Here is a 66,624-nt window from a genome sequence, read left to right on the forward strand (position 1 = left end):
TACCTTGTCCTTATTTAGTTTTCCAAAACTTAATTTTTTTTTTACTACCACATGCATTGACTATGCTTTATTGTTTGAAAGTGGCACTTTAACTCTGCATAGCTTCCTAATTCTCTTTTACTGGTTTTAGAAAAGATGAACTCAAAAGGAAAGTTATTCATCTTGAGCTAAAATTTCTAAGTAAATTACTAATGCTTGAAGCAGAAGAAAAACCAAGCGGTCTACTGCCATTACCTAATTAAAACATGGAATTAAGATTAATTTGTTTGCTACTTTGATTATTTTGATCAGTTATATTTGTAGAAGTCACTTACGGCTCACCCTATATTATACGCACACATAATACATATGTGTACATGTAGAATTTTTAAAAGAATAGTTTCTCTAATCCTTCAGATCCCACAATAGTCAAACATTTCTGGGCAGACCTGTGAGACCAAGATCAAGTTTCCCCTTCAGTGTGTCCTGGAGGGTGGCACATCTAACACTGCAATGCATGAGGTGACTTTGGGAAGTACATGAATAATTTTTTGTGTTGAGAGTTAAATGTTCATTTTGTGATATACTAGAAAAAGCATAACTAACATAGCAAGCTCCTGATTTCATGGGCGTTGTTCTTAGGGCAAGATTTTAAGCATAGCTAATAGATGCAAAAGCAGGTATTAAGTAAAAATCATGATACACAATATAACATGCTACACAATATAACAAAGCTATTAATGTGGTATAAAAATGACGGGTTGACCTGCTGCCTAAAACACTGCGGCACTTCGTCAGAGTTGCAAATGTGATACCTTGATTCTCGTGCATCCCTTTTCCTGCTCTATGTCAAATCATCAGCCAGGGCACAGCAAGTTAACTCAGTGGCTGGCTTCTCTGCTCCTTTTCTGTTGAGCTGGTGGTTAGGAAAACCTCTCTTGCTGGACTGATTGTGCTGCGTTTAGATATCAAAAAAGATTGGGCGTTTATCTGTCAAGTGGCAAATACCTTGACTTGGATTTCTTTTGTTTTTGAGAAAGGGGAAAGGATAGTAATAATGTCTCCTCTGGAGTCCTGGGCAGCTGACTGGATGTCACAGGACCTTCAGCCTTGGAGGCCTTTCAGCTCCAGGCTGGGGCCCTTGCACAGCAAATCTCATGACTGCATGAGACTACTAGTCGCTCTTGCGCCAGAATTCTAGTGTCAGTAATACTGCTTAAGTGAGTAGGGATTGAACCGTCTTTTTTATTTTATAGGGACTTAATTGTAAAGTCATGCTTAATCTTATAGGATTTGGTTTAATCAAATTAAGTGAGGTACTGATTGATTGATTGATATTTTTTCCTACAAAGGGTAGAGGATGACTTACAAAAATACATATAGGATTTTAGATTAGTGGGTGAGAAGACAGGAGCAAAAGGAAAATGGGAACAGAAGAGATCAAATGGTACTAAAAACAGTGACTGTGCCCAAAGGGTATAATGTAAGAGCTCTGCATTTGCCTCTCAGATGTTTTTTCTGAATTTTTATTTTTTATTAGTGCATGTGTGTAGTACATATTTGTTGCATTCCTTGTGGGGCATTGATACATGTACCTAACACATATTATTTTTCTCATCCCTTTCCTTTCCCTTCCCTCCCCACTCATATGAGAGAAACCATGTGATATTTATACTTGTGTATCTGATTTATTTCACAACATTATAGTCTCAAAGTGCAATCCTTATGTAGTACAGGCAACTCATTTATTCTTCTTTATGAGAGAGTAGTACTCCACTGTGTTTAGATACCACATTTTCTTTGTTCATTCAACTGTTGATGGACATAAGGGCTCTTCCAATATTTAGCTGTTACGAATTGTGCTACTACAAATGTGGGTATGCAAGTATCACTGTTACATGATGTCTTCAACTCTTTGGGAGTTTACTTTAAAGGGAAATAGCTGGTTAACAGAATTGCTGGTTTTGCTTTTTTGAGGAATCTCCATACTGATTTCCACAGTGGCTGTTCTAGTTTACATTCCCACCAACAATGTAAAATGGTTCCTTTATTCCCAAAATTTCTTATTATTTGATTTTTTGATGATAAACATTATCTCCAGAGTAAGATGGAATCCCAGTGTTGTTTTAATTTGCATTTCTCTAACAGTTAGAGATGTTGAACATTTATTTACGTATGGCCATTTGTATTTTTTTGAGACATGTGTCCTCCATTTGAGAAATTGCCGACAGTTTTTTTTTCTCGTTCTGTAGGTTTACTCTGTCTCTTTAAGAGACGGTTGTTTCCTTCGCTGTGCAGAAACTTTAATTTTATATGATCACATTTGTTGATTTGTATTATTATTTCTTGTGACATTGAGCTTCTGTTCAGAAAATCCTTGCCTATACCTGTCTTCAAGAGTTTTATCTATTTTATTTTCTAGCAGATTGTCTCTGTTTAACATTTAGATCTTTGATCACTTCTATTTTAGTTTAGTGCATGTAAGAGATTGAGGTCTAGCGTAGTCTTCTGTGTATGGATAGCGTGTTTCTAAGCACCAGTTGTGAAAGAGGCTGTCTTTCCTCCAGTGCAAATGCTTGGCCCCGTTGTCGAGGTCGAATGTGCCATTGGTTGTTTCTATACCCGCTATTCTGTTCCACTGATCCACATATCTGTTTTTGGCCAAAATCATGCTGTTTTTACAATTGTAGCTTTTTAGTACAGGATTGTGAATACTTCCAGTGCCTGTGGACCAGGATTGTTTTTGCCTTTCTGAGTCTCTTCTGACTCTATACAAATTTTAGGGTGGTTTTCTCTGGCTCTGTGAGGAGCGCTAATAGAATGTTGCTTAGTTGTTTTTGTTTGTTTGTTTGTCTTTTTCATTTTTATCGGTACCAGGGATCGAACTCACGACTGCCTGCTTGCAAGGCAGGCGCTTATGCCGCTGAGCTAAATCCCCAGCCCCTAAATGTTGCTTAGTTTGTTTGTTTGGGTACCAGAACTCAGGACCTAGCACTTGCCAGGCAGGTGCTTATGCTGCTTAACTGTATGCTCAGCCCCGCTAATGGAATTTTTATTGGGACTGAATGAAATCTGTATCGGGTTTTGGAAATGTGGCCATTGTGACAATATTGGTTCTATCTATCTAGGAACAGGAGTATCTTTCTGTTTTCTGATGGCCTCTTTGATTTCCTTTTTCAGAGTACTTTAATTTTCATTGCAGAAGTCTTCCTCTTTATTAGTAAGGTTAATTCCTAAGTATTTAGTATTTCTTGATGCTATGATGAACAGCAATGCTTTCCTAGTTTCTTTCTCTTAGAAAGAATTCATTATTAGTGTACAAAAATAGTATTGATCTTTGAGTGTTGACTTTGTATCTTGCTATATTACTGAATTTGGTTATTAATCTAAGAGTCTTAGAATTAATGGTAGAAATTTTTAAGTCTTCTAGGTAGTAGATCATGTCCTTTGCAAATGATGATAATTTTTTCCTTTCCTCTGTGTCCCCCTTTTTTTTCTTTCCTGACTGCTCTGGCTAATATTTTGAGAATTATATTAAACAATAGTGTTGCTAGTGGAGATCCTTGTCTTGTTCCTAATATTAGAGGGAATATTTTCAGCTTTTACCCATTTATAGGATGTTGACTGCATGGTTTTCGTAGATGGACTTTACCAGATTGAGATAAGGTCTTATTATACTTACTTTTTTCAGAATTTTTAAAATTATGAGTGGAGGTTGGATTTTACCAAAGACTTTTTCTATATCAGATGAGATGATCATGTGATTTGTGACCTCACTTCTGATTATGAGATGTATTACACTTACTGATTTGCATATGTTGAACCATCCTTGCATCCTGAGATAGATCCTGCTTGGCCATGATGTATGATCTTTTTGATGATTCGCTCCATTTTGTTTGCCAGTCTCTCATTGAGAGTTTTTGTATCTATGTTCACTAAAGAGATTGGCCTGTTCTGCTTTTTTTTTTTTTTTTTTTTTTTTGTCTTTTTCCTTTTTTTTTTATCGGTACCGGGGATCGAACTCATGACTGCCTGCTTGCAAGGCAGGCGCTTATGCCACTGAAATAAAACCCCGGCCCCTTGTTCTGCCTTCATGTGGGTCCTTTTCTGATTTTGGAATCAGGGTAATGCTAGCTTCCAAGAATGACTTTGTGAGTGCTCCTTTCTTTTCAGTTTCATTAAAGAGTTTGAGGAGTATTGGCATTGTCTTCATTAATATTCTTAAAGAATTCAGTGGTGAATTCAGCAGGATCTGGTCTTAGTATTTTGTTTTGTTTTGTTTCAGTTTTTAATTACTGCTTCAATTATTTTGTCTATCATTGGATAACTCAGGGTTTTTATATCTTTCAATTTCAGTTTTAGTAACTCATATGTATCTAGAAATCGATATCTGTTACTTCTAGATTCTCTAATTGTTAGAGTACAGTATCTCAAAGTTGTTACTAATAACCTTCTGAATTTTGGCAGTATCCAACGTGATTGTGCTTTCTTCATTTCTAATTCCATTGATTTGGGTCTTTTCTTTTCTTTTTTAAAATAAGATTAGTGAGAGGTTTGTCTATTTTGTTTATTCTTCTATAGAACCAGGTTTTCAATCATTGATTCTTTGCATTGGTTTTAATTGTCTCAATTTCATTAATTTCTGCTCTCATCTTTATAGTTTTCTTCCTTGTACTAGATTTGAATTTGGGTTGTTCTTGTTTTTGTAGGACCCTGAGGTATATCACTAGCTAGACTCCTGACTTCAAGAAGTCCAGGAAATACAGTTTTTAGCTCTCTGGCTTCTGCAATTCAGGAAGGAACTTTAGAAGAAAGTTGGGGAAAATGTTCAGTGAGCCAACCCAACCCCATTACTCGGGTTTGAGGACAAAATTTAAGAGTGCAGTTTTGAACATGAAAAATTTAAAATGTTACCTAGTAGATGAGTAAATATCTGATTGGCAGGAAAACAAAATGTAACACAATATAATGGTAAGAGCACAGATTCTAGAACTGGTCTGCTTTATATTGCAAGTATATCATTTATTTGCTGTGTGACATTGACCAAGTTGTTTAACCTGCCTGCGCCTCACTTTGATTACCTATAAAATGGGAGTAATAATGTTATCTACCCAATATGCAGAATTAAAGAAATTAATGTTTGTAAAGTGATTTTTAAAGCAGTGCTTGGCACAAAATATCCATCATATACATACTTACTAGGACGCTAATAATAATAATTGTTAGTAGTAATTTTAATTAATATAATAAATTTTGGGAATAAAGATACACAGGCTAGTGATACACATTTAGGAATCACCGATTTTGCCACAGACTTTTAACACAATGGACTGAATGGGTTCCCCGCACGCAGCCAAAGCAGAGAAAAGAGGCGTAGTCAGTGTCAGCCAGAGGTCAGAGGCAGGAGGAAAACCAGCAAAGAGACTCAGGAGGGTCCGGGACGCGGAGTCCTGGAATCCCAGAGAAGACGGTTTCAGAGAGGCAAGCGCGCAGCTTGAAAGGAAACAAGGCGTGAAACAAGGAAAAACCTGAGAATGGACTGGGCTGTGGATGTAGCTCAGCAGAACACGCGCCTGGCAAGCGCGAGGCTGTAAGTTCAGTCCTTGGTACCAAAAAAAAAAAAAAAAAAAACCCAGAATGAATGAACTGTGAAATTGGGACACCGTGAAGGTCATGCTGCCCGGGACAAGCGCTGCCTAGTGGAATGCTGAGCTAGAAACCCTGATTGAAATGGTTTCAGATGAGAGTGGGGAAGAGGATATGGAGGCAGCTAGTGTGGACATTCTTTTGAGAATTAGGCTGCAGACAACAGCAAGAACTGCGATGGGAAGGAGCTGGCCTGCAGAAAAAAAGGAACCTCAGTCACTGTAAGGAACTGAATTCTGCTAACAACCGCGGGAAGTCAGACGCTGGGGTCTGGAAAGGAACGTGGCCCAGCTGACCCCTTACCACAGCCTCTGTGACCCTAAACAGAGGATCACCTGGGGTGTGCTCAGATTCCTGACGTTTTGTGGTCTAAGTCTAAAGTGATAGTAAAGAATTACTAACTTTAGTTTTCGTGTTTGTGGTATTACAGACTGAGCTTAGGGTCTTTGCACTGGGGTACCTCCCTAGCACCTTTTTTGTTTTTATTTTTTGAAATAAGTACTTGATAAGTTTCCCACCTGGGCTAAAACTTGTGATCCTCCTGCCTCAGCCTCCCAGTGTGCTGGGATTATTTTTAGGTGTGTGCTACCACACCTTGCTGTGTTCTTTGATGTGTGTGTGTGTGTGTGTGTATACTGTAGCATTTAGGAAGTATCTAGGATTTGTTTTAAAATAATAACACATAAAAAATATTAATAAAACAGGACCAAATGTTAGTAATTATTAACTTATTTTATATATGAATAAATTTTTCCATAATAAAATGTAAATACACACATGGAGATGTATGTGTGGAGAGAGCAGTGTTTATGCTTCTTCCTCTCCCCCTTCTCTGTCTTCTGCTCTGTGTTGTTTCCTAACCACCTTTTTACTCCACCTTGCTTATAAGGGTGTCCCCTTTGGGCCTGTTGTCTTCCTAAGATTATACCTGCTAACGTGTATTTTTACACTCTCCTTATTAAAGCCTCTAAACAGCCCTATGTGTCCTTGCATTGGTGTGAACTGACCCAGAGGAACAGCCACCTCCTCCCAGGAGTGCTGGTGGCGCCTGGGGCTGGCATGTCATGGCACAATGGCCCTCATTGGAGCAGGGCTGCCTTTCAGGGCCTCCTGTGCCCTCCTGGTGCCAGCTCCAGCTGTCCTGCTCACCCTTCTGAGCTCTCCTCCAGAACCTCGGCCCAGCAGTAATTCCTCTTCAGAAACCCATTCCCTCCGCAGAAGCCAGCACTGGGCTCAGGCCCCATCTGACAGCTGTGGCCCCTGGCCCAGCCCCACAGACGGGCAGTGTTCCCTTTCACAGCATCTGGTGTGTTCCTGCCAGAAAAGTCTACTTCCTTTACGCTCCGTTTTCTCATGGTATCACTTTTTTTGGCCTTGCACGTCATGCCAATTCCTCGCACACTTGATGAAAGGATTCAGGGCAAAGAACTTGAATCAATGGGGTCTTTTTAGTTTTGAACATCAGTAAACAGCACAAATCAATTCAGTGAGTTCAGTCCCCTCCGTTATTCTCATGCTTACTGTGGCCTTTAAACTCCACTGAAAATGCCTCTTGTTATTGCTGGCTAATGAAGAATGTCGCTCTTTTTTAATAGTTTGAACACACTCCACAGTGTTGGCCTGAAAGGCCAATTTAACATTGGAGAGCCTCCAATGCAAGAATCTTTAACTTTACCTTTTAAACAGTTCATTGACATTGTTCTAATTGCTTTCTTTCCCCCTCATTGGCAGTATTTTGATCTGGTTGACAGTGCAAAATGCAGTCCTTTATTGTCAAGACTTGGAAAGTTATACCAATGTCTTTCCCATTGATTAAAAGGTTTATGTCATAAGAATGGCTCCCTTTACCTCTTCCTGCCATTCTCAATGCCCAGGTTACAGACAGACAGCGCACAATATGTTTAGTGGCACTAAAAAAAATATTCTTTAAAAAAGATACAAGAGCTGAGTATGTAGCTTAATGGTAGAACTCTTGCCTCACATGCATGAGGCCCTGGGTTCCAACCATAGCACGGGGGGGGGGGGGGCAGAAGATTTAAGACCAAAAAACCCCCCATTATCCTTTTGTATTTAACAGAGAAAATTAAACTTTCTTCCCATTCAAAATACCAAGAACAAAAATTAGTGTGTAGGTACTGTGGCTTTAGATACTGTTATCACCTGCTAAAACTCTCAGCACAGAAAGAGGGTTCAGAGGCAGATTCTAGAAACAGACAGCAGGTGTTCAAACTCCAGTGCCAGTGCTAAGTAGCTGTGTGATCTTAGGCAAATTATTCTCTGTGCCCTGGTGTCCTTATCTATACAATGAGAGTTCCTACCCCAGCGCATTGTTGTGAGCATGTGAAATGCTTAGATTACTGTATCCAGCATGGGAAAAGTAGTCACCACTATCACCCTATAACAGAACAGGGCTAAAGATGCAGCTCAGTTCTGGAGTAGCAAGGATGAGGCCTGGGATTCATCTGAATATTTGTATGTAGTGGAGTACTGAAAATTTTTTTTTTTTTTTTAAAGATATTTTATTTATTTAGACTGGTAGGAAAAATACAAAATGCATTGGTCATTTAAAACATGTAGTCTCCCTTCTTAAAAATCTACATTCATTAATCTTGTTTTCTTTTTTTTTTTTTACCATAATTTATCTTGCTATCTTTTTTTTTTTATTTAAGGAGAAAAGAAAAAAAAACAGAGAAAGGGTACAAGTTATACAGATTTGCAGAAAAAAAATGAACAGTAGGAAATCACTAGTTAATGGATTACATATTGTCATCTTAGAAATAATTGTTCAAGTCACAAAATTACAGCTTGTAGAGTGGACATTCCATCAATGATACTGCAAACAGTTCTGTTCAATGATCCAATAAAACTCTGTGATATCATTTTTTATCTTATACACTTAAATATACATGCAGTTATATAGTTTAGAGCACTTTCTTTTCCTCTCATTTGTACAATGACTATTACTCATTTTGGGTTTCATTGCTTCCACGGTTCTTATTACTTTTTTGGAAGAGAGTAAAACCAAATGTGACATAACAGAACAGAATCGGTCAAGTCAAAAGGGTGGACATAATAGATAATGTGGAAACATAATACAAGGTGATCAACAATGGTTACCATAATGCCTCCCGCTATCTCTAATAGAATTGCCTGTATCGTTAGTTATAATACAATTGAACAAAACAGTAAAGAATAAAACCGACAAAACCAAAACATTGGAGACATTGTAGGTCTTCAAAAGTAGATAAAAGTCAACGAGAATGGGCGTTATAATGAATCTCATTATCTTCACAGCTGATGCCTAAATTTTCGAACCTGATACTATCCAGCAAAACAGAATAGGGGAACATCAGTTTAAAACCAGATGGTGAGAGTAATACAGGGCTTTAAATCGAGGTAATGGAAAGTCAAAGTGGGTTACTATAATATATCCTGCTATTTTTTTCCTTTAATTAAAAGGATAAAAATAAAAAAGTAAATAATGGAGTGGAGATTGAGATAAAAGAGGGCATAACAACGAAACAGCACAGATCAAAACATAACCATTTAAGCAGAATAGTGTTTCACCACCAGATAATCCTGACCTAAAAGTAGTTACCATATTGTCTCTTTCCTTGAAATCCTTGAGTACAACTTCGTATACTGTAGCATTAAGTATATCAAAACAATGTAAAACCATTTAAGAGAATGACAGCATTACAGAGTATTTCAAATCGACTAACAGAAAATGAACAATGGTTTCTGTATAATCTCCTTGTCTTTAAAAGGTTTTTGCTTATACTATCGTACATAATAAAATCCAGTAAGATACAACCTATTTAGACCATTGGAGACAGAAGGACAAAAGCTAGATGAGACTTCAAAACAAGATGATACTAAATCAGTATTACCTATTAAGATGTAATTTTCTCCAAAAAAGCTGTTCCTATCATCCAATCTTCTCTGTCTCATTTCTGTTGAGCTCTTATTCTGTCAGTAGCTGTCAGTTTGTCTTCTTCACTTTGTTCTCTGCTCCATTCGTTGTGGCCTCCACTATTTCTGGATTCTTTGTATTTTTCTTTTTTTAGAATATCCTGCAATACTCTCTGTAGAGTTGAATTGGTGGTTGCAAATTCCCCCAGTTCCTCTTTATCCTGGAAGCACCTTGTTTTTCCATCAATTTCCAGGGATAGTTGTGCAGGATATCTCAATCTTGGCTGGAGATTATTATCTTTCAAAGCTTGAATTATTTCCCCCCACGCTCTTCGTGATTTGATGGTTTGTGCAGAGAAATCTGCTGTAATTCTGATGGGTGTTCCCTTGTAAGTGGTCTGTTTCTTGTCTCTGACAGCTTTTAATATTCTGTTCTTGTATTGAATTTCTGGAATTTTTATTATTATATGCCTGGGTGTTGCTCTGTTTGGGTTGTAGGTGGCTGGGGTCCTGTATGCCTCATACATCTGAGTATCTTTACCTTTTGCTAAATTAGGAAAATTCTCCTGGATTATTTCTGTGAGTAGCTTTTGTAGTTCACTTGTTTGTGTCCCTACTTCTTCTTTTATGTTCTTAATCCTTAAGTTATGGATCCTCTTATCATCTTCTTGTCTTTGTATTATTGCTGTTTGTTTCTTTGTTATTTTTAAGAAGTTTTTCATTTCATTCTCCCATATTACAAGTCTGCCCTCCAGTTCAGATAGTCTGTCCTTAGTTTCTTTCAAGCTGTTATGCCAGTCTTCGATAGACTTCTTAGTATCTTGGTAGTCCCTTTGAACCTGCTTCACGTATTCTATGCTTTCTCTGTTTTCTCCATCAAACAATTCTCCCCTTTTTTTCTGTTCTTCCATTCCACCACCTGTTTTTTCTTGGGTGGTACTTAGCATTTCTCTAACTATTCTGCCTACTTCTAGCTTCAGGTCATTGATAACTTCATTCCTGAATTGGTCTATGAGGCTCTCTATATGGTGCCTTATGTGTATTGGTGCGGTGTCTGCTATTGCCTGATTCTCAGAATTGGGGGCCGAGGAGCCTTTCTTGTTGCTGCCTCTTCCCATGCTGCCTCTTCTTCTCTGTTCCTTATATATGCAAGCTTATATAAGAGGCCCAGCTTCTCTCCCAGTCAGCCACAGCCTGATCGAATTGCGCCAGTTAGGTGTTCCCGCTCACCGCTGCGCACCAGGGAGTTACGGACCAGGCAGCCTACGCGTCTCCCCTCCCGGCCACCGTCAGGCTCTTGGATCTGGGTTGGGACAGCCTACGGGGTCCGCTGGCAGCGTCACGCAGGCCAGGCACTTTTCACCAATCCCGCCCGAGAGGGGAATGTGTGGCTGGAGTCGCCACCGCGCCCTGCTCCCGCAGGACTGCTCGGGCCCAGAAAGTCTGCTGGAGTCAAACTGTGGCTCAAACTGTGGCTGAGTGTCAGCCTCTCTCACTCACCTCGCCACAAGTCAGAACATGCCTCCCTGCCCGTCCTGTTTTCGACTCCGTTCGCAGACTCCCGCTCCCAGAGTTTCTGCGCGTCTCTCTCCTTGCCGAGCCGATGTAGAGGCAGCCAGCCACCGCGCGGCGGGAAACCCAAATCGCAGCTTCCAATGGCGCGGGGTCCAGCCTTGGCAGCGAGGCTTTTCTGTTCCTGTTTTAGCACCAGGACTGCATTCCAAGTTGGTTTCTCTCAGCCGAGTTAGTTCCTGAGTCAGCAGAGCATAACTCCACCAGCTTATGTCTCTTTAGTCCGCACCATACCTGGCTTCTGAGCCTAGTTTTTCAGAGAGCCTCCGGCAGTTGCTGTTATCTGTCCGCCATGTTCTCCCGCCACTCTGGAGTACTGAAAATTGCCTATCGCCTGCACTGTCTCGGTTTTTGTAAGTCCACTGTGATGTTCTTACAATGATAAAATCACCTAATAACGTATTTCAAACTATATCCTGTTATTGAACAACACATGAATGTCTACTTTTAGGAAAGTAACCCCCCACAGCAGACTTCCCCCCATGGCACTAGCCAGAAATGGATCACAAGCTCCCTTAGACCAGAGGCTGAGCCCTTCCTTTGAGAACTAGAGATCTGCACCAAAACTCCAGGAGCATCAGGGAAGGAGGAAAGGGAGATCAGCTCTGAGACAGACAGTGAAAAGCATCTGCGCCCAACCCTCATGAAGAGGCTGATTATTGACCTTGGAAAGGCAGCTCAGAAATTTGAACTATTTTTGTAATAGTTGAGTTTTAATTGCAAAGAAAGTAACTTTTCCAAGTAGTTTTACACGTCTTTCAAATTGTAGAAGCACAAAACATAGATCCTGCTTGACCCTGTCCAAGGAAAGGTGAGCATCCACAACCAGGACCCTTCCAGTGCCAGACAGTCACGTGGCGCAGGGTCACAACTTGAGTAGTACCCCAACGGCCCTGTGTGGTCAAAGCCCCTAAATTCTTAATGATTGGCCTGTCAGAGGCACCAGAGTGATCTCTTGCAGTGATTACACAAGCAGTCAAACAAAACTCTGGTGATGGTTTAGAGCCAAAGTACAAAGGGAGGCTGGGACGTGAGCTCACAGGTTCTAAGGAGGCTTGGAGCCAGAGCTCAGCGTGTGACCAGCCCTTGTGACTCAGAGCCCGTGAGCAGGCCCCGACAGACGGCTGCTTTGATTCTCCGCACTCCCATGTTGCATGTCCTGTTTATGAACCTCTGCATCCCTGACTCCGCAAATGGATAAAGGAGGGAAAAATCCAATAAAGACTAAGAAGGAAAGCAAGGTAACTTTTAAAATCAGCAATCTTGAAGTATCCATTTTGTAAAGAGTTTTCCTTTTTTGTTGTTTGGTTGGTTTCAGTATTTTGAGACACAGTCTTCCTATGTAGTCCAAGCTGGCCTTAAACTCACTGTCTCCCGTGCTAGCCTCCAACTGATGAGAATCCTCCTGCCTCAGCCTCACAAGTGCTGGAATTACAGGCGTGTGGCACCATGCCCAGCCAGAAGAGTTTTTGATATAATAGTTTTTATATACTGTTTAAGACTTTGGTTGCTCAGGGGCTGGCAGAGCACTTGCCTAGCATGCATGGGGCCTTGGGGTTGAGTCCTGTCACCACAGGAAAATAAAATTGAGTCGCTCTACTTGTTCCTTGCCAGTGTTTCTCAGCTTTTCCCCCCCATATGCGACTTCAGTGGCTCCTCCGCTCTTCTAACCATCTCGCCTGCCTGTGAGACCCAGCCGTAAACAGAGACGAGTTAATCCAGACTCCTCCTCACATCTGCTCAGCACAGGTAGGAGCAATCATGAGAAATAACAGATTTATAAGGGACAAATGAAACAGTCTTTCACAAACACAATTGCCTTCACCAAGTAGATAACACTGACTTTGTATAAGTTTCCTCTTATAGGAAGATGGTGAAAAGTTGTTGGAAACAAAAATGAAACATACCTCCATTGTTAAACTTTGTAAGCCTACAAACTCTAGTCGATCTGTACTTCTTCTAGAAATTTAAATATAGCTATGGGGTGCTTTCTGCTTCAGTCAAACATTGTACTTTTTCTTTTCAGTACCAGAAATCAAACTCATGACCTCATACTCACCAGGCAGGCGCTGTGCCACTGAGCTACATGCTCAGCCCCAAACATTGTATTTTTTGCCTCTTATTACCTGCCACCCTAACACACACACACGCACACGCACATGCACACGCACAGGCACAGGCACAGACACAGGCGCAGGCACAGGCATGCACACTCTTAATAGAATTCCTATTCTGTGGAGACCGGATAAAAAGGCCGGCCAGCAGGGAGTTTGTGCCAGCTTCCAGCTATCGCCCCCCCTCCCGCCCTGACTGCGGTTCCCCAGGATGCCGGATCTGAAATCCAGCTCTGCTCAGCTATCTCGGCCCTGGAACTCCTCCTGTTCCGTTTGGTGCTCTCCTCACTGAACCGGAGTTCTCTTGCCTCTATTTCCTTATCCTTCACTTAGAGGTGTTAAGCAAATTCCCATTTTATTTTCCATCATTTTATGTAAGCAATTAATGAAAATATACCAGTTAGCTATAAAGATCCATCAGCTCTTTAGGTTCATGTGATTATTAAAACAAAAGTGCATAAATGTGCGAGAAAGTTACTGACCAGAACTAGTGAACTAAGAAAACACTAAAGGTGGAGGACGAGGTGGAACCTTTCTGGAATGCAGCCTCTTACAGAAACTGATCTGCTACAAGAAAGGACATGTCGTTATGTATTTCTCTGAGCTATGCATTCTATAAAATCACACTTTAAACATTTTTCAGTATTTTCACATGTACACTAAAGTCAGAATGTTTCATGCTACTTTTTATATGCATGAAACTTTATCTTATAAACAAGAATTGAAATTGAAATTCTGAACTTCAGTCAACAAGAATGCCATAGACTAGAGTCTATTCTACGCCTTGGCCTATAACAATTTGAAGCTACTTTGTTTAGATCCTAATTTAATGAATAAAAATGTCTAAAAGTTATTGGAGGATCTGATATAATTTAAAGGATATAATAACACTTATGTAGTATGCCTGCCCAAAATGTACCTTAATCTAATTAGCACACACCTCCAAAATGAGGAACAGTCTATAAGAAATTGACTTTTGAAATAGTAATGTCATGAAAGATAAAGCAGGCTGAGGGAATATTTCAGACTAAAGGAAATGGATAAACATAACTAAATACAATTCAATATCCTGAAAAGGGGGGTGAGGTGGCCGCTTTAAAAGAAGTTTTTGGAATAATTGGCAAAATGGGATACTTGTTATGGTAGTTGATGTTACATTTTCTGATTTTGCTCATCACAGTGTACTAATGCACACAAGAAAATGTCCTTGATCTTAGCTAAAAAATATAAAAGTAGTCTGGCATGGTGGAACACATCTGTAATCCTAGCACTCTGGGAGGTCAAAACAGGAGGACAGAGAGTTCAAGCCCATCCTAGGCAGTTTAGCAAAACCCTGTCTCAAAAAATAGGCTAAATGGCCAGGCATAGTGACACATGCCTATAATCCCAGCATTTGTGAAACAGAAGGATTGCTGCGAGTTCAAGGACACCGTGGGCTGCAAAGTGCATTCAAAACCTTCCTGAACTGCAGAGTGAGATCCTGTCTCAGACAAAAGAGGCTGGGAACTACCACAATGCAAATGCCCTAAGTTTACTCCCCAGCGCTAAAAAAAAAAAAAAGAAAAATGAAAGAAAGAAAGAAAAACAAAATAAAAGTAAAGGAGCACAATGTCTACAATTCACAGCTCACTTTTTTTTTTTAGAGACAGGGTCTCACTATATTGCCCAGGCTGGAGTGCAGTGGCTATTCACAGGCCCGATCCCACTACTGATCAGCACGGGAGTTTTGACCTGCTCCGTTTCCGACCTGGCCAGTTCACCCCTCCTTAGGCAACCTGGTGGTCCCCCGCTCCCGGAAGGTCACCATATTGATGCCGAACTTCGTGCGGACACCGATCGGCATAGCGCACTGCAGCCCAGAACTCCTGGACTCAAGCGATCCTCCCACCTCAGCCTCCCGAGTAGCTGGGACTACCAGGCGCACGCCATCACCCCCGGCCACAGTTCACTTTTAAGCAGGGTATAATAACAGCATGTGTACATATATATGTATAATACATATATATGTAAATTTGATAGATATGCAAATGTGGCAAAAATAAATATTAAAATTAGTGAACCCAGGTAAAGAGTCCATGAGAGTTCTTAAGTTATTCTTTAACTTTCCTGTATGTTTAAAATTATTTCAAAACAAAATTGACAAATTTTGAAGTTATAGGTATCCTCCTGAAATCAGTTGCCTGAGAGATTTTACTGTGGGCCAACACTGAAATATCATCTTGAGCAAGGTATGGATGACTAAGATGAGATCAAAAGTTTTACTATCAAGTTTTGCAAGATTTATTTCTACTGTAAAAAGAATGCAGGAGACGAACAGTCGAGTGCGGCAAGTGGTCATTAACTCAATTACATGTAATGGGAATTCTGCCCGTTTCCTCTTTTTATCTCCACTGCGGAAAACCAGTTAGGGAAAGAAAGCCCAGATGGCGTGAACGCCTCCTCTCACCCCACTTGCCTTCCACCCAGATCAGCCTGGACTCTCTAGGGTCCCTCACATCTGCAGGCCTGCGATCCCCTCCATCCTCAGCACCCCTGGGACCAGGCTCCCACAATTTTCTGCTTAGAGCATCCCATGCCACAGCCTCCTGGGAGCCTTTCCTGTCCCTCCAGAACTGTGCTGCCCCCAAGAAGTAGCTTCTGGCGCATGCAGCTGTCGAGCATCTGCAAGGTGCTGGCTTAAGCTGACATGTCCTATAAGACACACACTGGGTTACCAAGGTTTTATGTGGGGGAAAAAGTGTAAAATATGTCCTTAATAATGTTGTAAGTTGATGACCTGTTGAGATGATAATGTTTTCGATATGTTGAGTTAAGGAAAGCATATTATTCAATTCACTTTAACTGGTTCTTTTTCCCTTTTAAATGTGGCTACCAGGAGGTTTAATTTACACACATGCCTCGTGTTATGTCTCTGCTGGACAGTGCGTCCAGACAGGACTGAACAGCCTCTTCCTTCACACACTGGCTGACATCTAACAGCCTCTGCATATGCTTCCTCACCTGACTGGTGTCCCCTACAAGCTATAAGTTCCTTAAATCCAAGAGCCTTTTTCTTTTTTGGTGCCGGGGATTGAACTCACAACCTTGTGTTTGCCAACTAGGCACTTACACCGCTGAGCTAAACCCCTAGCCCCTGGGAGGCTTTTTCTCCTTCGTAACTTCAGTTTCTAGCATCATACCTGCCACTCCTGATGAAAGGTACTATAGGATTAATCATGAATGAGCATTCTTTTTTGTCTGGGTGAAATTCCCATAACAGTATTAACCAAAATGAACAATTCAGTGGCATCTTGTACATTCACGGTGATATGCAACCTCTTCTGATCAAATTCCCAAATATTTTCGTTGCTGCACAATAAAACTACTATTCCCCATTCCCTCCTCTAGGCTGCTCCTTGCAGTCACCCAATCACCAGTCTGCTTCTGCTTCTCTGAATTTTCCTATTCAGACTATTTCTCATGAACAGGATGGTGTAATATATGACTTTTTTTCCCTTGAGATAGGGTGTCACTATGTAGCCCAGACCAGCCTCAAATTTGCAGTGATCGTTTTGTCTTAGCCTAAGTGTTGGGATCACAGTTATGTGCCACAACACCCGGCTCCTGATGTATGGCCTTTTGTGACCGCTTCCTTTTTGAAATTTTCACAAGGTAGTGAGACATGGAAGTTCATTATTCTTCCTGTTGGCATTTATGTTTGGAACTTTCCACACTAAAAATTCAAATAACAGCTTATACTGCTCTGTCTTTTCCTCTCGATGAGATCTCGTGTGCTTATAATTTTTGTTCATGCCTTGGTGGATGATGACCATTGTAGGAAGAGACCTTCACCAGCACTTGCTAATTAAATTCTATCTGACGTAGAAAAAAATTCCCTTGAGATAAAGGTGGATTTAGGTTTCATAATAAGGATCTAAGGTGTATTCTATCTGTATAGTTTCCTGACCTTCCTCCACAGCCAACTTCCTTTTTGATTTCTGGTCTAGCTGTTCCTACTGGCCTTATCATGTATTTCTAGTGAATGGGTACAGTGCTGCTGTTCCAGGGCTCTAGACGTTCCTGGATAATTCCACTTGTCATAACACTGAAAGCCAGCATTACACTGCTGTTCTCATTTTCCCCTCTTCTTTCTCTCACTGTTTCTTGCTTGTATCCAGCTGTTTTCCAATTACTAAAGGTAGAAAAGAGCACATTCACCATGGCCTCCAAAACTGCACAGTGCAACATGTAGCTCAGGATCCATCTCGGCACCACAAAACAAACAAAACCCACACAGCACAGAGAAATCCCACACACACAACTACACAATAAGCATTTATATCTTACTGTCTTTCTACACTAAAAGTTCAGAAAAAGCACTCTAAACAAAGCTAGAATTTAAATGGTATAGTCCACATTATTCTATATCTACTACTCTGATTTCACATAAGGTCAGGAACTCGGTGAGAAAATACATTTTTAAAAAATGTTTGCAGCAGCAATCAAGAAGAAAGGGGCTGGGGATTCAGCTCAGCAATGTAAAGCCTGCCTGGCAAGCATGAGGTCGTGAGTTCAATCTCCAGTACCAAAAAAAAAAGAAGGAAAAAAACAAATGACTGACTGAGAAAGATACACTAAAATTTGTGGCCCGTTTTCTCTTATCTGAAAAGTAAGGGGGAAACATTTTGGTTGGAAAGCCTTTTTAAAGCTTAGTAAACCTTGGGAACAGGAGACGTTGGTTACCCACTCATGCAGAGAGCACCCAGACATGAGAGACTGGAGATCTAGACATGAAACACAAGTCTCTGAGTCATTTGCTAGGCTTAAATCTGAAAACCGTGACTCCGATTACGGCATGTTCAAAGGCCCCCTTAGGTAGTCACGTGGGCTGTCTCTCTCTTTGAGGTGATCCCTTTATCTTCAATTTATTCTTCCCTCTCCACTCTGCCGAATGTCAGAGGGTTACTTTCAGCAGCTCTGTCCCTTTTGGGAGCTGCTTTCCTTCATTATTCCTGTGATCCACTTTTCTTCACAAATAGAATTCTCTGCTGACTCACCACTGCGTAACTGCCAGACAAGAAAATGGTCCCTCAAAGATGTGCACCCCTTAACCCCCAAAGCTGTCAGTATGCTGTAGGGTAGAAGAGGAAGGTCACAGGTGAGCGGAGGCATCTGATCAACTAGCTCAAGATACGAGATGATGCTGGATCATCCAGGTGGGTCCAGTGTAAGCACAAGCATCGTGTAAACAAGGGAAACGGGAGAATCAGCGTCAGAAGGGTGAGGTACAGAAAAGACTCGATCAGCCATGCCTGGCTTTGGAGACCAAAGGAGACCACAAGCCAGGACGTGGAGGAAGCTTCTAGAGAGTGAAAAACACAAAGAAACAGATTCCTCACTCGAGCCACAGTGCAGACATTTTGACTTTAGCCCAGTAAGACTCATTTCAAACTTCTGACTTTCAAAAAAGAGAGATGAGAAATCTGTGGTAAGACTGAATTTCTGGCAATTTGTTATAGCTGCAGTTCAGAACAAATACAGCAGTGTTTACAAGAGGTAGGGAAGAGACCAGAGCTAATTTTTATGACCCCACCTAAAAATACTCAGTGTGAGACATTTCTAACATTAACTGCAGTCTGCTGTGATTCCTGAGTGTGGCAGTGGCCTGCCACTCCACGTGGGCCCTTCAGTGGCTGCTGCTGTCATCCTGTGTCACATCCTGCTGCTCGAGTAAGGATTGCAGCCACTAGGAAGATGACTGAAATCAGGGTTCTTAGAAGCAGCTAGGAACATCTCTCAAAACACAACTATTACTTGCCTTCCTCAGTGTCATTTTTAATAGAGTGACCGTCCGTGTAAACCTAAATAATTGAAATGTTTCCCTTCTTTCAATGAATTATTTCAAACTTTTTTCACAGTTACAATTTTTATTTTTCAAAACTAAAACAAAGTTGAGGGATACTTTTATCCCAAATAGCCTTGTTGCAAGGAATAACACAAAATAAACTGTATATTGCCAACTGCTGATTATGAAGAGATAGACTATCCCATTCATATTTCTTTGAAATCAAGAACTAGTTTTAAAAGGAAATAATTTGCTGTTCCCTGTTCACTTCCATCCAGCAGCCGAGCTGCATCACGGCCCTAGTCATGCTCCTTCTTTATTGACCAGCAAAGTGAGGACATATAAAAGACAAATTTGATCATCACATTTCCTTAAAAAAATAAAATAAAAATAAAGCTTTATAACAGAATAGTTTAACGCTTCCAATTTTTTAGAAACAGATGTGGTTAGTGTAGCCAAAAACACAAACCCGAACCATGCCAACAACAGTTAAAATAATTTGTCCCTAAATTGGAACACCTTATTATAAAAATCACACACACTGTAAAATGTAAAGAGAATCAAATAGATTACTTACATCAAACTAGTATTTTCATTATTCTTTATTCATCTATACAGTATTTAAAAACTTTTATCTCCATGAGCTGAAGTAAAAATGGATTAAAGATCTAAATATTAAAAAGCAATAACACTAGGCCAGGGATACAATTCAGTGGATAATTGCCTGCCTGGCAAGTGCAAGGTCCTGAGTTCAATTCCCAGTATCAAAAATAAATAAATCAAATAAAAATAAAACAGAAACATTAAGTCTACTGGAAGACAAAGTAGGTAGAAATCTGGAAGACATAGATGTAGGCAGAGACTTCAGGAACAAAACCCAAACTGCACGGGAAGAACTTCAAGCAATTAACAACTGAGATCTCATCTTACTAAAAGGTTTTTCAAAAACAAGTAAAAAATAAAAAGCTTTTTCACATCAAAAGAAATCACCAATGGAGTGAAAAAACAACCCACAAATTGGGAAAAGATTTGAGCCAGTTGTCCTTCCAAGGACTTCTATGTGGAACATACAGAGTATTGGGAAAAAATTAAACCCTCCAAATTCAAAGATCCAATCCAAAAATGGGCATCTGAGATGAATGCACACTTCTCAGATGAAGAAGTGCAAACGGCAAATAAATTCATGAAAAAATGTTCAACGTCATTGATCATTTGAGAGATGCAAGTTAAAACAACACTGTGATTCCTTTGCATCCCAGAAAGAATGGCTATCATCAAGAAATCAACCAACAACAAATGCTGGAGGGGCTGTGGAGAAAAAGGGACCCTTCTTCTCTGTTGGTGGGAGTGCAGATGGTGCAATCACTGGGGCAGTCAGTATGGAGATTCCTTGAAAAGTTAGGATGAGAGGCCCCATTTGACCCAGCTATTTCCCTTCTGGGTATCTTCCCAGAAGAATTAAAAACATCATACCACAGTTATGTATGCCCACCAATATTTATAGCAGCACAGTTTCTTCTTTTTCACTTTTTTTTTTAATCGGTACTGGGGATCGAACTCATGACTGCCTGCACTTGCAGGACAGGTGCTTATGCTGCTGAGCTAAATCCCCAACCCCTTGCAGCACAGTTTTTAATAGCTAAATCCTAAAACAACCCAAACGCCCATCAACCAAGGAATGGATTTATAAAAAAAAGACGTATTCTTATACAGTGGAGTACTACTCAGCCATACAAAGGATAAACTTAGATTTATATAGGTAAATGGATGCAATTTGAAACCACACTCATCCGCGAAATAAATCAGACTCACATGTGTAAACATAATATTGTCTCCTTGATGTGAGAAACTGAAAGAGTAAATAAGGTCTAAAATGTACACTAGATATTGTGAAATGGGAGTCAGTTATTCAAAAGGAAAAAGGAATAAATTATTCAAAAGAGAGAAAGAGGGAAGATAAAAAATGCAAGTTAGTTATACTATTCGTGTCTTTTAGTTCATAAAAAATGAAAGTTTTTGCTGATATTGATTGGAGAATTTTTTATGACCTTATCTTGCACTCTGAGTATTTCCCTAAATCTTGTTATGAAATTTGTTTTACCTTTCTTCCATAAAATTATATTTTAAAAAACTCTTTCTTTTTTTATCGGTACCAGGTATCGAACTCACGACCACCTGTTTGCAAGGCAGGTACTTATGCCACTGAGCTAAATCCCCAGCTCCTAAAAAACTCTTTTCTATAGTGACAAATAATGTGTTCTTGTCTGGATCTTTCCTTCATATCTGCTTCAAAGGCCAAAAAAAAAAAAAAAAAAAAAAAAAGCTCCAAAGAGTTCTGTTTTGCCTAAGGATACAAAGTTGGTCAGTTCTGCTCAATGGTTATTTAATTTCTGTTCCCCATTAATACAACCGAAACATAAACATAAATCAATACCCCAAATTTCACCTCACACCAAAGTAGGACTCTAACTTCCCAACAGTGGTCACAACGACGTGCCATGGAGAAAGATCACATAAAGCGTTCATGTTGCCACATTTTCTGCATAATCGATAGCCAGAAATAATTTGACTGTACAAAATGTTCCAGACAAGTTTGTTTTCACCCTTCTTGCCTACTTGCCATGAAATAAATACACAGTGTGTTTTATGCAGTTGATCCACACAAATGGTTTGAGAGTGATCACTCCATGTAACATAGGTTGTTCTAAGAATTACATGGAATTACACAGATACCCTAAATGTGCATTTGAGTACATTTCTAAGCTGTTGGAAGCCTGTGCTGCTGTTTCCAGAACATTCTGGTGTGACAGTATACATATATTATTAGCCATATATATATATACAACAAAATTTCAGATGACTGGAGAGACACTTCCCCACCTAGCTCCTCTTGGGGACAGGAACATACAAACATTTGCTAGCATTAGGGGCAGCTGGTCATCCACGTTGCAGAAAAAGATGCATGTCTGCACGTGAGCTGGGAGAGTGCAGGGTAGGGGGAATACAGTAAACTCATCCTCAGCGAGGTTGGAGAGTTAAAGTTTTATTTGGTAAAGAAAATTAAAATAGGGACGTAGGATATGAAGTTCCCTTAAAACTGGTAGATGCACATCTGAAAAATGAATAAATAGATGCCAAGGGAGAGTGAGTCACAAGCACATGAGTTGTGAGAGGTTGAATTCAAGAGAACACATCAGGCAATGCTGCTTAATGCCATCACATGATCTGCCCTGAGGCCCTGAGTTTCATTAAAATAGAGAGGGGTGCAACAGAGCCCAGGAGACCGCTGTTGTCTGAGGATCGCGCAGAAGAAGGAAGCCCTGGTTTGCCCGGGCTTGTGAAAACTCAGCATGGAATGCCTCTGCTGGGTCGTGGGATTTCTGCTGCTGGCCGCAAGACTGCCCCTGGTTGCAGCCAAACGTGAGTAATTCTGCTTCTATGTTTCACCCATTCGCTAGGTCTTGGTCTGAAGGATTGGGTCCCAGTGTCCTCTGCCAAAATGGACCGAAGCTCCCAGTGACTCCACTCATTTCTTCCTCTGCAAACTGTTGGGAGTGCTACGATAGCAAGATGTCTGCACCCACAGTCTTTGCTTTGGGCTCACAGGAAGCAGAAACCACATGATCCCATGTGGCTGCCTTCCACCCTCTCTTGCGGAATAGTGGCCGGCCGAAGGGCAGACTCTATCCAGAGAATAATGCTCTTCTACCAACAAAACTGTCTTCCACCCAACAAGGTGGAGAGCTGGGACTATATGGTGGGGTCCCAAATCTGCCGGCAGACTTTTCACTCCTGCCCCCCAAAGCCTTGCTAACCCTGCTGAACTTTCTCCAAAGACCCCCTCGGGCTTGCTGCTGCTGCCGTGAAGTTACTGAGAGCAGGGCCCATGCTCGCTTCTCTGTCCTGGTCATGCTTAGAGGATAAGGCACTTTTCGTAACATTGATGCCCCATCAATGCGACCGGCAGCTCTGGGATTGGGGTCCCAGCAGGCCTGTTTAAAACTCCCTCTTCCTGCCAGTGGGCCGCAAGGATTGAGAGCGAGATGTCGCCCATTTGCACCACAAGCAGCCCCCATTCCCCAGCAGAGCAAGTGTACAGGAAGTGGGGGGTCTGGCCGTGCAGTCGCCCACAAGTCCCCCACCTCCCGAGGGGACGCGGGGGTCACCAGGGGGCAAGGGGGGGTCCCGGCTCCCGGGGGTGCAGACTCGGGGCTCTCGGGCCAGTGGTTCCCCAGGCTCCCTCGATTTGCACTGTGACCCCAGGGAGAGGCGCCGGCACTCGCCGGGCGGGGGCGTCCAACGGGACAGGCGGAGCTGGCAGCGGGGTGCGGGTGTCTGGCCTCAGGACAGCGCCGGAAGACCGTCGCCCCGGGCCGCAGAGGACCCGCGCGGTGCAGAGCGGACCCGGCTCCCGGGCCGCGTTTCCTTTTGCAAAAGTGAGCGAGTTGTGAGATCAGCTAACAAAGTGCTGGGCTGCGACCTGCGTGCTGCAGCTGCGAGGAGACAGACGTCCCCCCGCCCGGCCCCAGACCGCCCGGCGTCTGCAGCCCGAGACACCGAGCCGCTCGGAGCGCGCCCGCCAGCCCTCCGCGCACACTGCGCCCGCTGCGGGGGAGGAGGCCGAGCCTGCCAGGCGGCGGAGCAGGCCCGGACAGCCCTGCGCTGCTCTCGTGTTGTTTTAATTTAAAAGAGCAACGAAAAGCAAAACAAAAAAGCAAAAGAGACAAACAACAACAAACCCCAAACAGTAACAATACAGGCTTTCAAAGCAGGTTAATAAATTGAACAGTGGTTGTTATATTGCAAATTGTTATCTTCAAGTGAGTTGCTTAGCCAGAGGTTTAGCGCAGGCACAAACGCCTGCCTGGCAAGCGCGAGGTCAGGAGTTTGATCCCTGGTACAAAAAAAAAAAAAAAAAAAAAGAATTGCTTAGATTACCAGATATAGACATGCAAAAATATTCTGGCCCGAAGACACCGGGATCAGGCCAAGGGATTTGCAGACACTTTGCAGTCAGCCCTGGTAAAAGGGCAGAGGAAGGTGGCAGCCCTGCCACCCGCTCCCTGCTGTTGGGCAGAGCGAAGAAGAATCCCGGGTGCAGACCACAGCTTCAGAGGTGCTGGGTGCGAGTCCACATCTGTCCCCTACACAAACATACGCGCAAGTTTTTCTTTTAGTATCTACTTCCTGTTGGGTTTATTTTATTTTTAAATTCAGCTTTTATTTTGAGGGTAATTATAGATTCACGTGAAATTGTAAGAAATAATACTGAAAGGTCCCCTTTACCCCTTTTGTCCTAGTGATAATGTAATGCAAAACTTGGTATCACAACCAAGAAACACTGGTACTGAGTCCGTTAAAATTCAGAATAATCCCATCCCCACAAGGATTCCCATGTCCATTTAGAGCCAAACCAACTCCTCCTCTACTGCCTCCCAGCTCCTGGCAACCGCAGATCAGATGTCCATTTTTATAATGTTGTGTCTATAAGTCCACACAAGGAAATGATAGAGCATGTAATATTTTGGGACTGGCTTGATTATTTGCTTTTTTTTATTATTATTAACCTCAGTTCCCTGAAGATTCATTGGAGCTGATGCCCCAATACTTTGTTTCTTTTTATTGCTGAGTACTGAGCTATGTTGTACATGTGCCACCGCTGGCTTCTCCACTCACGGCTGGAAGATAGTTGGGTTATTAGATTTTTGTGGACATAAGATTGACTTCTCTGGGATGCATGCTAAAGAATTACAATTATTTGGTCATCTGGTAGTTGCATGGTGAGTTTTACAAGGACCATCAAAAGTAGATGTAACAGTTTACATTCTCACCAGCAATGTACGAGGGACCTCATTTCTCTACCTCTCCAACTGCATTCGAGTACCATCACCAGTTTTTGTTGGGGTCACACTGAGAGACCTACAGTCTCTTTGTGATTTTACTGCACATTTCTCTACTGGCTCATGATGTTGACTGTCCTTTCATGTGTTTGTGTGTCATCTGTAAATTCTCTTTGGTAATATATGTCTTTTGCCTATTTTCTCATTGGATGCTTTATTTTGTAGTGCTGAGTTCTGGAAATTCTTTATGTATTTTGGATACTAGTCCTCATTGGAAATGTGGTGTGCAAATAGTTTGTCCTGGCCTGTAGCTCTTCTTTTCATCTTCTTTACATACAGTTTCACAGAACAAAACATGTTTATTTTATCAAGGTCTAATATACTGTATTAGTTTTTTCTTAACTAGTTCTAAATCCTGAAGTTTGTTTCTGTTTGTGGTTCTTTGAGGCAAGGTCTCACTATGTAGTTCAGGCTGACCTTGAACTCATAGAGCTCCTCCTGCCTCAACCTCTCAAGGGTTGAAGTTACAAGCACGCATACCTGGCTAACTCCTGAAGATTTCACCTATGCTTCCTACATTTTTATAGCACCATTTGCTTAACAGTCTACCTTTGGCTGGTGGATTATTTTTGCCTCTTTGTCAAGAATCAGTAGGACATACTAGTATAGGTCTGTCCCTGTTCTACTCCACTAATCTGTGATGTCCCATGCCATTCTCCTTTGAAATTTGCATTTTTCTTTGACTTCCACACTTAAAAGCAGAGGAGAAATCGGTGTTTTGATTACATATCTGAAAACACCAATTCTCTCTCAAGATATAAGAAAGAATATTCTCTGGAACCATGGAAAGAGCCAATCCTGGGAATGAAAAGATATGAATCTTCATTTCCTCCAGGTTAAATATCATCCTAGTGGGCTGAGGATTTAGCTCAGTAGCATAAGTGCCCGCCTGGCAGGCATGGGGTCATGAGTTCAATCCTCGGTACCAAAAAAAATAAAATAAAATACATGACCCTGGCAGCGACTCATGGCACTCTCTTAGGCCTGGATTTTTCATCTACAAAGTGAAGGGGTTTGAGCTAAATAATCTGAGTTCTTTCCACATTATTCAATCAAAGTGAATTTCCAGTTATAAACACATCGATAAATGTGAATTTTCTGTCCTCTCTTAATATCTCTTTCCAAATAGGAACAGAATTGCAGGACATTTGGATTTTTGTCTCTTTTGAAGGCCCAGAAGAAAGCAGATGGCCTGAGGTCAGACAGCCTGCTCAGCAGCAGGACTAAGGCCAGAAACCAGGTCCTTGAACTCCAGTTCAATGTCCTCCCCAACTCTGTCTGCTGCTCCCAACCCCTGCCTAATAAGAGAAATGGAAGAAAGAGATAAGTGGCAGGCATTCGGCTTGACTTTCCGAACACCCATTAAATAACCACCCCTAAGGGAGGCCCCTGCCTTAAGAAAAGAGAGGTTTTCTGAGCTCTAAGAGTTCATGGCTGCGCCAAGACACAGGACCGTATAAATCGGTAAGAGAGCAATTTAAGGTAGGATATGACTGGAAACTGACTGAGAGTGATGGATAATTAGCTTTTGGCTGTACCAGACTAGGCTGAGTAAGACATTTACTACCTCAAGCAATCAGTCCAGAGGCAGGCAGAGCTCGAGCAATGGCTCCACGCTGTCACCCAGGACTCTCTTTTGCAGCTGTCTACTGATACCCTTGAGGTCGCTTAGTACATGCTACTACTGATAGTATGTGCTGTTTCCTCAGATTTGCGTCCTCATAGTTAATATGACTGCACGGGTGCAGATATCATGTCATTATACTGCCATGTCCCAAATCAGTTCTGAAAAGCAAACACAATAGATTTAGTTCTTACCTGCTTTTTTTTTTCTTTTTTTTAAAGGAGAACTTTTCCCAGAAGTCTTCCTCTCAACTCTTACTGGCCAGAATTTAATCATTTTCTCCTGCTCAGGCTGCAAGGAAAGGCTGAGCTAGATTAATGAGCCTCTGGAATTTTGATCCGTTGTAACAGAGGCTCTGCTAGCACGAGGGAGGGGGGTTCGGGCTAGCGAGGCAGTGAATCAATCTGCTACAACATGGGAAGAAAGTAAAGACCACATGATCACCAGGATTGTCAGGCAAGGTGAAAAGAGACAGCAATTCAGGATTAAACTCTTTTGAGAGCAAGCCATTCCAACCAAAACAGGATGAAGAGGGAGAGCAATAAGCCAGTAGTGGAAATAAAGTGGAATCAAAATATAGTTCAAAAAACAGGAAAGGTGGGGCTGGGGATTTAGCTCAGCGGCATAAGCACCTACCTTGCAAGCAGGCAGTCGTGAGTTTGATCCCCAGTACCGATAAAAAGGAAAAAGACCAAAAAAAAAAAAAAAAAAAAAAGTACAGGAAAGGAAGAAAAAAAAGAAAACAGAACAGATGGGACAGACTCGTGCCACGGCAGACTGCTTGTGATCATCGACATCTCCAAAAGGTTTGCCACCACTGATATAACTCAGTGCAAGAGCTAAAATAATACTTAATGGAAAACATCAAACTCCTTCATGTTAAAGTCCAGATAAAAGAAGGGAAAAAAGAACAGATGGGACCAAAAAAACCAAATACCATATGGTAAAAAGATATACCAGTTAAAGACTAATCATTAATATCAAGATTTTCTTCAGAAGAAGGCGTATTACCAGGAATAAAGGAAGTTAGTTCCTAAAGAGAAAGGAATCAATTCATCAAGAAGATAATAATTCAAAATGTATATGCACCTAACAACAGAACTTCAAAATACATAAAGCAAAAACTGACAACTGGAAGAAGAAATAAGCCAATTGGAAAATGCATAATTTTAGTTGAAGATTTCAAGATTTCTGTCTTACTAATTGAAATAGGCATGTAGAAAATCTGAAAAACACAATCAACTAGACACAAGTGACTTTTTCCTCATCTGCTAGAGATTGAATGCAGAGCCTTCACATACTAGGTAAACATCCTACCACTGCTACACTCGCAACCCAAACTACCCAAAAAATAGGAACTACAAAATACGGATGGCACATTCACCAAGGCGGATCACATTTTGGGCTAAAAAACACTGTTTCAGACTGGGATCTCCAGTATTAGTGTGTGTCTCTTACCATCCTAGGCCTGGCATTTTTTCAGCCAACAGGGATATTCAGACTAAAAAGATATAAAAATTACTGGAAAGAACATTGGCATCAGAAGTTTTCTTAATGATGTTGTACCAACTTCAAATATTCAGGGGACATGTATTGAGAAGCCAAGTGATGACTAAAAACATATTAGCTTTCAAAAAATATTTTTATTCTTTTAAAGTACATAAAAAGATAAAATTCCAAAAGCTGCATTCGAGGCATTTCCAGGAGACTTGTTTTTTAAAGTATTATCTATTTATTGATGTATTGGATATATTACATGTTGTTTTCCAACAGTAGGAAAGTAAAAGCTTCTTTGACCTTTGCTGCATAAGGACTAAATGAGAAACTGACCAGACAGGATAATTTGTCTTTCCATTACTGACATAGGGTTTCATGATGTGCTGGGCAATGAAAGAAATCCTGGCTCTGTGCGGGAGCACAACCAGTTACACGGCTGGACTTCTGATGAAAGCAACTGGGATGAAAAACTCTACCCAGTGTGGAAGAGGGGAGACGCGAGGTGGAAAAGCTCCTGGAAAGGTGAGTCAAAAGACTCAGCCCAAAGGGCTGTCAGTTTTTACTTCATAAGTTTTGTGGATTACAGAGCTCTTTAGGACTCATGGTTCGTGTTATTTTCATGAATGATAGTGCTGTAGCTGCCAAGTGAGGGCTGTGGCAATCTGTCCTGTGCCCCAACATTACACTTTTTAAGTCATAAAATGTTGTTTAATCTTCCAAGGAAGTTCTAAATGCAGAGCCCTTGGAATATTTTGGAGAACAAGAAGTTTAGCCTCAGCCCTATTTAATGAACATGAGAATGGAGAGCTTTGGAAGACCTGTGACACTGAAGTGGCTTTTGATTATTTCAAAAGTGTAGCTGATGCAAGGGCGGGAGGCATTGGCGCCTGTCATTCCACTACCCAGGAGGCCGAGGCAGGAGACTTGCAATTCAGTAAGCCCCGTCTCAAAATGAAATTTTAAAAAAGCTAGAGATGTAGTTCAGTGGTGCAGCATTTACCCAGCATGCACAAGGTCCCGGGTTCAATCCTCAGCACTGAAAAAATACATGCTTTACCAGAAAGTCTCTTAGATATCTTTCCATAAAGAAATAAATGAATTCTTTAGCCATTGTGCTTTAAGATTTAAAAATACAAACTTTTAACATTGTCTTCTCAACCCAGTTGAACAGAGTTTTTAAAAATATTTCAAGTAAAAGGTCCTTTTTGTGGTTAGAGAATTCTTTAGTCTGACTTTTTTCTTTTCTTGTTCATCCTCTAGAATCTTGTACTCTGAAAGATTAGGAATCTAGAAAATAAAGTGTATCATAATGAGGCATTGTAATAGGTTTAACTTTACTTTAAATGTATATTAGTGTGTGAAAGGAAAAAGACACAGTGGTTCAGTGAGCTCCACTTTTTGTCCCCCAGGAGGCCGTGTGCAAGCGGTCCTGACCAGCAGTTCCCCGGCGCTGGTGGGCTCAAACATCACATTTGCAGTGAACCTCGTGTTCCCCAGATGCCAAAAGGAAGATGCCAACGGCAACATAGTCTATGAGAAGAGCTGCAGAAATGGTAAGGACTCAGGGGTTTCCCTAAACTGCCGACAACCTGTCTCCTCAGCCTTCCTGCTTATAGGTGCTTCTGTAAGTACAAAATGCTGCAGTGGTCCCTTTGCTCTGCTCCTGAAGATGGGGACAAGGATGGGGAGTGCGTGGTCCCACCCAGCCCCCTCATCACCAGCATCAGCCACATCTGCTTCCCTGTCTTTTAGAAGCAACACTGTCACGGCTCTTCCTGACTGCCTCGTTCCCTGGACAGAGAATACCTTGTTGATTCTCAGGTTTATATTTTATTAAAATCAAAAGGTGTTTTGGCCTGTTCAGAGAACAGCCAACTTAAACTGAGTGTGGTGGCACACATCTGTAATCTTAGCTATTCAGGAGACTGAGGCAAGAGAATCTCAAACTGGAGCCCAGCTTAGGCAATTTAGGGAGAACTTGCCTCAATTCATAAAGTTGGGAGGACCTGTGGCTTAGCGGCAGAGCACCCCTTAGTTTAATCCCTAATATTACAAAAAAAAATTCCCAATTTGACAAATGTTTGCTGGCCAATTTAATTTTCTGCTAGTCAGCACTGAGCAAATGCTATGTGGTTGACATAAATGGTAGGATGTGTGAATTTTGGTTTTCCTTTGCTCTTGAAGAGATAAGTTCTTTTTATGTTCATTTAAAAAGCACAGCTATAGCAAAGAAATTATTGTCATAGTTGTACAGGCCATAAAACAGCTATTTACTGATTCTTCAGTGACAGAGATATTCCCTCCACTTATGAACCCGTGATTTGGAACTTTTATTAAATTGTTGATGTGCTTCTTTCTTACTCATATTTTTGTTCCCTGAGAGGAAAACATTAAATTCTGTCTAGAAAGCATGTTTAATATTCAAAAGGTTAAACATGTAATATTTTGTAACATTTCCCCTTCTTTATTTCCCCCTTTTGACAAAGCTGATTCTTGCAAAGTTCTTAAATAACCGTCTAACCCTCTGAGCACTTGTATGTGAAATAACCCATCTTATAAAAAATTTTTATAAAACACCTATATCACTAAGGAAGGTAAAGGAAAGGGGGTGAAAAAGGATGTGACAGGTACATGTACTAATTCCCCACAAGGAATATAAGTTATATTCTGCAAATGTGTACTAATAAGAATAAAAATAAAATTTTCAAAATCTGTCATCACTGAAAAAAACAAAACCTTAAAACCAAGCATATTGGCACATGCCTATAATCCCAGCGCTTGGAAAGCTGAGCAGGAGGATTGCTCTGAGTTCAAAGCCATTCTGGGCTATGTAGTAAGTTCAAGGCCAGCCTGAACTTCATAGTGAAACTCTGTCTCAAAAAACAAAAACAACACAAGTTTTCTGAAGAAATGACTGACTCCAGGTCTAGGGCAAACAAGTATCAGGTAAGCCTGAGACTTCTTAATATGCTAAAAAACAAGAAAAATTTCAAAGACTAGTAGTGTTATGTCAGAAGGACACCAGGGCCAGCTTGAAGGGGCTTCTATCAACCATATTTGGGACAAGTTGAGTAGAAAAAGGAGTAACAACTAATAGGTTGGTAAACAGAAAGGCTCTTCAAAAATATCAGTGATATCCCCGTATTAAGGAAAGCTGAGGAGGATCACAGGAGGATCACACTGAAGTCCCACTTGGGCAACTTAGTGAGACCCTGTCTCAAAAATACAAAAATTTTTTAAAATAAAAAATTCTTAAAAATTAGTAAGAGAAGAGAGGATGAGGATGTAGCTTAGTACAAAGGCTTTGGGCTCAATCCCTAATATTAAAAGAAAACATTCAGTGGTATAAAAAAATAAAAGGATTGGGCTGGGGATTTAGCTCAGTGGCATAGGCCCCTGCCTTGAAAGCAGGCAGTTGTGAGTTTGATCCCCGGTACCGATAAAAAGGAAAAAGATCAAAAAATAAAAGGATAAAGGGACTTTATGAAGTATCTGGATGATGGCCCAAAGCAGGAATGCCGTACATGGGGAAAGCTTGAAAGCAGGGTGAACTGCATGCACAGACATTCTCCATCCAGATGCAACAATTTTAACACTTTGCTGTATTTGCTTATGTCTCTAGCCTAATATTTCTCTATCATATAGACCTGTGTCCATAATGATCTATACATGGAGGGAGAGAGGGAGGGTGATTTGCTCTAACTTAAAAGACACAAACAGCACATACAATAGGAATAGAGGCGCAGGGCAGACTTCACGGGACTGTGTAGAGGTGGTTCCACTGTGTGTCTATGTGGGATGCCCTTTATTTTCAGGGGATCTTTGTGCTGACAAAGAGAGAAAAAGAACCCTAGCCTGAGCGCCCTGGGGCAGCCTGCAGTCTGGTTAGAAAGGAGTCTGCACTGGGAGGCCCAGGTGGAAGATGAATGCATTAAGTGAAAGCTGCAGGTGAAAATGCCTGAAAATCTCTTGCTATAATACTCTCATTGAAGTACAGCATAATATGCCAGAAAGTGTGCACCCCAGCAGCACACCACCGGGTGAATTCTGAGCGTTAGATTTTTAGCCCTGTACCAACTTTGAAACCAGTGATGAGAAACGGGGGCTGGGGGACCCCCATGACGGTGGTGCCTCCTTTCTTTCTCCCCTTAGACTCCAGTTTGTCTCCTGAGCTGTACGTTTACAACTGGGCGGCGGCCTGGCCCGAGGACAGCGAAGGGGGCGCCGGGCACCACGTGTTCCCCGACGGCAAGCCGTTCCCCAGGCCCCACGGCTGGAGGAAGTGGAATTTCGTCTATGTCTTTCACACGCTTGGTTCGACTTTTATTTTATTTTATTTGTATTTATTTGGCTGGGGGTGGGGTGGGAGGCGTGCCAGAAATTGAACTCAGGACCTCATGCTTGACGGGCATTTACCTTTCTTTGGACTTTAACTTCCTCTTTTCTTATCCTGTAATTGGAATCTAACAGCCACAATTCAGTTTACTGGACATCGAAAGAGCAAAATGAAAGCCTGGTTAACTGTCAGATCTCTAGGACACCAAAGAATTAATTTCAAAAGAAATAATTACAGGTTCTTTTAGAAAACAAACAAAAACACAAAAAACCCAACTACTGAATTTTGTCTATAAAATAGCACTCTGAAGACATTTATTTGGATGGCACATGGACAGTCATTTACTCTTTATTTTTGAATATTCTTAAAGGAATAAAGAAATGTGTGCTCTGTAGGAAATTTGAAAAATGCAGAAAAGCACAAATAAAAAATAAAAAGCATTCACACTTAACAGCAGAGGTGATCACCATTAACAATAGTGTTCAACACTATTGTTTCTTTCTTTTTTTTTTTTCTTTTTTTTTTATCGGTACCGGGGATCGAACTCATGACAGCACACTTGTAAGGAAGGCCTTTATGCCGCTGAGCTAAATTCCCAGCCCCAGCACTAATGTTTCTTGATGACAGTCATAATGTACTTTTTGCTCAGTGTCATGAGCTCTTGACCATATCATCAAAAATTGTACATTAGTTTAATGGTTGTATAATATAGTATTTCACTGTATAAAAATAAAATAAGTACTCTTCTTTGACATACCCTGTCTCTTTTCAAACTATAAATGGTATTTACTTTATTATTGATGAAGTGGTTGTTTTAGAAGAAGCAAATTTGGGTTATTGTCAGCAAGGCTACTAAATTCTTATTTTAAAATGTTGCCAGGGCCACCTGGTACCAGTGTTTGAAATCTACCATCTGATCAGTCTCCAGATTTCTAAGTCATAAATTACAGTGAGCTTCTTTTTCCTCAGTGAGCTTACATACACATCAAAATATTAATAGTACTCACTGACCAAAGTACAAAATATGTCAAATATGACACCCATCTGTTTAAATCAGTTTCTTTAAGGCTGACTTGTGCCCTGGAAGTCACTTTACCAAACAGGATTGCCCTGCCCTGTCCCTCCCACGGCAGTCCTGACAGTTCCCAGGGACTCGTTCATTGCCACACCTGAGTTTTTTTTTTTTAGCTTAGTTAACATTGTAGTAACCTAACCAGATCAGGTGTCTTTAGTTAAAAATCAGCCTTCACGGGCAAAGGATATAGCTCAGCAGAGTTTGATTCCCAGCACTATAATTAATAATAATAATAATAATATCAGCCTTTAGCCTAGAAATTGCCCTGTTTTCCTAATGAGGTTGCCTTGGGAGTCCATCTTCTGCCCTGATCTCAGAGTTAAGTGGTTAAATGATGTTCTGCCTCCACTAAGTGTGGCTTCGTCTCTCAGCCCTGGGGCTAACATGCGCTACCCAGAGAGACCCAGCAGAGTCCAGCAGCCTCCACAGGACTATCCTTGTATCTCAAGGTGAAGGGCCAATCCACATCACAGCCCCAGCCCAAGACCAGGGTGTTTTTCTCACCTGTTCAACTGTGCAATAAACGTTTAAACATCCTGGTCTCAAGCATGCATCTCGTAAAACCCAAACAGTCAGTGACAGGCTGTCGGGCACCTTGATGGGAATAGAAAAGTCCTGGAGCCCTGGAAGAGAACTGTTTTCACCTGCCAGCCTGTGGCAATTTGTGAAAAGATTGGAGAAAGAAAAGGGAGAAACAGCTCAAAGTCATCCTAGAATGTGTTTGTGGAACCACTCCATTTCCTTTTGTATCTGTCGTACCCTATTTCTCTTTCATTGCTATCTGTATTTCAATACACAAAATACTGTCAGAAGGTGGAGGGTTCCAATCCTTTTAAAGAAATCTGCTCCATTGTAAAGCAATCATAGTGTAGTCATATTGTTACAAAAGTAAGGTGAATTTTTGGATAATTTTTAATTCCCTTGGGTATTACATTAAATGTATTTTCTATTAGAAAATCTGTGCTTCAAATACCAAATCACTTAACTTATATGAAATATTTATTTGTAAACTAAGGACTAAATGTATTATCACAATAAGTAGCTATTTTATATTAACCACCTATATGCAATTATATAACTGTGTATCTGCGTTATAAAGTTTGACATAAAAATCAGCACTGTTTCCCTTTCTCCTCTCTGAAACACCACTATATTCCCCTACTGTCTTCCCTCCTCAGAGCAATCTATAAATTGTTGCTAGTCTTTAAGAACACATCTTTCATGATCACACCATGTTGCTAATACCTAAAACTCTCCACCCTCTCACAGGTCAGTATTTCTACAAACTGGGACGGTGTTCAGTGATGACTTCTATCAACACAGCCAACCTGACACTGGGCCCTCAGGTCATGGAGGTGACGGTCTACAGAAGACACGGCCGGGCCTACATTCCCATCGCACAAGTTAGAGATGTGTATGTGGTAACAGGTGCGTGGTACATGCTCTGAGTTACCGGGGGACAAAGCATTTCATTCTGTTAACCTTAGCAGCTAAGAGTGAGAGCCAAGTGTTCTGGGTTACATTATGAATCATTTGGACCCTGGCCCAAGCTCTTACATTTAACTGTGTTGTATCCCATATACTTTCGACTATAGCTCATGGAAATTCTAGAAAACATGCATATAAAAGGAAGTTAGCTTGATGCTGAGTTATCCCTGATATTACTTTTTTAACCTCAAAGAATTAACGTTGCTCTTTGATCAAAATGAAGCATTCTTTTACTTTTTTTCCCCCTCTTTTTGGTGTGTCTCTTTAGATCAGATTCCTGTATTTGTGACCATGTCCCAGAAAAATGATCGAAATGTGTCTGATGAAACGTTCCTCAGAGATCTCCCCATTATATTTGACGTCCTGATTCATGATCCCAACCACTTCCTCAATCAGTCTTCCATTTACTACAAGTGGAACTTTGGGGATAACACCGGCCTGTTTGTTTCCAACAATCACACCTTGAATCACACCTATGTGCTCAATGGAACCTTCAACCTTAACCTCACTGTGCAGGCTTCGGTGCCTGGACCCTGTCCATCACCTTCCACACTTCCGAAACCTACCCCTTCTTCTGGTGAGTATTCTGCGGTGTCTTTGAGGGAGATTCCTTAATGACTAACATATATCCATGCAGGTCAGTGGTGGCAAACCTAGGGCATGCATGCTGTTTGTTATCATTGAAAGATTCACTGTCACTGATGTAGGTTACATACTTTTTACTTGTTTATTTATTTAGCAGTACTAGGGCTGGCACCTTCCACATGCTAAGCACTCTACCTCTCAGCTGTACCCCGAGCCTCCTAGCAGGAACATGATAGTGTAACTTAGGCTTGGGGATGTGTGTCAGTGATATAGCACTTGCCAACTGTGTTTAAAGCTCTGGCTTCCATTGCCAGCACCAATAAATAAATGCATACACACATAAGTAAATGCCTGCTTAAAAGAATTCTGTAGAGACTCTATAATGATTCCAGTTTATACCTGTTGATATCTTTTTTGTGTGTGGTACTGGGGATCAAACGAACTCACAACCTCGAGCTTGCCAGACAGGCTCATATGCCGCTGAGCTAAATCCCCAGCCCACCTATTGAGTTCTTAAAAGCTCTTTATTGAGGTTTTAAGCCTTTAGAACAAGAAAGGAAGGAGTGTGTGTTTAAAATCACTTGGCCAGTAGAATTTGGTGACCTATACAAATGTGTCCTTGATCCTCCCAAACTGCACCTGCTCTTGCTATGTGTGTACGTTGCCTGGCAGCTCCAAGCTGGTTACGTTTCCACTTCTAGTTTTCATGGCCTGCTCCTTAGGAAGCATCAGTCCTCCACTTCTCTCTCAGCCCTCCCCCACATCGTCCTCCTTCCCTACCTTGCCCACTCCCATCAGTGTCCCATGAAAACCCAGCCATACTGTAAAGTGCTTCTAAGTGGCCCAAGAAGAGGTGCCACTGGGAAGTATCTCCGAACAAGCAAGCCAGAGCGTCTCCAGCCATTAAAACTGCTGCTCAGGGCTGAGCAATGCCTGATCAAATACCAACCTCTGTAAATAGTCTGTGAGGACATTCCAGACGTTCCTAAGTGCCTACTTTCCGCAGCCTGGGCTTCCATCAAATTCCCCACCCCGCCCAGGCCATGCCCACCTTTCTCCACTGGGAGGTCTGCACTTCGCAGCCCCCACGCTGACATCCTCTCACTGGTCACAAGAGGGCGCCATGACCGAGCTCCGAAGAAACCTGGTCACCAAGTCTAAATTTGTAGCTCTTTTTACCAACACCTGTTAGCTATAAATAAAATAAACTGTTAGAAGTGTTAGGGATTAAATGACATCTTGTTAAAGGATACATAAACGTAGACATTATACGTTATTATTACTGATTGTGATTTTTGTTTTCTTTTGGAAGTTTTGTTTTTTGTTTTGCTGTTTTGTTGTTTCTTTCTTTTTCTTTTTCTTTTCTTTTCTTTCTTTTTTTTTTTTTTTTTTTTTTGGTCTTTTTGAGACAGTGTTTCACTATGCAATTCAGGCTGGTCTTGACCTCACTTCGTAGCCTAGGCTGGCATCAAACTTGCAGCAATCCTCCTGCCTCAGCCTCCTGAGTGCTGGTATTACAGGCGTGTGCCACCATGCCGGCTCATTTTGGGGGGAAAATGTTTTAAATTACAATATTTATGCATGTTCTCTAGTAAAAGGCCAAACAAGAGAGAAGTCTAGAGTAAAAGTCTCTAAGTCCCAATGAGAGGGATGTTCTTTAGTCATTCAGTCATACTTTGACCTTATAGATACAATATCTGCAAAATTCTTTGTGCATTTTTATAAGTATTCTATCTAATATAAAATTACTAACCTCTATTATTTGGTCATTTAGAAAAAAGTTCTATTTAAAATTGGACAAGGTTGTGAGGTAATGATTCTGGGCTCTGATAGCTCCATTCTGTCTGTCAAGAATCTCCACTGGGGCAACTCACTTTCCAGGTCCCCTCCTGTCTCTCCCTCAATAAAATGTCTTACTCTTTAAAAAAAAAAAAAAAAAACAACACTTCACCTGAAGGGATTTTGTGATTTTCTAAGGGAAAGCTAGTGATCTAAGTGCTGTGTTAGCCAGCTTCCTCACAATGCCCACTGCCCCAAACTTAAATCAGAAGAGGTGCATTCTGACTTGTGGCTTCAGAGGCTCTGTGCATCGCTGGCTGGTTAGGAGGCCATGGCGGAGGAAAGCTGCTCCACCCAGGGCAGCCAGGAAGCAGAGAGAAAGAGAAAGAGAAAGAGAAAGAAGGAGGCTGGAACAAGAATGCACCCTTCCGTGTCCTTCCAGCCTGGCCCAACTCCCAACAGCACATTCAGCTCACTAGATTAACCCACTAGGGGTCCCTGATGCTCAGGCCGTGGACCAGGACTGTGGCCCGTTAGGAAAGAGGGCTCACAGCAGACGAGTGGATGTTTGAGTTTCCCTCTGTATTTACAGCCACTCCCCAATGTTCACATTACCGTCTGCCTCCTCTCAGATCTGCAGCAGTATTCGATTCTCACAGGAGTTTGAACCCTGCTATAAAGTGCACATATGAGGGATCTAGTGGGAGCCCTTTTTTGAGAATATAATGCAACAATAATAGAAATAAAGTACACAATAAGTGTACTGTGCTTGACTCATTCCAAACCTTTCCCTCCATCGTCCACAAAACTGGTCCCCAATCTCCCAAATAAGTGTATGGTGAAGGCTTAAATAAATGAGATAAGTGGTATGATTTTAGGGCTCCAGAAGGATCAAAACCCCCTACAGAGTTCCGAGTCTGTGGTGGCTAAGACAGGGAATGTCTCTGGGCAGTGTGGATTATTTTTTTTTTTTCAAACAACACAGGAAACTGAACAGACTTAGGAGTGGTTCAAAGACTTTTCAAGTAACAAATTACCTTAACAAGGAGAAGTGTCTTAGGAGAAGATTTCCATGCTGCACTTCACTGCAGGGTGAAATGCCTGCGCTACAGTCTTTAGTTAATTGGAATTAGAGCCAGCTGTCCTCAGCCGCTATCTTATCTTGCTCCAGGCCAGGCAGCAACCTTGCACATGTGTTCAATTTCCAGTTTCAACAGTTGGGGACCACTGGTAACTGTATTAACCCCGTGATCCAATCACCTTCCAAAAGTCCCATGAACACATGAGACTTTAAGGGACATTGTAGATCTAAACCATAACAAATGGTCTGTACAAACAAACCTGTTGCGACAGAGCACATCAGCTGAGTACTGGGACAGGCTGAGTGAACATCCCGTGAACACTCCCAAAGAATCAGTGTGAAACTAAGGGGCCATCCCAAGAACTGCCACAGCCTGTCCTGCTAATAAACCATGAACTGAGTCCAGTGCTCTGCTAGGACCTTTCTGGACTCCTCCAGCAGCATTTCCCACTGTGCCGAGGAGCTCCAGAAATGTTCTGAGGACTGCTCTGAGAAGTCCCCACCCAGCACAGGAAAGTCCCAGGACATGTTACCTTCAAAGGCTCATGTCACAAAGTTAGAAAGAAAGCTCTTTTGAAGCTTTGATACTCTTCCCCAAGACTGGTCCATTTCAGTGCCTTTAGAAACAAGGTCATATTTTTAGTATCATGTTTTCTTTCATCTTTTCATCTTGTTAAAGTAGTACCAACATCTTTTAAAATGTAACCAGTAAAGCACTAGAATTTTTTCTCTAATTATACTCAAGACTTACTATTGATGTCTTATATTCCTTCTTTTTGGGGGTTTGGGAGGGGTACCAGGAATCCAACTCAGGACCTCATGCTTGCCAGGCAAGCCCAGCACCACTGAGGCAAATCCCTGGCCCCTCTTGTCTCTTTTCCTCACATCTCTGTTCGTCATAGTAAGGTTCTTGGAATGTAAGCTTTGGACCTATGAGCCATTGAAACAGAAAAATAATCACCTTTTTCTATATTCTCAGAACAATGAAACATGTTTATTAAGTACTTCCTATGTGGCAGCCATAGGAAAAGCAGGTTCTACGTACCTTCTCTGGTGGCTCAAGGCTGGGTGGCAGGCAGGAGTGTTCTTGTTTTATAGATGAGCAGACAGAAGCAAAGGTAGGTTAAATAACGTGCCTGTGGCCTCAAACAGCTAAAAACAAGTGGAGCTGGAATTTAAGCCTGGAACGCTTGCCTCCTAAATTAAATATGGCTTTGTCTATTACGGTCTGTTTTATTTCATCATAAGCATCATGTCACATTTTAGTTACGGCTTCACCTTTTCATTTGCTTCCTGTATTTAAACAAAATTTGGGATTATGTTTGGAATTGAGGTGTAGCTCAGAGGCAGAGCACTTGCCTGGCATGGGCAAAACTTCAATCCAAGCACCTCAAAAAAAAAAAAAAGAGAGTTATATTTACTTATATAATTTAACAGTTGTTATAGCACTTATATTTCTCATAGCAGTCCCACCTCTATGAATCTTTGCACATTTACTTCAGATTTCTTCGTGGCCAGGTGTGGTGCTGTATGCCTGTAATCCCAGCACTCAGGAGGCTGAGGCAGGAGGATCATTGTGAGTCTGAGGCCAGCTTCAACTACACAGCAAGACCTGTCTCAAAAATAAAACAGAACAGGACAAAAAATTCCTGTGTGGATTTAATAGTATAGAATTCTTGATGTTTTTCTAAGAAGATAGATGTTTAGATTTCTGGTTATTCTGTTTTATTCTTAGTAACTATTTTTAAAACATCTTATAATATATACACTCCAGTACCTGTTGGTGACAACGCCACGGAGCTGCGTGAGATTCCTGATGAAGACTGCCAGATTAACAGATACGGTTACTTTGAAGCCACCCTCAAGATTGTAGGTAAGAAGGGAAGGGAGGGAGTCAGCTGAGGTCACCCACCCACTTGCTAACTCTAGAACAGCGGAGGGGCAGGGGTGCTTCATTTCCTGTCACATGTGGCTTCATGCACAGGCAAAGGCTTCTCTCGTTCCCAAGTTTCTGGCTACTCACACATCCTGGCAGACAGCAACCTTCCTTGAGGCCCCCATACTGCCCGCGATGGGGCCTGGATCCCTCCTGAGGGTCCTGATTTTGTTATGGAGAGTATGAATGAAGGCCAGGATGGGTTCCCCATTTCCCTCAGTTAATTTTCACAAAGTCATTCTTTTATTTGTAAAACAGAAATGAACAGGCCGCCACACATGGCCATGCATTTTGAACGCTGCCCCAAGGTCATCCAGTAGAGAAGACAAGAGGGGACCAAAGCCTAGCCTGAGTCCAGCCACCTCTGCTTAGGAGGAGCTGGCCACTCACTGACCTGGGGCTGTCTCTGCCCAGAGGGGCTGCTGCTTTCTAAGTCACACAGAGACTCTGGGTTGGGCCAAACAGTTGTTCAGCGTGACTCTGAAAATGTGACGTGGACAGGCATTCACAGAGATGAAATAGGTTCCCAGATTAGCTGTGTTTCTGTTTGAATGAGGCTGTCTCCATTTGCGGGACCTGGGTTCTGACTCATTAAGAAAGGTGCCTGTGTTCATTCTGGCTTCCATAATAGAATACCACAGGCTAGGTGATCTAGAAACTACTGGAGTTCTCTTGCAGTTCTAGTTTGGAAGCTTAAGATCTAGACACCAGCAGATTTGGGTCTGCTGAGGCCCTGCTTCTGGGGTTATGAATGGCCATCTTCACACTGTGTCCTCACATGGCAGAAGAGACAAGGCAGCTTTCTGGGGTCTCTGTAAGGCATTAATCCTATCCTCCACCAGCAGACCTGCCCCTAATACCATCTAACAGCATCTCAGCCTGCCAAATGGAGAAGACACAACATTCGGTGTACAGCACAGTGGCCTGGTTTTGTTTCTGTTGTGCTTTGATGGTTTTCCATGGTGATTATTTTGTTAGAGGGAATCCTGGAGATTAACATCATCCAGATAGCAGATGTCCCAAGGCCTGTGCTGCAGCCTGAAAACTCCCTGATGGACTTCACTGTGACCTGCGAGGGGACGTAAGTACATTGCCCCCCTCAGAGAGTTGGGTCAAATGAGTACCCTCGGTTTGAACAAAGGCCTTGATCACCTGTTGTCCCTTCTATGTTGATATAAATTCCATCATTACATTTTAGAAGCCCCAGATGAAAGAGGCCTTACAAAGGGCCATACAAAGGCATTACCAATTTTATGCATACATATTTTATTAGCACTGAGAATGTTCATTGCCTGTGTCTATTGATTAACTTGAATAGTAATTATGTGCAACAATCAAATGCTTATTGTGTCCTTAGGACCTTATATCTTATGTTGAATCCTCACAGTAACCCATGAACCTCCCCATCTCATAGATGAAGCAAAGGAAGCCCCCAGTGATCACAGAGTTTGCCCACAGCCAGATGCTGGTAGGTGGCAGAGAGGGTGGCTTATAGATCAGGGTCTGGCTCAGAGCTGGCTTTTCTGCTCCTTGAGACTCCTCTGGTGGGCAGAAAGCCAACATGGAATTATTGTATGATAATCCTCTCTATAATTCATGGTGCTTTTTATAAACATAATTTGATGGCCCTTGATATGGTCAGGACTGTATACAATAAACTAAATATAAAAATCGGTAGACAAATATTGCCAGGTGTGGTGGTACATGCCTGTAATCCCACCACTCAGGAGGATCACCATGACTTCGATGCCACCCTAGGATACATAGTGAGTTCAAGGCCAGGATAAACTATCTAGTGAGACCATGTCTCAAAAAATAAATAAATAAATAACAAAGATTACATCAGTTAATTATATACTGGCAAATCAACTAATGGACATGTCTCTAACTTAACTAATAAAATATATGTTTAAACATAGCAAATAATCAAGGGAATGGGCTGGTATAAAAATGGGGCCTTATTTGGTGAAAGGGAATGACTAAGACACTCTCTTGTTGGGGAAATCGGCAGATAGAGCTGATGTGTGACCCTGGCCTAGATATTTCCCGTCCCTGAGCTAGGCTGTCAGCAGTTACACCAGGATAATATTGCTTTCTTCATGAGGCCGTGAGAGGAACAACCAGACCACGGCCTATGCCTGAATGGGGGCCTTGCCTGGAGCAAACCCTGCGATCCAGCTGTGCTCTGCTGCCAGCCCTTGGCGGGGGCCCAGGCAGGGCCAACTGCAAGAGCAAATAATGTCGTTGCCCAACACTTAAGCCCCTGCATCTCAGGCCGTTCCAGAGGGCCCAGAATGCAGGGGAGGTAGCCTGGGCTTCACCCAGTTTCTGCCAGCCCCTCACCTTGGGAGACTCACCTCTTCCCCTTCACCCTCTGACCTCACCTTCCTGAGGATGCAGAGATAACAGCAGCCCATCTGCAGGTGTACTTCAAAGCCAATCACACACTACAGTTTAACATCTATGATTTGATAAGGATACGTGGAGTCTGATTTTAAAGAAATGCGATGGTTTTTCTTTTTTCAAAACTGCATTGCATGCCTCTGTCCCTCTGTATGATCTGTGTGCCTTCTCCCGCCCTGCCATGTCACAGCATCCCCAGGGAAGTCTGTACCGTCATCTCTGACCCCACCTGCCAATTTGCGCAGGACGTGGTCTGCAACAGTGTGGATGCGAACGACGCATGCGTGCTGACCGTGAGAAGAGCCTTCCGACGGGCCGGGAGGTACTGTGTGAACTTTACTCTGGGTGATGATGCAAGTCTGGCCTTCACCAGCACTCTAGTCTCCATCACTAGCAAAGGTGAGTTTTATTTTATGACCCTAAGAGTACTTTATTTTGCAGGTAAAGCGTGTGCCCAATATTAAAGCCATCGATGGCTTTGTCATCAATGCTTAATTTGCAATATTTCAGTGCAAAACTCATCATACTCTTGTTAATAAAAATTAAAGAACTGGTATTAAAATCTAGCAGCAAATCTACTTGGGAAGTGATGAGAGAGAGTCAGAAAAATAGTGGTCAAAGAAAAATCTTTTGATGAAAAAAAAATCACTTATGATCATGGGCCAGTAACAATGGGATACAATCACTGCATGCTTGAATAGATTTGTATTTCAAAAGGAAGATGTAGGACTCCATGTCAAATAATAGCAATGACATGATGACAAAGGAGAGGCTGAGATCTGGTTTTCATGGGTCCTGAGCTCCAGTAACCTTAAATGGATCTCAGAACCAACTTTCTCTTAAGACTCCTTTATGTCTTAGAAGTGCTGTGCGGTGGAATACAAGGGAAAGATTAAAACTGTGTACACATTACACTAATTTTGTCCTATAATTTGTATATTATCAAGTACGACCTAATGGCCATTTCACTTACAACTCCTTTGGACTTATAAGATAAAATGTACTTATATATTTATTCATTAATCATATGAAGGGCAAATTTAACCCCACTAAAAGAAAAATCTAATATAGTAATAGGTCCCTTGACGACAGGGAAATGTTCTGAGAAACTTGTCATGGTGTGGATGTTGTAGAGTGTACTTGCCCAGACCTAGATGGTCTAGCTCAAGTGTTCCATGTGGCACATGCCCGTAGTCCCAGCTACTCTGGGGGCTGAGGCAGGGTATCCCAAGTTTGAGACCATCTGGGTAACTTAGCAAGACCCTGTCTCAAACAAAATTTGTAAAAAGGGCTAAAAATGTAGCTCAGCACTAGAGCATTTATCTAGCAAGTTCAAGACCGTGGGTTAAATCCCTAACACTGAAAGAGAGAGAGAAAGGGAGGAGGTGAGGAGGGGGAAAGAGGAAGGGGAAGAGAGAGGGAGTCCATGGATATTTAACCGAAATTATTCTTATTTATTGATCCAGTGAATATCATCTACTGCATGCCCAATGCAATTCTATGCATGAGATACAATTCTAGGTAAAGTGAGGAACAAGACAAAGAAGATGCTTGGCTTTCTGAGCAGTGAGAGATATTAAAAGAAAAATGTAAAGCAAACTAAAGTTAACAGAGGTTTAGGGGTGTGCGTGTGTATGTGTGGTACTGGAATTGAACCCAGGGCCTTTACAATAAGCTATAGCCCTAGCTTTTTAAAAATGCTTTAAAATTCTATTTGTTTGTTTACTTATTTGAGACAGTGTCTTATCTCATTAAGTTATTAAGTTTCCCAGCTGGGCTGAAACATTCAGTCCTCCTGCCTCAGGATTACAAGCATGAACCACAACGTCCAGCAGACAGTTTATTTAGGCACCAAACTGAGCTTCACTGTTGAGCGGTGAGCTCTCATGCGCTGCCCAGGATGCTGAATAGTGAAATCTCTCGAAGGGCTGCAGCCAATCAGCTGCCTGTGACTGACTACAAAATAATCTCTTAAATTAGGTTTCAATTTGCTTAACTATTAAGATGCACTTTTTTAGGTAGGAATTCAGAATACTTAAATAGCCTTGGGCCACCAGCCTCCTACTTCAGTTTAACACAAACCGTAAACCAACAAGATAGAATTGTGAAAAAAATAAATGCAGGTCAGCAGTGGAGAGGGGCAAGCACGGAAGAGGGAGAGGTGGAGGCCAGCGTCAGCTCTTTGACTGGGGAAGAACTGGCCACTCAGTGGTCCCTCTTAGTGAAGGGCTCCTGTGAGCTGAGACCTGCATTGCCAAAGGAAGGCCCACCTAGATCCTCAGGCCTGGGCTTCTTTCTGTGCGAGCCGGGGAGCCGGGGAGCCTCTGGCTGGTTAGAAGTGGGATCTGGTTGATGCTTTCAGAAGATTGTTCCAACTGCTCGGTGGAGCGAAGGTTGCAGGGAGGGAAGAGGGAACTCAAGTAAACAGTGAAGAGGGCCCTGGCCACGGGTAGCAGAGGACACGAATAAAAGTAGATAAGCTGCTGTACTTTGGGGAAGAGACAGCCAGACTGATTTGCTGGGTTGCAGGAGAAGAGAGAAAGCAATCTGAGGCTTTCACTGTCTACTAGGAGAGAAATACATGTAAAGAAATAATGGTGGCCAGGTGCGGTGGCACACACCTGCAATCCCAGGGACTTGAGAGACGGGGTGTGCATATTACAAGCTCTCAGCCGGCCTGCAAGACCCGATTCAAAATAAAATTTTAAAGACATTCTAATAGGGGATGGAGATAACTCAGTGGTGGAGCACTTGCCTGGCATGTGTGGCCCTGGGGTCAATCCCCAGGACCACACAAAGAAAGATAGATGAGAAAAGGAAAGAGAGAAAGAGAAAAAAGAAAGCAAGCAGGAAGGCAGGCACCACAACTGATCTAGGCACAGAGACAAAGTAAGGTAACAAAGGAGAACACGACCTGGCGACCTCTCAGGAAACCTGGGAAGCCGTCATGGAAGGGGGACCTGACACGACCCAGAGGCAGGCACTCCAGCGGGGACGTGGGGGTTTGAAAGCATGTAGGGAATAAGGCTGACTCCTAGATTTTCAGCACAGTGAGAAGGCAGGAAGTGAGAGGCGAGGCTGAGCTCCACACCGTGGATCACAGAAGCCCAGCACCACCTGAGTTCTGCTGGGTCAGCCGAGACCCACGCAGGTGTCTAGGCTGTGACATCCCTCTCCTTGATCCCTTGACACAGTGTCCCAGACATGCTGACTCATTTTCTAAATGGAAGATAAACTGACCCAGAGATTATGTATTATTTAATGGAAATGATTAGTGAAAGCCCCGAGGGAGCCTTCCGTCTTCTGACAGCTCCTTCTCTCATTTATGCAACGGCATCACAAGCAGTGTCCTCTGTGACTCACGCGGCCTTGTTTCTGTTGAAGATGCAGCCTCCCCTTTCCGGACGGTGAGTGCCGCCCTCATCTCCGGCAGCTGCCTGGCCATCCTTGTCATCGTGATCACCGTCTTGGTGTACAGGTGAGTTTCCAGTTATAATGCTTTCAACCTCCTTCATATGCTGTCAAAAGTTAAATAGCATAGTTCTGGGCAAATGTACCATTTTCCTGTTTGTTTCTTTAAAACATTCTGTGTCTGGGAAGAAAATCTTCCACTGAACCATGGATACCAAATTAGCCTGTTAATTTTGCTGGAGTTTTTTTAATCCTAAAATTGCTACCAGATGTTAGTAGCTTTACAAAATCATGTCTACTTAGTATTTAACATATAATCTTAAATCATAGAGAGCAGGCACATTTCTTGCCTGGAGAAAAAAAAACTACATTTTTTATAAGCTACCAGCACACATCTGTGGCTACAAGCCACAGATTAGGTTCGATTAGGAATTAACCCTTTGAAACTGACACGAGAAGGATCCTAGAAAGTAATTTGTTTCAGCCAAAGACCTTTTCTTTAATAACCGTTCAATACATTGTTTTCAGAAAACACAAGAAATACAAGCCAATTGAAAACAGTGCTGAGAAGGTGGTCAAAGGCCCACAGGTCGTCCTCAGCCACACAGAGGCCGTGTTCTTCCCGGGAAACCAGGAGAAGAACCCACTGCTCAAGGACCGCTCGGGGGTGCTCTAAGCCTTCAGCCTTATTTCTGACCACCAGTCCGCTCTTCAGTGCCATTTATAAGAACTGTGCAGCTGTGGGTGATTGTTAGCTTTTTTTTCCCTGAAGTTTATTGTAAAATATACATCCTGATTTAGAGAGATCAAGTTTTAGGAAAGTTGAATTAAATCACATTTTAGAGAAGTGATGAAACAGTTCAGCAGTGCTTGCTTGCTTGTCGCCATCCACGATGTCATCAGTGATTAGCGGTGTAGACGCCCTAGCTCCCAAGAGTGGGCAACGACTGCTCCTTAGAACCTGACCCGGCTTCAGTAGGAGGACAGGCGAGCTGCCCCTGTAACATGTACATTACACCAGTGTAGTCCCGGCGTAAAGAGCAGGTTCCAGGCCACTGGATCCCATGTCACCTGATGTGCTCAAGCCCTGGCAGAACAGGAAGGGGTCTGAGTCTTTTGCCTGGTGTGTGTGCTTGCTATACTCAGAAAACAATGCTCATCTAACAGAAGGTGTGAGTACTGTACGTGGTGACAGCCTGCCCTGCCCAGCTGAGTGGAGGAATGATATTCGTTTACCTGTGGACATTTATTTAGTGCTTTCCGTGTAGCAGGCCAGCACCCACAGTGGGTGCCTGGGTATATACCTGAATGTGGACAGACCCTGAAGCACATATTTAGAATCATAAGTTCTAACTTTATAAAGGCGGCCCCTAGTTTTCCGACCAGTTCCTCTAAATGATATGGAACACTGATCAGTGAGGATTTTACCCCCTCTGCAACTGAAATCATCTGCCGAAGGTTAGACATGACATTCTTTTTCTGCTCTTCCTGAAAAATAATGTGGGAAAAAGAAACAACTGTGGGATTGTAATTATTTTCCCAATGTATCATTTGTCTTTTGATTTCACTTATAGTTTTTGAGAGGTAAAAAGTTCTGTAACATCACCCCCAAAGAGCACTGATAATCTCATGCATACTTTCTACTTTAAAATATATATTCAGAGCCAGGGGTTTACATCAGCAGCACAAGCACCTGCCTGGGAAGCACAAAGTCATGAGTTCAATCCTCAGTACCAATAAAATAAAAGATTTGTATATAATATGTGAAATTTCAATTGAATTGTAACCGATAATGTATATAATCAGGCCAATGGAAGAAAAGAGATCGGGGCTGAAGGGTTAGCTCAAGAGAGGAGCACTTGCTTGGCATTCACAGGACCCTGGGTTCAATGCCAGCACCACTAAAAGTAAAAAGAAGGACAAGTAGAGAGCAGGGCGCTAAGTCAAGGATCAGCAAATTTTGCTGTCGAGGGCTGGGTAGTAGTAACTGTTCTGGGTTTTGTGGATGATACAGCTTCTGTCACACAGTTTCACTGTCATAGCATAAATGCAACCATCATGGTTACACAAGTGAAAGAACGTGGCTGAATTCCAGAGAAAATCTATTTATAGAAACAGGTGGTGGGCCAGATTTGGTCCTTGGGACATGGTTTGCCTAGAGATGAAATAGACAACAATCATGAGAAGCTAGACTGGATCCTACATTGGAGAAGAAAATATATGTATGTATGCATGTATATATGGCTACAAAAGATATTTTTGGGACAACTGGAGAAATTTAATATAGCCCAGATACCAGATGGTATTAAGTAAGTTTTCATAAAAGGTAGGGAAAGTATTGTGGAACCAACATTTAGTCTAATTCCTTGGCTTCCTAAATGGCCTAGAGACTAAAAAGCTTTTTGTTCTGAAGTCACCTCCAAAGAATGCAAAGTCCGCTGAACAGAAATTGTGTGAGTTCCTCCTATTCATGCAATGGCTGTAAGGCAATGGTTCTCAGCTAGGGATGATTTTGCCCCTACCCAGGGGACACTTGCCAATGTTTAGGAGTTTGTGGTTGTCACAACCAGGGAGGATGTGACTGGCCTCTAGTGGGTAGAGGCCGGGTATTGCCTATGGCTGGCAAGCTCAGTGATAGAGCACTTGCCTGGCATCCACTAGGTCCCAGGTTCAAGTCCAACACTGCAAAATAAACAAACCATCCTGTAATCTATAAGACAGCCTAAAAATAAAGAGTCATCTGGCCCAAATCTCAGAAGCTTGGGTACAGACTACTTGAAGAAGCCCTGGACATTGATATAAACACAGAACATTTGGATTTGACCTTGGCTCTGCCATTTGAAGCTGAGTACCTCTGACATCTTACTGGACCTTTCTTGTGCCTCTTCTCCTGGTGTTCTCATCTGTAAAGGGAGTCAGCAGCCCCTCCTGCCTGACCCCACAGGGTTGCTGCAAATCCATCTGCAAGAATGAATGGAAGCAGTGAGGCACACTGGTGCACACGTGTAATCCTGGTGCTTGGGAGGCAAAGGCAAGAGGAGCACCATGAGTTCAAGACCAGCCTAGACTACATAGTGAGACCCTGTCTCAAAAACAAACAAACAAACAAAAGAATGGAAATAAAGTCAGGTATGGTGGTGCACATCGGTAGTCCCCGAACTCTGAGAGGCTGAGGCAGGGAGGTTGCATATTTGAGTCCAGCCTGGACAACTCAGCAACTCAGTGTGACATGCTCAAAATGTAAAAAGGCTGAGGATATAGCTCACTGCAGAGGCCCTGGCTACCGAGCAAGACAGACAAAAGAGAATGAATGGATGTGGAAGCATTTTGTGTGTGGCCTAGCAGTGTACACTGCACTACACTACACGTGAGGCCTGGTGACAGAAGTGCTCCTGCGAGGCTTCATCATTTTTGTGCTGACTGTGAGGCCAAAACATTACTACCTAAAGCAGAAATCTAACTTTAAGTTGCAACAGAGTCACCTGCAGACTTGTTAAAATAAAAATTGCCGAGCCCCATCCCAGGGGCCTCACTCGGTGTTGAGGTGTTGTGGGGAGAAGCCCCCTAATTTGGATTTCTAACAAGTTCCCTGGTGGTGCTGATGCCTGTATGCTCGGTCCCAGGACCTAATTTTGGGCCGGTCTCGAGACCTGCTCTTCCCTTGTAGTATTACAGAGGAAGCGATGGAAATCCTCAGCAAGCTTCTCCCAGTTCCAATCTAACAAATGGCCAGAGAGGGTAGAAACAGTGAGTTAAGATTCATATTGCCCAATTGACCCTGGCAATAAGTCATTTGACTTCTGTTGAATCTGTAAAATGGGGGAAATAACCTAAAAGACTTGATTAATGTTTGCTGAGAATTTAGGAGCTCCAGAGAAAATTGAACGTGTAGGTAATAAATTATTCCCGGAAGTTCATTTCCCTGGGTCTCTTATAAATGTCTACATTTTAGACAACTATGACTCATCCGTAAGCCTTGGTTACCCTGACTGAATTTTCCACTGCTTTCCAGGTTAGAGGGACAATGCGTCTTCTGCTTAGAACTATGTTGGCCACTCCCTGTGTCCCTGAGATTCTGGAATAAAACTGGCACTGGGGTTCTCCCACAGGCTGTTTGGAACGTGGGTGCCTTCATGGTATTTCAGTATTTAACCAATTTTCTTTGTATGTATAGCTTCTTCATAAATATCATGGTGTCACTCACTAAGCAGAAATCTTTCTTGAATTTGCAATGTAATTTCTCCTGGTAATTGCAATTGAACAGGTTTTAATAATGCAAATTAACCAGTAAGCTTCAAGCTTAATTTTAAGGTGTTTTAAAAAATAAATACCTTGAGAGTAAAAAGAAGAAAAAGAATAGAAGATTTTGTTGAGAATGCGGCAGAAGTGTTCTGTGCAGCGAAGGTAGTTGTTAAATTTGGCTGGAATTGAGCAGAGGAGGAGAGACGGGTTTAAATGGCCTGAGATGACGTCATCACCACAGGGTAGGGGCAGCCCTTTCCGCTCTGCCTCCTCTTAAAGAAAAGAGGGGAGGCGGGGGATTATACTGGGTGCACCCTGTCATCTCTGGTGCTAATGTTCCACTGTGCAAAGAGGACAACCTGAGCCAGCTTCCTCACAGACATGGCAGGAGAACTACATTCTGCATTAGGAGTCAGCAGACTCACTTCCTAGCCAAAGCCCATCCTCTGCTAAGTGTGGTTTTTGTATTTTTAAATGGTTGGTGGGGGAGGGGATAAAACTAGGGCTGGGAGTGTGGTTTACTCATTCAGTGGTTGCCTAACATGCATAAGGAGTTCAGCCTCAGATCTGCCCAAAAAAGGCCGCATTTTGTGACACTTAAAAATTACTGTGTATGACACCCACTTCCACTACTAAGATGGGGGTGGCAGGTGTTAGGCATAATATTCACTTAGCGTTCTGAGCTTTCTGGGCAGACTTGGTGACCTTGCCAGCTCCAGCAGCCTTCTTATCCCCTGCTTTGATGACACCTACAGCAACTGTCTGTCTCACATCGTGAACAGCAAAACAATCCAGAGGTGGATAGTCACAGAAACTCTCAACACACATGGGCTTCCCTGGAACCACGTCAATGATGGCAGTGTCACCAGATTTCAAAGATTTGGGCCCGGCTCGCAGCTTCTTACCAGACCAGCGATCATCTTGCTTTCAGTTCAGGAAACTTGTGATTATCTAGTACAGGAGCATAGCCAGCACTGATCTGGCCAGGATGGTTCAGGATAATCACCTGAGCAGCGAAACCAGCAGCTTCCATCCCACTGGGCCATTTAAGTTTAAGAGTGAAAGACTAGTTATGATACCAATGCACTGTGAAACTTTCAGAAGGAAAGAAGAATGTTTTGTGGACCATTTGTGTGTATGTGTGTGTGTGTGTGTGTGTGTAGGGCAGTTTTTAAGTTACTAGTTTTTAAAACCAACACTGTTTTGTTTTTTTGTTTTTTTGGTTTTTTTTTTTTGTCTTTTTGTCTTTTTGAGACAGGGTCTCACTGTGCAGTTCAGGCTGGCCTTGAGCTCACTTTGTAGCCTAGGCTGGTCTCAAACTCGCAATGATCCTCCTGCCTCAGCCTCCCGAGTGCTAAAACCAACACTTTTTAATGGAAACAATAACTAAACTGTCACAATTTTGAGAACCATTAAAAGAAAGTTTAATGAGAAAAAAAATTACCATGTATGAAAGATTTCAATGTCTGTAAGTAAAGTTTTACTGGAACCCAGCCACATTTTATTTACATATTATCAACTTCTACGTTCATGTTACAACAGCAACAACAGCAGGGTTGCTAGTGATAGAGACCATATGGTCTTCACAGTCTAAAAATATTTACTCTCTTGTGGGAAGCCGCCTATGAATGGCGCCCATTTCCTGCTTCCGGGTTCTTCCCGGCCTGAACAAGCCCGCCAAATTGTCATATCTGCCCAGTTAATAATAATAAAGTTTGAGAGCTGATCCTGCTCAAGTTTGGTCTCCTGTCTCCCGCGGCTCCGGTCATCTGGTGGCCCGTACGGGGAAGGTTCAGCGACGCGCGGGCGCAACTGCTGTCACCTGCGGTACGACGGAGAACCCGGCTCAATAACAACGGAAGGCCCCGAGCACCTCTTCTCTTCACCCTGATCAGCTACGTGAGATACAGCGGTTCCCGGGACAGGTGAGTACTGAATCGCCTGGGTTGGGTGGACGCACCTAACAGATTTTGAGCGCCACACGGGTGGACGCGGTCTTTTTTTTTCTTTCCCCTTGCATTTGTTTCGCTTTCGCTTTGCCATTATGGGCAACGCTGCTCGCAAACCCCTCGCTGACTCCCTAAGAGTCCTGCTGCGGACCCGAGGCATCTACATAAACCGGGTCACCCTTTCGAGGTTTCTGGATAGTGTTGATGAGATTGCCCCCTGGTTTTGGCCCACGGGCTCTCTAACCCTCCCGTCATGGGAGAAGTTAGGAGGGGATCTTAGATGCGCCCGAGAAGAGGGACGCTTGGATCCCATGGTTTTACCCCTGTGAGAACTGATTAGGGCTTGTCTGACGGACAAACAAACCCCCGGGCTTTGCTCAGCCCGACAGGCTCTTGACAAAGCTCGATCCGAGTGCTCGGAGGAGCCCGAAGTCACACCTGACTTTGGGCCTCCAGAGAAACACAAGGGCTCCGATTCTGATTCGGATTCGGAGGGCTCAGAAGAGGAGGTCGTCTTTGCTAAGCATGACCCTCCTACACCGTTAAAAGAGGAACTTAGGGCTCGGGAAGATAAAAAGGGGAACCAAACACCACCCTGCCCGAGCTACTCCGCTTTGCGGGAGGAACTTAGGTCCTTCCGCTCCTTGGCAAGCTCGCGACCCATGGTCGCCCCCTTTAGGACGCCAGGCCCTACTGCACCGCTGTGGCCGGAAGAGGAGTTGCTCCCTGGGCTGCCACCTCCGCCCGTGGCCGCCGGAGGGCGCCCACAATCCATGGCACCGCCCTGGTTAGAGGGAGAGCTATTTCCTGGGTTACCTCCTGCACCCCCTTCTGGGGGAGGAGGAGGACGTTCCTTCCACCAGAGGGTATGGTCGCGGCTTCCCTTTGAGTGTCCCGGTCTCCATGCATTCCCGGTACAAGTAGGAGGCAGGGGAGGAGGAGGATATTATGAGCCCTTAGAAATTAAACAACTTAAAGCTATCAAGGATGCAGTTTCAGCTTATGGGCCCAATGCACCATTTACCATGGCGCTTTTAGAGGCATTGGCTGGCCTGTATTTAACTCCGGGAGATTGGACCCAGCTGGCGCGTGCCTGCCTTTCCCCCGGACAGTATTTAGATTGGAAGTCTTGGAATGAGGAATTCTGCGTAGAGCAGGCGGCGGCTAACCGGGAACATGGCCAAAGAGATTGGAACAGAGGAGCTTTCGAGGAAGATCAGACCCAGTACCCTCGCCAGGTTTATGAACAAATCAGTCGCTGTGGCCTCCAGGCCTGGAGACGGCTGGCTGGAAAGGGAGAGCATACGGGCCACCTCACAAAAATTTTACAACAGCAGGGGGAGCCCTTCTCCGATTTCGTGGCCCGCATGCTTGAGGCCGCTAACAGAATTTTTCCAGACGCTGAGGCGGCTCACCCTCTCATAAAACAACTGATTTTCGAACAGTGCACTAAAAAGTGTCGTGATGTCCTAAGGTCCAACAAAAATAGGTCTCTAGAAGAGTGGACACGCCTGTGCCGTGAACTGGGTGGCCCGGTAACTAATCATGGGCTCGTTGCCGCCATGGTCGCTGCCCTTCAAGGCGCTGCCAACGGAGGCAAGCCTCGGGTAGGGGGCAATAGAAATAAAAATAAAAACAACACTTCTTGCTTTGGCTGTGGCCAACTAGGACACATTAAGCGTAATTGCCCCAACAAACAGATCGGGCAGGGAGGAGCCCCTGGCCCTGGATTATGCCCAAGATGCCAAAAAGGTAATCATTCAGCAGCCGAGTGCCGATCGATATTCGATAAAGATGGCAATAGGCTTTCAGGACGTCCAGACAATCAGCCAAAAAACGGCCGACGGGGGCCCCTCCTGCAGGCGGGGCCCCCTCTGGCCCAAACCTTCCTTCAGTTCCAGCCCCAGCAACCACAAACACCCCAGGTCCCTTTAGGCGGGCAACCCCAGGCTCAGCAGGGCTGGACCTCAGTGCCACCTCCGACCTCCTATTAACACCCGAGATGGGAGTACAATTAGTTGAAACCTCCCTGCCAAATCCCCTTCCGCCAGACATGGTCGGACTTCTATTGGGGAGGTCCTCGGTGGCACTCAGGGGCCTTACAATCATCCCAGGTGTAATTGACTCAGATTTCACTGGCACCATCAAAATTATGGTTCAAGCCCTACAAGGCACGATTATCATTAATAAAGGAGATAAAATAGCCCAGCTGTTGGTTCTACCAAGCCTTCATAAAAACTTCCCCGCGAGAAACCTGACCCGAGGCGCTCAGGGCTTCGGCTCTTCCGGGGATACCTTTGAAGGCTTACATTTGACGTTGCAAGAACGTCCTATGCTAACCATTGACATCAATGGCAGACCCATTAAAGGCTTGCTTGACACAGGAGCAGATCGCTCAATCATTTCACAAAAAGATTGGCCTAACTCTTGGCCCACAGATGTGGCATCCCAGAGCCTACAGGGGCTTGGGTTTGTCCACGCCCCTAAGGTGAGTGCTTCGCTCCTGACATGGCGCGACAAGGAAGGTCATTCTGGTCACTTCCGTCCCTTTGTACTCCAGCTTCCCGTATCTCTATGGGGAAGAGATATTTTGACAGACATGGGCATCACCTTAACTAACATCTACTCCCAAAAAGCTCACTCCATGTTGCTAAAACAAGGGTATATCCCTGGAAAGGGCCTAGGCGTTCACCTACAAGGCCGAACCTCGCCTATTCAAGGCAGCCCCAAACAAGACAAAAAAGGACTGGGTTTTTCCTAGGGGTCACTGAAAGCCTTCTCACACCTGAACCCATAAAAATTACTTGGAAAACTGACACCCCTGTGTGGGTTCAACAGTGGCCCCTACCAAAGGAGAAGGCAGAAGCCGCTCTGGAGCTAATTCAGGACCAACTCCAGGCGGGACATATCAGACCATCAACCTCCCCCTGGAATACCCCTATTTTTGTCATTAAAAAGCGCTCGGGAAAATGGCGGCTCCTCCATGACCTGAGGGCAGTCAATGCTCAGATGCAACCCCTGGGTGCGGTTCAGAGAGGCATGCCTGCACTATCAGCGCTCCCACAAAATTGGCCGGTCTATGTCATCGATCTTAAAGATTGCTTTTTCTCCATCCCTCTTCACCCAGATGATTCACCTCGCTTCGCTTTTACCTTGCCCACTATCAATCAGGAAAAGCCAGACCTTAGATATGAGTGGATAATGTTACCCCAAGGGATGACCAACAGTCCCACTATGTGCCAATTGTTTGTCGACGCTGTCATAGAGCCCATAAGACATAAATTCCCAAAAAATAGATGCCTCCATTATATGGACGACATCCTAATATCAGGAAAGGACCTCCCGAGCTTAGAGCAAATGCTTAGACAGCTGGTCTCTACTCTTAGAGCCGCTAATCTGCACATTGCCCCAGACAAGATCCAGCGGTCAGAGATAGCCCAATATTTAGGGACAAAAATTACTTCCTCTCAGGTATCACCATTAAAATTGGTTATCCGGCGTGATACGATCCTAAGTTTACATGACATGCAAAAATTAGTTGGGGATATCAATTGGATCAGGCCATACTTGGCCTTACCTAACAGCAAATTAAAACCCCTGTTTGACTTACTTAAGGGAGACCCTGACTTAAATTCATCCCGAGAACTTACGCCGGAGGCAGAAGTGGCACTACAAGCAGTAGAGCGGGCCCTGACCACGGCCGCATTAAGGCGTATTAATCCAGAAAAGACCTTCGCCTCGTGCGTTCTCAAAACAGCTAGACAACCTATGGCTGTCATTTGGCAGCAAGGACCCTTGCTTTGGGTCCACCCAAAAATGTCTCCTGCTAAGGCTATTGACCATTATCCAGACACGGTCGCTTCCCTTTCTCTAGAGGGCATCTCACGCGCTATACAACATTTTGGGGTGCCTCCTTCCTCCCTACATGTGCCATACACAAGAGATCAAATTGAAACCTTAACAACATGCCTGGATTCCTGGGCGATCCTTCGGTGTACTTTCCAGGGAACCATAGATAATCAATTCCCAAAAGACCCCCTGCTCCAGTTTGTCACCGTGCATCCTGTGATCTTTCCTAAGGTCACGTCCCCACACCCCATAGCTGGAGCTCCAATAATATTTACAGATGGCTCCAAGTCAGGCATAGGCGCGTATGTGGTTATGGGTCAAGAGCCAAAAACTATCCAATTTACTCCAGACCAACCCCAGGTGGTCGAGCTCCAAATAATACAGGAGGTCTTACGTCGCTTTCCAGGCGATGTTAACCTCCTGTCGGACTCCAAGTATGTGGTAAATGCTCTCCAAGTTCTGGAGACGGCGGGTCCCATTAAACCCTCTTCAACGGTAGCCTCCATATTCCTAGGTATTCAACATCAGCTATGGAATAGAACCTCAAAAGTGTTCATCTCACATATCAGAGCCCATACTAATTTACCTGGGCCCTTGGCGGAGGGCAATGCCTTGGCAGACTCGGCCACGCGCCCGATATGGGTCTTCACCTTTCCCAACCCTCTGGAAGCAGCCCAAAAATTCCACTCTCAGTTCCATGTTAATGCCCGCACCCTCATGGCGCGCTTCAACATCACGAGAGCACAAGCACGAGAGATTGTACGGTATTGCCCAGCTTGTGTGATCTCTTCACCCCAACAATCTATTGGCATTAACCCAAGAGGACTTTGCCCAAATCATATTTGGCAAATGGATGTTACACACATCCCAGAATTCGGAAAACTTAAATATGTTCATGTTTCGGTAGATACCGCCTCCCAGGTTATGTTTGCCTCGGCAGAACCCGGAGAAAGGGCCACCCACGCTATTAATCATTGCCTGGCAGCCTGGGCTGCTTGGGGAAAGCCCAATATACTAAAAACAGACAATGGTCCTGCCTATACCAGCAAAATTTTTATGACATTTTGTCAACAAATGGAAGTCACTCTTAAACATGGCATTCCTTACAACCCCCAAGGACAAGGCATCATTGAGCGATCCCATCGGACACTCAAGGATGTCTTACAAAAACAAAAGGAGGGAATAGGCCATGGCCTAACGCCCAAAGGAAGAATATCATTGGCACTCTTTACCATAAATTTTTTAAATCTTAATCACAATAATCATTCCCCTGCCATGGAGCACAATAACCCGTCCCCGGCCGACAAAGGGCTGGTGAGATGGAAAGATGTCCTTACAGGACAATGGATGGGCCCGGATCCAGTGATTAGCTGGACCCGAGGTGCGGTTTGTGTCTTCCCACAGGAACCAGGCTGCGAACCGCTGTGGGTCCCGGAAAGATTGACACGAGCAGTAAACTCCCCACCAGTTCCTGATAAAGCACAGGAGGATAAGCCCGTGGACACAAGTCAACTCGACCCTTCTGGGACCGACGCTCAGCGCCCGAGACCATCTACAAACTAAAATGTCTGGTTTGGAGCTTTTTCTATTCTGTGGGTTCCTATTAATCACCCCTGTTCGCACAAATTTGACCAACACTGTTAAAAATATGACAGCTTGGCTGCAAGACACCTACCTACCTAAGTTTCACAATTTTTTTTTTTTTTTGGTCTTTTTCTTTTTTATCGGTACTGGGGATCGAACTCACGACTGCCTGCTTGTAAGGCAGGCGCTTATGCCGCTGAGCTAAATCCCCAGCCCCCCAAACATTTTCTTTGAGATCTTTTTTGTTTTTTCTTTTTTCCAGTACCGGGGATCAAACTCACGACCGCCTGCTTGCAAGGCAGGTGCTTATGCCACTGAGCTAAATCCCCAGCCCCTAAGTTTCACAATTTGTCCCTCATAGTCGGTCAGGAACTTGACAATATGGACGGTATCCAACTAGGTCCAGTCAGGTTCGATTTATCAATTTTAGGCAGTGTTATAGCCAGTTTGTGGGAACGCGTCACCTCCTGGTTCTCCTGGCCCAACCTGACTACTTGGATCCTGATTGCCGTGGCCTTCCTAGTGGGGCTTGTGGTTATTAAATGCTTGTTAGATCGCCTCATACAAACTCAGCAGCAGGCCGCCGCATATCTCCTTCACATTGCAGAACATCAGCTATAAGAGCTGAGTGGGCAAGCCAATGACGGGTAAGACGGGAAAAGCCCTCCCGGTCAACCTAAGACAGGCTCCACTCAGATATACATGGCCTATAAGGCCAGGGGTCCCTTCTGGAGTCAAATTATTGGCATTGAGATGCGAGACCAAGGGTACTGCAGTGCCGTCCGCCCCAAAGGTTGGGGGGAAGGCAGGAATGAATGTCTATATGCATCCAGGTTCGGTTCACAAAAGCCTGACCCTGCGAAAAAATGAACCACTCACCTTGAGCATGGTCCTGGCGCAAGGATATGCACAAAACAGGGTGATGCACAGCAGGGTGTAGACCTCTACATTCTCTCATGCCTCGGCCTACAAGGTAGGCCCACTCCTAGGTGTCTAACAGCAACAAGGTCATAGACACCTTGGAGGGACCCACAGACCATCCTATTTTAATAAATAAAAAAGGGGGAGATGTGGGAAGCCGCCTATGAATGGCGCCCATTTCCTGCTTCCGGGTTCTTCCCGGCCTGAACAAGCCCGCCAAATTGTCATATCTGCCCAGTTACCCGTGACGCTAGCCTATCAGCTTGTTAGGTGCGCTTCTCTGTGATTGGATACTGCTTCCCCTTATAAGAGGTTGTTCCTGCCCCCAACGGGCGGAAGAGGAATCAACACTGAGGGTGGCGGACCTTGTTAGGTCCGGTTCGCTGTACGCAATAAAGTTTGAGAGCTGATCCTGCTCGAGTTTGGTCTCCTGTCTCCCGCGGCTCCGGTCACTCTCTAGCTGTATAGAGAAGGTTTGCCAGCCAGACATGGTAGCACACACTTACAATCCCTGATAGGCTGAGGCAGGAGAATTCCAAGTTCAAAACAGCCTGAGCAACCTAATGAGACACTGTCCCAAAATAAAACATAAAGAAGGGCTAGGATGTTGTTCAGCCTGAAGGCCTTGGGTTCAATCCTCAAGACTGGAAAAAAAGATGGTGAGGGGAGCGGGAGAGGAGGGGAAAGGAAGACTTTGCCAATCTGTGTTCTAAAGCATTGTACTCTATTCCAGACTGAATTAAGAAAATAAGAATTATTGGGCTGGGGATTTAGCTCAGCGGCATAAGCGCCTACCTTGCAAGCAGGCAGTGTGAGTTCGATCCCTGGTACCAATAAAAAGGAAAAAGACAAAAAAAGAAAGAAAATAAGAATTATTCAGAAACTTCAATTACATGAAATGTAGTTTTTTAAATTGAGTGATCTGTCACGTTATTCTATGACAAAGGCTGTGTTATATGACATTGGAAGTTAACTGTACATCACCTATGAATTGAAATATAATAGACATTGATGAAGAAAAAAATCAAATTACCAATAGTATCATAGTATGAAAGACTAACTGATGAGGTTGGGAATAGAGCTCAGTAGTACAGTATTTGCCTAATATGCCTGAGTTCAATCGCCAGTACCACCAAAAACAAAAAAAAATTGAGAACATTAGGAAGAACACTATCTGTAGTAGGTTAGAAAAATATATTTCTTGTGATGTGGGTGGAATATGACTCATCAGCAAAATGAATGAAAGTAAAGCTGTCAACACCAGGAGGGAAGACTGTCCCCAATGAAATGTTGATGGAAAAAAAGCAAGTTGTGAAAGGATATATATAATATGATAGCATTTATATAAACTTTACCAAAGTATGAAAAACCAGACAATATATGAATACATGCAAGCATAGATGACAGAACTATGGGAAAGACGGCAGGGTAATTATATAAAACCAGCACAGTGTGTCTGGAAGGAGGAACGCAGTGGCAGGAGCACAGCCTGGGTGGGCGGTTTATATCATCGCAGTGTTTCATTCCTTAGCTTAACCAGGAGGCTCATTATACTACCGCTCCATATATTTTTTTTCTTTAGTAATTTTCAAATATTTTTAAATAAAAGAATTCCTAGTAAGAATTTTAAGATAAAGACAATCAGGAAAAAATGGTAAAGATTAGTAAACAATTCACAAAAGAAGATATTCAAACAAAGAAAAACATATGAAAGGATGTTCATATGGGGCTGGGACTGTAGGATCTAGCTCAGTGATAGAGCACTGCCTGACTTGTGCAAGGTCATGGGTTCAATCCTCAGCACAGGAAAAAGTACAAAGCCAATGTTTCAATCACACTAGTAATGAAAATGAAAAGAACAAAGATAATGTCAACAAGTCACCAGTGTGGCATGGTAATATTTAGGTACCATTTAAAATTTTTAAGACAATGCCACAAATCGATGCATACATAGGAAGCTGAAGGACAGAAGCATACAGGGGATGGTGAGCAGCAGATTCAGCCCTGTGGTTATCTCTGCTGAGAGGGAGCCTTGTCGAGGAGGGGCTTCAGCTGAATCTAACGTTTTCTTTCTAAACAAAAAGAAATCTGAAACACGTGTGCTAAATCTTGGTGCTCTGTTTGTTTTTCTTTGCACTGTCTGAAATTTTTAATAGTCTTTTTTAAAATGAGCTGTTGACCAGCCTTCTATTCATCACGTGCAGCCAGGACAACCCAATAAGAGTAAAATGTGGGCCAGGGATTTGGCTCAGTGGCACAAGTGCCCCCCTGACAAGCACGAGGTTGTGAGTTCGATCCCTGTTACCATACAAAAACAAAAACAAAGAATAAAATGTAAGCTTTCCGCTCAAACCTGTCAGAGGTCCGACCTCTTGGCCCTTTCCCGAAATATCTTACAACCTAAAGATCTTACTGCTGCCTGGATTCATGATGACCACTGGTGACTAACTCAGAAAACTGACTCCGTTTCATCTCTCAGGAGAGGCCCCACGGCTGCTGTGGACACAGCGCCCACGCTGACCTCTGTCCCCAAACAGGGAGGGCTTTGCCTCCATGACACAGGCTGTGGCTAAGGGGCCCCAAGGCCTCCAGTTCTGCCTTACTGCATTTTCATACTGTGGGGGACCAGCTGCTCCCCACTGGTCCTGGACTCCACGGATGTCAAAAGGACCCTTAGGGACACCGGGCTGCATTAGTCCTTGCCTGAGTCTAGCTGTTACAGAAAGCAGCAGAAGTGGCTGGACAAAGCCATTTCATCTCCAGTTAGGTTACTGGAGCTAACACTGCCAGGAAGTGACCCTTGCTCCACAGCTCTTTGTGTCACTGAGGAAAAATTTCAAACAACATGCAGAGCCAGCCATAGAGAGCATGGCAGAGTTTAGTGCAAAGTGGTCGCTTTTCTGAGTAGGAGAGAACACAGCTTCAAGCCTGAAGGCCAGCAGGTGCCAGCATGGCTGCTGCATGGAGTTAAGGCCCAGGCCACATTTATGTGATTAAATGAGGCTTCAAGGATAGCACTTCCTTCCTCCAAGGTCTTTGCTGTTACATGGAAAATGTACCATTTTGACCAACTTCAGAGGGAAGAAGTCTCGTGTTCATCTCTTGGTGGAGTGTTTCCTTTCAGTTTGTTTTGTGATCTTGAGGTATTTCCAAGCCCTCACCCACGCTCTGGACTTGCTATGCACCCTGGACCTTCTCAGCATGCTCATTCATCTTGGGCTAAAGTTTGAAACCATAAGTTTGTTGGATTTTATCTACAGCTCATGAGTAAGAAAGCAAAGGAAAAAGGAAAAAAGAGTCAAGTGTTTCTTGGTTTTCTTGTAGCCCCCACCCAGCTGCCCACCTCCGGGCCTGCCGGTATCTTAGATGAGCTTCAGAATGATCTTCAGCAATGAGCACTTTCATGATACTGCATGAAAAGCAACAAGCCCTCATGTGTTTGCGTTGTTATTGTTTAATAAAATCTCTGTCTTTTCCTCTACAATATTTCTGTGAGGTGGTCCCTTGAGACCTGGAGCATAGTCACTTCCTCCAAATGGCTTTCTTGACTCTCTCTCTCTTCCAAAGTCAATTTTTAAAAGATACTGTGAAAGTATCAATCTAGTATCAGGAAGCCTTCAGTTGTGCCTCATCACCTACAGGGAAAATCTGAACTCTAGCATGGAGTCCAAGGCTGTTAACATGGCCATTGGGAAGCACATTACCTGTAAATAATAAAGTGCCTTTGCCTGTATGGAGAGTCAGAGTTAAATGTAAAATCATTGCCCTGCAGTGTGAGATGACAGAGCAGGATCCCAGCCAACGCCAGCCCGGTGCTTGGGACCTCATGAGACAGCTGGCCCTTTGCTGTGTGTGTGACGACTGCAGAGAGCACAGGCACTCGCAGGCTGCAGCAAATCCCCACCTACTCTCGTGCACCACCATTTCCTGCGAGGACCCTCATCTCGGCCATTTGCTTTTCAGTGGAATCAAACGTTTCCTGCCTTACCTGCCTCTGGCTTTGGGATTGGCACCATTCCCTTCACTCCTCCTCTTCCACCCAGCATTAAATACTTTCTTCTGTTTTCAACCCTTTTGCAGGGAAAGTGTTTATTTATTTATTTATTTTTGGTACTGGGGATCAAACTCATGACCTTGCGCTTGCCAGGGCAGGCGCTTATGCCGCTAAGCTGCCCTGTGAAAGTGTTTATTAACCACTAGTTTTTGCCAGGATCTCTGCTAAACGTCTTTAATACAATCTGAACTGTTCGTTTGAAATTGGGATGGGCCCCGTCACCAGGGCTGCATGACAAACATCCCCAGCATGGTGGTATAAACAACTGCTCTATTATGTTCCCAGATTCCAGAGGCCAGGAAAGCCCTTTTTCTCTTCCACAAGATCTAGGGTCATAACCTGGCTGACTCAAGGAGCTGGAGGTAGGGATAGTCTAGAAGCTTCTTCACTCTCACGTCTAAGCCTCTGGCCTGTGGTGGCTCAAAAGCTGAGATGAAACTGCCAACCAAAGCACACCAAGGCCTCTGCAGTGGCTCAGGATCCTCACAGCATGACAGCTGAGTTCTGGGAGGGGCCCTCCAGAGAGCCATCATTCAAGAGGGCCCGGGGGAAGCTGAGGAGTCTTTCCTAGTGTAAAGCAGATGTCATATAGTGTCACTTCAGCCTTGTTTTTCTGGTCAGAACACAAGCTCATTCAGACTGAAAAGGAGAGGACCTAGAACTCACTTCCCTGCAGTACTAAAGACCAAACTCGGGTCCCTGCTCACAGGGGGCAAGCACCACAGACCCGGCCTAGAATCCACCTCTTAACACAAGTGCCCAAGAATTTGGAGTTATTTACACCAGAGGGGGTGCCAAGAAAAAAAAAAAAAAGAATTTGGAGTTATGTTCTAAGATGAACACCAGGCATCCTTCTATTGTGGTAATATTGGTACTTATAGTTTCTTGTTCCATTCCTATTTTACAAGTTTGTGCCTTTTTCTGCCTCTATCTGCTTGGTGGTGAGCTTAGGGAAGCTGAGACCCTCAGGGTCCTTGGCATGTCCCTTCCTGGAACTGAAGCCCCTGTGGAGCCATGAGTCAATTCAGCATCAGTGAGAGGCTGCCTCAAGGCAGCTCACGGTTGACTGCTGTTACTTTTTTTTTTTTTTTATCAGTACCAGGGGTCAAACTCACGACCATGCACTTGCAAGGCAGGTGCTTATACCACTGAGCTAAATCCCCAGGCCTTTGACTGCTGCTTAAAATTCCAGAAATACAAGCTCTAGATCTGTGACCAAGATTTCCATACATGATTTACTGCTACACATAGAATAATTGTTTTTGTTTAAAATTCTGAACACCAAGGCCAGGCACGGTGGTGTACACTTGTGAACCAAGAACTTGGGAAGCTGAGGAGGATGATCATTGTAAGTTCAAGGCCTGCCTGAGCTACATAGTCAGACCCTGTCTCACAAAAACGAAAAACAAGAAATGTGTTTTGAACACCAAACTCATCGCTATCTTCTGCATGAATATTCCCTGTGATCCAGTGGTCAGGGACCTCAGAAAGCCATGGGTCAAGAGCATACATTTAAACTGCCTCACTGCTAGAAGGGATTCTTTGGATGTGGTCCCCTAGTAGGGAAGAGCATGAGAAGCGCGAGTCCTGAGTGCTGCGGCCAGGCAAAGGCCTCCCTCCCGTGGGTGGCATGGACAGCTGGAAGCTTGTCTCCTGAAATGCTTCCTGCCCTGACCCTACCTGTGTGTGCAGAGCCTGAACAGCCCCAGGAACAGGAATTTGAGGAAGAGAGTTATCTGTGAAAGGGAACTTTGGCGAGAATTCTCCTCACCTGGGATCTTTTTATGGAGGCTTGACCTGATGTCTTCCAGTCACATGAGCTACGCTGGTTCACCCAACCTTAGGCGGTCCTGGTCACCTAAGTTGTTGCTACAACATTGTTAAAGTGCCTCCTACACACATGCGTGCACACACACACACACAACTGCTCTGGTCTTGATTAGATCATAACCATATTATCTTTAAAAATTTTTTTTAAATTTTAAATGTAAAAAGTTTTTGAGAACAAAAGAAGAAAAACGATGGTACAGAATTTCAAAACAAAATAATAAAGGATTAACACTGGTTAATATATTGCATATTATTATCTTTGGAGTAGTTCAGATTACAAAATATAGACATAAAAATGATGAAACAATCCAATAATGAAAGTGAAAACTGTTCTTTATAATGAACTAACAGATTAATAGTATAGTTATCTATCTTGTATATATATGCACATACATACATATATATGTATGAATATAGAGAGAGACATAATCTTGCCCTTCTTTCTTTTCTCCTTTCTCCTATCCCAGTTGTTCTTTCCTTTGGAGCAGTTTCTTTCCCTTTCCCTTTCACACTATCTATTGTACATTTTGGATGTTATTTACTTTTTCAGTTTTTTACACTAGAGAGACAATATGAAATTTACATATGCGAGTCTGATTCATTTCACTTACGAATATGGTCTCAAGTTGCATTCATTTACCTGTAAAAGCTTCATTTAACCTTTTTATAGCTGAGTAATACTGCATTGTATAAAAATACTATATCTTTTTTATCCATTCCTTGGTTGATGGGCATTTGAGTTGTTTCCACAATTTGGCTATTACAAATTGTGCTGCTATAAACATGGGTGCAAATATATTGCTGTGGCATGATGTTTTCAGTTCTGGGAAAATACCCAGAAGGAGAATAGCTGGACTGAGTGGGACCTGCAATCCTAGTTTTTTGAGGACTCTCCACACTGATTTCCAGAATGGTTGCACCAGTCAACACTCCCACGAGCAGTGAAGGATTCCTTTTTCCCCACAGCCCCTCCAGCATTTGTTATTGTTTGACTTCTTGATGACAGCTATTCCATCTGGATTGAGATGGAATCTCAGTGTTGTTCTAATTTGTATTATCAAATGACCAGTGATGGTGAACATTTCTTCACATATTTATTTGCCATTTGTATTTCTTCATCTGAGAAGTATATGCTCACCTTGGATGCCCATTTTTGGACTGGGTCTTTAAATTTGGGGGGCCCGATTTTTTTCAGTTCTTTATATGTTCTAGATATAAATCCTTTCTCTGAGAGACAGTTGGCTAAAAATTTTTCCCATTCTGTGGATTCTCTTTTCACTCTGTTGGTAATTTCATTTGATGTGGAAAAGCTTTTTAATGCAATCCCAGTTGTTGATTCTTAGACATATTTTCTGTGCAGTTTGTATTTTGTTCATGAACTCTTTGCCCCATGTCTTCAAGATTTCTACCTTCTTAGTCTTCCAGTAGATTTAATGTTTCTCTCTTAATATTTAGATCTTTGATCCATTTTGACCTTAGTACATCGTGCTAGACATGGGTCTATATTTAGTCTTCATCATGTGGAAAGCCAATTTTCCAGCACCACTTATTAAAGAGGCTATTTTTATTCCAGGAACATGTTTGGCCCCTTTGTCAAAGATAAGGTGACTGAGTGTGCTTGTAGTTGTGTCTGCATCTTCTAATCTATTCCATTGATCTCCAGGTCTATTTTTTTTTTACCAGTACCATGCTGATTTTATCATAGTAGCTGTGTAGTATAATTTCAAGTCTGGGTTGTGATACCTGCTTTGCCTTTGTTGCCCAGGGTTGCCTTTGCTATTCTAGATCTCTTCTGTTTCTAAATAAATTTTAGGAATATTTTCTCTACATCTGTGAGGTATGCTAATAGAATTTTAATCAGAATTGCATTAAATTTGTATAACAGTTTTGGGAATATGGACCATTTTCACAATGTTTGTTCTTACTATCCAAGAACAAGAAGTACCTTTCCATTTTCTGATACCCTCTTCATTCTCTTTTTTCAGAGCACTGTAGTTTTCCATTATATATGTCTTTTACATACTTTGTTAGAT

General features: G+C 43.1%; 1 protein-coding gene, 1 long non-coding RNA gene and 1 pseudogene across 2 annotated transcripts; 2 read left to right on the forward strand and 1 right to left on the reverse strand.

Annotated features, from left to right (window-relative positions):
• The first annotated feature begins 12,138 nt into the window (after positions 1-12,138).
• Positions 12,139-15,286, forward strand: LOC134473814 (uncharacterized). Its single transcript, XR_010044258.1, has 3 exons — positions 12,139-12,350; positions 12,724-12,858; positions 14,867-15,286. It is a non-coding gene; the product is annotated as an uncharacterized LOC134473814 (long non-coding RNA).
• Positions 15,287-22,270: 6,984 nt separating this feature from the next.
• Gpnmb (glycoprotein nmb) lies at positions 22,271-47,922 on the forward strand. Its single transcript, XM_003467930.5, has 11 exons — positions 22,271-22,467; positions 28,438-28,590; positions 29,478-29,621; positions 32,221-32,382; positions 34,749-34,907; positions 35,236-35,544; positions 40,187-40,285; positions 41,327-41,429; positions 42,942-43,150; positions 46,136-46,229; positions 46,691-47,922. Exons 1-11 carry the CDS (start codon positions 22,398-22,400, stop codon positions 46,836-46,838), a joined length of 1,650 nt encoding a protein of 549 aa, XP_003467978.1. The 5' UTR covers positions 22,271-22,397; the 3' UTR covers positions 46,839-47,922.
• Positions 47,923-51,050: 3,128 nt separating this feature from the next.
• On the reverse strand, positions 51,051-51,437 carry LOC101788847 (elongation factor 1-alpha 1-like; annotated as a pseudogene).
• Between the last annotated feature and the right edge of the window lie 15,187 nt (positions 51,438-66,624).

This window comes from Cavia porcellus, unplaced genomic scaffold, assembly GCF_034190915.1.
Source record: "Cavia porcellus strain 051 isolate PalLab524CR breed Dunkin Hartley unplaced genomic scaffold, mCavPor4.1 scaffold_2, whole genome shotgun sequence".
Classification (NCBI taxonomy): Eukaryota; Metazoa; Chordata; class Mammalia; order Rodentia; family Caviidae; genus Cavia; species Cavia porcellus.

Bases quoted from the DNA above. Each gene is read 5' to 3' on its own strand.
- Gpnmb (XM_003467930.5), top strand. From the start codon at position 22,398: ATGGAATGCCTCTGCTGGGTCGTGGGATTTCTGCTGCTGGCCGCAAGA. The intron at 22,468-28,437 runs GTGAGTAATTCT...TTACTGACATAG, and splicing joins GCCCCTGGTTGCAGCCAAAC to GGTTTCATGATGTGCTGGGC. The intron at 43,151-46,135 runs GTGAGTTTTATT...TTTCTGTTGAAG, and splicing joins AGTCTCCATCACTAGCAAAG to ATGCAGCCTCCCCTTTCCGG.